The sequence below is a fragment of the Dermacentor variabilis genome, chromosome 5 (assembly GCF_050947875.1).
Source record: "Dermacentor variabilis isolate Ectoservices chromosome 5, ASM5094787v1, whole genome shotgun sequence".
Taxonomy (NCBI): domain Eukaryota; kingdom Metazoa; phylum Arthropoda; class Arachnida; order Ixodida; family Ixodidae; genus Dermacentor; species Dermacentor variabilis.
The window spans coordinates 185,704,042-185,776,130 of NC_134572.1; the positions used below are offsets into that span (position 1 = coordinate 185,704,042).

The 72,089-nt window shown below is 48.6% G+C and overlaps 1 protein-coding gene across 1 annotated transcript; it reads left to right on the top strand.

The window, feature by feature from the left end:
* Positions 1–21,014: 21,014 nt before the first annotated feature.
* On the top strand, positions 21,015–60,610 carry LOC142583737 (uncharacterized). Its single transcript, XM_075694225.1, has 6 exons — positions 21,015–21,155; positions 28,609–28,788; positions 44,196–44,437; positions 51,447–51,788; positions 54,530–54,811; positions 60,505–60,610. Exons 1-6 carry the CDS (start codon positions 21,015–21,017, stop codon positions 60,608–60,610), a joined length of 1,293 nt encoding a protein of 430 aa, XP_075550340.1.
* Positions 60,611–72,089: the final 11,479 nt, after the last annotated feature.

A 72,089-nucleotide genomic window follows, 5' to 3' on the forward strand; every position in this document is an offset into this window, starting at 1 on the left:
ACGAATTCTTGTACTTTTCCGTCCGAACGAATAACTTTGTAGGCATGAACGATGCGATGTGAAGTATGAGGTGGCGGTAAAATATGCGACCGGGCAAACGATGTGTTGCTGCGATACAGTGTGTGAAAAAAAATATCTAGCGAATTTTCTGCGCATTGCGCGTGGCGGTATGTTAAGCATTTCCTTCAGAGATGACACGCTTTGAATCTCGAGCATGATGACAAGATGAATGGCGCTGCTTTGTTCTGGTCGGCTTCGAGTAGTTTGGTAAAGGGTGATCTGGTGATGCGAAATGATTTATGCATATTGCAGGGAACGACTTACGAGGAAATTGTACGCTTAAAGCCTGGTGTCCCTGTCGGCCAGGTATAAACGTCGCTTCAGAAAGCCAATTTTCTTTTGCGCTTTAGATATTGGGAGCGAAGACTTACGGAGTCGCCATCTGTCGGAAGCACCACCCTTGCGTAGTATGAGGGATAACGCGGCGTGCTGCGCTTAGGTTTCGTTTACGACGCTCAATAAAAACACCACAGGGCAGCCCTCCTGAACATTTATGTAAGTACTCTCAAAACGAGGGAAGTTTTCGACTGTCGATATAATAATCTTGGGCAAACTGAAAGCACAGAATGGTTTACAGACGCGATCTCATTACCGAATACGTACAGTGAACACCACTGCGCGCGATCGCCGCGATGGAGCCTGCCGAACCGGCTTCTTGCGTGAAAGGTAGGCAAACGATGAGAGTAAACTATGTGACATATGTTCTCATAGTGGGTTGTCTGTATAACCAAATGGAGTATATCAGAATGAAGCCTCAATGCAGCAATCGCACGGGTTCGCAGCGACCGACAGCGCGTCTGCATGCATGTCCGCTCACAATGCTTTGCTTTCGCTGTGAGCGCGTTCTCGCACCGTGCCGTAAGCTTTAGGCCGCAGCATATGAGCATTTCACACTACACAAGAAACCATTGTTGCGTGGACGCTTTCAGAACTGTTCAAAAATAATTTCGTTATAGAGATTTCGAAGCCTTGCGCCGTAGCAAGGCCTGGGGCGCGGACTGGAGACCAAGTCCTGCTTTGGACTCCAGTCCGCGCCCCAGGCCTCTGTGAGAAGTTCCTTCCACGCTACATTGGCCCATACACCGTTGTGCAGCAAACATCTGCAGTGAACTATCTCGTCCGCCCAGTACACTCAGTCACTGACCGGCGCCGCCGGAATGCCGAAATTGTTCACGTCTCGCGGATGAAGCCCTTCACTCCCCGTTTAATCTCTAATCTGCGGCCAGGCTGGCCGCTTCCATGACGGGGGGAAGTTAGTGTAAGCACTATTAACGTACTTCGTCGTTTTCATTTGTACATAGCCATCATCATCTTCCCTGTTCTTCGAATTCTTCGCGCGTGAGCTGAGGGCGTTGCCTTTTGTGGAAAAAACAGCGGCGACTGTGATGTGCCGTCGCGACGAATCAATCTTTTTGTATTCAAAATTCTTGGACATTTTAATATTATTTCTCAAGCTGCGTCGCACTGTATGCTTATCGTTCTTCTCAACGTGCGATTTTCCTCTGCTTCTTTTTCGTAATCTAGTGCATTAATTTATTTCACAAACATGACCATATGCCATGACTTTTTTTTAATGTGCGTCTTACCGCTCCCTTTCCGTTTCAATGAACTTGCCAGTATCTAGCATCAACAAGTTCATAGACCAAACCGTCATGACATTAGCCGGGCAGCGGGTGCGGGCGAGCGTTTCAGTGCGCGTTTCCTGCTACTCACCGAACATCGCAGTCCCGGCGCCGTAGCAGAAGTCTTCCTCGCTTGTGTACTTGCTCCATACCCGAGTTGTAGCCGATGGCTGTCTGCCGATTCCAACTTTCGCGAGCCAAGCTTCACGCAGCTCCTTGTCCTGCGGCTACGTGTGAATGAGGCTCACACCGGGCTCCGTTGCGTACGTCCGGCACTGCGGCACCGAGCAGTAGCCTACCATGCTGCATGCCTCCAAAGGCAGCCATTACCTATTATAGTACTTTCAAATGTTGTCAAGCAGACGCCCAAGGTGGTAAAGCCTCAGCACTTAATCAGAACCGCAGCGCAGCTGGTATTTTAAACTTTCGTTTTCAGCTCGCTTCGGAGCTTACGGAGCAGCCGACGCGGCCGCTGTGTCCACGTGATCCCTCATGCCACGTCACGCCAACGGTGGCGCCAGCTTTTCAATTGGTGGAGCTCGTCCATAATAATATATTCTATGTGGTCAGTCCATGTCAAACTATAGCTTATAAAGACGCCGAAGTATTTAACCGATGTTACCGAGTCTACTATGCTATCGTTTATTTTGAAAGTATTTGGTTGAGACTTTCACACAGGTGAACTTCAAGTGTCTGGGCTTTTCTTTATTGATGTGCATGTGTCATTTGCAGCATCATTCTGTTGGTTTCTTAAGGTCAGATCGCAAAATTATGACGTCGTTAGGGCTAGCTACCTATCTGTATATTACATAATCACCGGCAAAAAGGGGAACCGTTGAATTATTATTCAATGCTGTGTCAATAATATATATTAAAAATGAAAGCTGACCTATTACTGAGCCTTGAGGGACACCCGACTTGACAAGGGTTGGATGGGAGATACTATAATTTAATTTATCTACCTGAAAACGATTGGTTAGAAATTCTTCAAAACATCGTGTTGTTTTGCTGTTAAGTTCAAGATTACATATTTTCAGTGTTAGTCATTTCTTTAGGTACACGGTCAAAGGCTTTCGGAAGATCAGTAAACATACTGTGGACAGAATGAGGCAGGTGCAGTGAGGTATGAAGGTCGGTTACCAACGTGTAAAGCTGCGTTTGGCATGAAAGCCTCGGGCGAGAACCGTCCTAGTTTACGAGAAAATTATTTTGATTGAGATGGTTCATAATTTGTGAGTGGAGAATATGCTCAAGCAATATGCGACTAATTGAGGAGGGAAATAGGCTGGTAGTTTCTGGACACAGTGTTATCACCAGTTTTAGGTATTGGCAGAACATGAGTCATCCGGTACACATCCAGAATCAAGTTATTGTTGGAGTATTAAGGAAAATACAACTGCTGAGAAATGACTGCTTATTTTTCAAAGTCTGGCCCTGATGCCATCGCTCCTTCGGCTGGTCTTGAACGGCAAACGGTCAAAAGCGTGATTTACGACGTGAGTGGTCATTATAATAGGTGGAAAGCAAAACGGTTTGGTCAGCTGCGGAAAGATTAGGGAATTAAAAATAGGATCTTTATCTGTGTATACTCCACTATATATCTACATATCTCCACTCATTGCTACTGAATTGCTCGGCACACTGATCTAGTGTCAGCACGTTGCCGTCGGTACCCAGCATAGATGATACCAACTGATTTTGTTTAGGATTTACTATATATTCCAGAAGTTTTTTGGGTCGGTTTTGTAATACCCCCTCCGGGAATCTTTAAGGACAATAAACTGAACTGAGCTGAAGATGTTGGACAGAGTGCAATTGAAGTATTTGTTTCTTGCTTCAAGAACTGTTTTTTCGGTTTGTTTCGAGATTTGCTTGTATTTTTGCCAGTCTCCAGGCACATTTGACCGACTCGCTTGCCGATACGCCTTTTTCTTTGTTTATGAACCCCTTCACATCTCGGGTAAACCGTGGATCGCTTATACCTGGTGCAGTAAACACGCATGAATCTTCTATACGTTACAGGTAACCGCGAAATAAACACCAGTTGCCATTAGTTGTACGGCTTGCGAAGCTTGACTGAAACTCGACTAAAAAGTGCTCTAATAAGCAATTTGTATTTTTTTTCCGTATCTACCTCCTCATAGTTGATTAACTGTTTTCTTATTTTTCTTTTGTCAGTGCGTGGTAGAGTGAACGAACAATGCAAGGCCCTGTGATCACGCATTCCAGGATTAGAGTGCATGCCAGATCGGGATCGTTTGTCAGGGTGAGGTCTAACGTGTGATTACCATGAATGGGTTGGAGCACCAGTTAGGTGAAGTGATGATGATGAAGTTAAAGTCACCGCTTATAATTAAATAACACGGAGGAAACTTCATGATTTCATCAGTAGCATCATTGAAAATATAATTAAATTAATGATCAATGATCAATAAAAACTCCGTACTGAAATCAATGATCAATGAAAAGATTAATGATCGGCTATCTGGCAGCCGATAACAGGCACCATTCACGTAATGGATGTGGCAAAAATGAACAAATATCCATATTCATTCGAGAGGCGATTCAATAGCTATAAGCGACGGCTGAAACTGCTGTTTCACTGCGATGAGCACTCCTCCTACTGCAGTGACGATCCTATTTCGACAGAAAACTACAAATGTCGGTGAGAACATCAGTTCACTAATGATGATGTCCTCGGACGGCCAGGTTTCCTTTCCGATGGGTATATCGGTGGAACACGGGTGCATGATTGTTTTTAAGACGCCCAGTTTATGAAATATACCGCGGAAGTTCACCAAGAGCAAGCAAATCAGTGCTGGTGTGCCAGTTTTCTTTCCTTGTTTCGTGGTCAGGTCTGGCCTGGCAAAAACACGAATGACACGATCTGAGGTCGAATCATAGCGATAAATGCCCCTCTTCATGTGCAGTTTGTTGTACCGCACATACCATCTTAGAAGAGAAATCATCGTCCAACCAGACTTTGGGGGTTGCTCAGAACTTCTGTTTTGGATTTGAAGTTAAGAAATTTAAATATAATCGGCCGATTCTTATTAACACGGCGCTGACCTAGCCGGTGGGCTTTTTCTACGTCGCCAGCCTGAATATCAAGATGAGCATCTAACAATTCTTAAACCATGCGCTCAGATTCCGCGTATCCCTCGTGCTCAGCTATAGGAAGGCCTTTGATAATCAAATGCTTTCTTCGCATGCGGTTATTCATGTCTTCCACTTCATCTGGCACACTTGGGAGCCAGATAAGTTGGCGGGCTGTTCTTCGGTAAACTGCAAGGACGAAGCAGCAGGGCTTCACTGGTACGAGGCACGTTGATCTATAACGGCCCAGGGTACAAGTTACGGATATGCCATTCGTGGCCGCGAATGGTAGTTGTACTTGGCTCGTTAACGAAAACATACATTGATCTTGTTTGAGGAGAATCATGAATTGTTAGGTATGTTTCTGCAGCACGAATATTGAATGTACTTTTGAAACATGGCATTCGCGCTTCCATATAACGAACGGTGTTTGCAACAAACTTAGGGAGTCCAAGGCATAATCGCAGTTTCCCTTTCTAATAAAATCACAGGCTGCATTTTATAACCTGGCCTGCCGGAAGCCAAGACGCACCCAAATTCCCTGACGAATCGGACATACATGTTATATATCACGATTAATGTATCTTGCGCAACCATCCCACTGCACGAGTTGCCTTAGACGTGACTTTTTCCATGCGGCTTCGCCAGTTTAGTGTCCCGTCATACGTGATTCCCATGTATTCCAGAGAATACACCTGTGGAATGAACTCTTGAGGATACATCAGTGAAATGTGAACAGGAAGATCTAAACAAAAAAGAAGAGCACTTTTAGTGACGTTCAGACACATATATATTCTCAATCTAACCTTCAAGTAATTGCATAAGTAATTTTGTAACAATTGATAAACTGAATGTAGATCATCATTCGATGCAAAATAAGCGATGTCATCGGCATAAACGTATACATGAATGTCCTGGAGCAGAGGAATGGAGTTTAAAAGTATTATAAATGAAGCAGGGGATAACGGTGACCCTTGTGGTACTCCGCCTTTCTGCTTAAGCCTGGAGTATGAACACACGCTTTGAAAGCAGGCGAATTCTCACTAGTAAAATAATTACGAAACCCGTGCCGTGACGTATTTTTGAAACCCATAACCCTTTAGTGGATCTATCTGTATGCCATGTTCCACCGAGTCATAAGCTTTAGCTTGATCTAGAGCCACTGATGCTGAATATTCTCTTCGGCGGCGAGCAAGCCAGTTGTATGCGACTCTCTAAGGATGCGTGCGCACACGATATTGAGCACCCAGATCTAAAGCAAATTTGGCTGGGGTATTGAGTTTTCAGAAATATAGGTTGTCATTCGGCAATTCAATATTTTGTCTACTAGTTTAACCAAATTTGACGGGATAGAAATCGGTCTAATATCTTCTAAATCATATCCGGCTCCCTGTTTTTTAAGTATCAGGATTACTTTAGCAAATTTCTATTGCGAAGGTATCCAGACATTCATTAAAGAGTAATTTACTATATTCAAACTTCCTGCGGAGGCAATGCATACGGAATTTTTATCACGGCGTTGATAACTCCATCTGGACCTGGCGCTGAAGAAGGCAGAGAGCGAACAGCATCAGCTAGTTATAGTAATGTGATTCCCCTAAATTACTCTTGGTAACGGATTCAATAGGTACGGTGGTACGGCTGAAGAGAACCTGCCTTCTGGCGGCTTTCGAGTATTTTCTAATACTTCGAACAATTCACATGACGAAAGGAGAAAAGAGTGAATAGTTTCTGGAACCGGAATAATCTTTTGAGAGCGTAAAGATCTAAAAAAGGAATTTTTGTTTTTAGGTTTAAGCAGACAAGCGTATTTACCATATCATACTCATCTTTGCTTTAGTTGCCGTGCGCTTGGAAGATGCAGCAGAAATTGGTAGTCACTCCATTGTTTGGACATTGATTACAAAGAAGTTGCCTCCAGCCAGCTTTTCGTTTTCGATGAGCACGCGTGCATTCTGAATTCCACCACGGTCTGGAAGATTTACCTGTGTCGAAGGTTAGATTAAAAGAGCTGTATTCTTCAAGGAATGTTTTAAAACTGCGCAGAGGCTTTTAGCTCTAATATTCTCTTGGATATTCGTACGAGGAAGCATCATAGACTTCAAGTCCTCTTGAAATTTTGCATAGTTTACAAATGCGGTATTTTTTCATATGAAAGAAATAACAGGGAAATCAATCTAAAAATAATAGGAATGTGGTCGCTGTTTGTTTGTTTGTTTATTTGTATAGTATTACACGAGGATGTATAAGATGAGCCGGAAAAGGTGAGATCTATGGTCGATTGAGACTCGATGCGAACAAACGTAACGTTTGAATTTAGAGAAGATAGATTATTATCAAGAGTACATTCCCACAGGCATTGTCCACCTAAATAAATCTAAAAGCCCCAATGCGCATGGTAAGACTTAAAGTAACAAGCGACTACTATGGTTTTTCTGCAGGAAGCTAATGCGCTCTATAGAGTTCAGGTATCCTGCCCTTCCACTGGGAAATATAATTTAACTAGAGAAAAACGGGAGCAGTCTGAGGGTGTTATGTATAATGCTAAAATTTTACATTCAGTAGACATACGCTGACACAATGCCGGGACCTTGGGACTTACATTTAGTAGAAACCAAGTAAGCAACGCCACCACCTCTGGCAAGACTACCCAAACGAAAAAAATTATCCCCCTTTCCAGTCCGTGAAGATGCAAAAACAGCGAAGCTGTGTTAGTTACACCGTGCAAGTCAAACTTCGAAAGCAGTCTAGATTGTAAATCTTTTGTTTCATCATTCTTCCATCCATTTTCGCTTTTGCTTGCTTCGCGTGATGGGCATGCTTTAGGAGTGCTTACTTTGTGGTTTTTCCAGTGTTCTTTTTGTGCGTGAAGCTTGTGTTTGTGTGTTTCCGTGCTTTTTTTTTCGTGTGCAAGTTGCTCCGCCCCGTGGTCTTCTCACAGTTGTAGCTGGGATGGAATGTGCGGAACCAGTAATTCAAAGCTCGGCATATATTGCGCAAGACCCACCACTGGAGATGCGGGCGCTGCAATCGTTCTGACAATTGTTTGGATTGGTTTGACGATTGACGTCTTTGCGTTTCCTAATGACGTTACGCACACGTTCGGCTGCGACGGAGAGAACGACGTCAGCGACGGTATGCCCGCAGTCCACCATTCTCGCTTGCGTTCGATGTCTCGAGTTTGCTCGGCGGCGGGGATAGCAGCATCCGCCCGGCATTGCCGCTTGCGATTCTTCTAAATTAAATTGCTTCAAAATTAAATCTTTCCATCACGTAAGACAATGAATGGCTCATGCCCCCTTAAGCAATGGCTCATACCTCCGTAAACGCGACCTCCCTATTACGACGACAGGAGTGAAATTCAACGCTGGAATGATGAGCCAGCTGTGGAAGAGGACGACGACTCTCGAGCCATTGCTGATGATGATAGTTTTAGTGAACTCCGACAACGACGCCACAGGTTCTGCATTAACAACTTCGCTGTAATAATCGGTAATTTTTTTTAGGGACAATGTTTGCCATTTAAAAGCCAGGTTTCTGCCAAGACAATTAGGTCGGGGGAAAATTAAGAACAAATATATGTTAAATCCTTACTAGAAGAATTCCATTGTAAGATTCTCAGAGTGCCTATGTCGAAGTTAGAACGGTAGCGGAAACTGCCTGATCCAAAATAATCACTTTCAAGAAGGCCTTCTTGGTGAGGTTCTCCTTGACATATTTTTTAGTTTTTGACATAGGAGAATTTTTTGGGGGGGAGAAGGAGGAAATCTGGCGTGTTTCAGACTCTTGAAGCAATGGCAATCTTTTTGTATGTCATATAAAATAGCAATATGAATGCCATCACATAGACAGACGGAGAGAGAGAGAGAGAGAGAGAGAGGTTATGGAGGAAACGCTCTAATGTTCAAGCTTGCTGCTCAACGCTGAGGTAGGGATACAAAAGAAGAAGAAACTGAATATGACGATGATGAAGAGAAAAGGCATGGAAATGACATAAATGAAAACATAAAATCCCTGAAACACTTACTACAGTCGGATAACCTAAATACTCTCAAATTACTCACAATGACCTTCATGGCCGGTTGTCAATCGACCGGTTGTCAATGCGTGCCGAAAATCCCTTCATTGGTTGTCTTTCTCGCAAGTACAGTGGCCTCACAAAGTCCATGATGTATAGCCTCCGGCACGGTGCAATTTTCACAGTCCGGGCTGTCGGTACTACCAATAAGGTGGTGATGACGTTATGTAAAGGTAACATCAAGTCCTCTTAGCCGCAGAAGCACGCGCCTTTCACCGCACCTGTGGTTGTTAAAGGCGTTCCACGTCCACTCCCTTTGACCTGAGTTGACTGTCAGGGCTAGTCTCGTGCGCGGACACCCAAGAGAGTGGCCGGACGGATTACGCCGTTGTAGCCTTCCTTGGTCCGTTGTTTTATTTGGCGCATTCGTTGTAATCAAGCTTAGTAGGCATAACGTACCGCACGTAAATGCAGAGATGTGGGTTCGTTCTCTCCCTGCGTCATGTTATGTTCTCGTCCAATTTCATTTTGCTTTTACCTCATCCACCTTACGTTTGAAGTAAACAATTAATCTACCTTATGTTTGCACTGGCTTTAATGCCTGTCATTTTCGTATGATTGTGACTAACAAGAATCGAGCTCGTGTCTCCGTCATCGCTCGTATGCAGGATAAGTCGCTAAGATGCACTTGGTTGCATAGGGAAGTAGACACGTATATAGGGCAAGCGCTGGCCATGTACAGATAATTTTATCGAAAATTAAAAAAAAATGTGCTCAAGTTGATTTTTTGTACTTGTTCTTCATTCTTTTGAGTAAAATATAAGAATGACAATTTGTTTTATCAGGAAAGCATCGGGGAAATCAGCTGTAGTTGAAACTGAAATGCAGAAAATGATTGAAAGGGAAATGAAAGTGGACGAAAAGATAACTTTTCGCAGTTGGGAGCCGAACCCACAGCCTCCGCATTACGCGTGCGTTGCACTACCAATTGGGCTACGGCGACGACTACCAATCCGTCCGCTAACTTGGGTATTTGTTTTTTACTAGAACTAGCCCTAGTAGTGTTAGTCGGCGCCACTCAGAGCCAAGGTGGGTGAATGCGTAACATCCTTTCCAGCCGGATGGCGTCACGAAGCTCGTGATCATAGGAGAGTAGGCACGCGGCTAATAAACCCTCGCATGCTACGTAATGACATCGAGGCTGCCAGATTCGAGACCCGCACGAATCTTATAGCTTAATGCGCAATGTCTAAAGTTGCGCAAGCTACGAGATATAGTGCTTCTGCCTTCTTTTCCGGGTTCTCACGAGAAATCCTGGAGGAACTGGCGAGGCTGAATCCTGGTGCGGCGTGAAAGAGAGCAACAAATAAGCAATGTCTTACCGCTAAAGGGAACAAAAATAAGAATGGTGGGAAGCGAAGTACGAGGCGGTGAAAGCAAGGAGACGGTGAGAGCGCCGCGCAGAGTTTGTATTTGGAGCGGATTTCCTGGAGCCACAACATCCGCCGTCAGCAGGCGCCCACTCTTTGAGGGGCAGCATCACAGGTGGAACGGTGCTGCTTGCACGAGGGTTCGCATACCTGAATGTCTCCCCTCGCTCCCTTCCCCGGGCAACGTCGACGCCATGCGTGCAACGCAAGCGCATTCAGAGGCCGGGGCCAGAGCCCTCGGTGCGAGAGCCACGTCGCGAGCTTCGCGCCACTGAGGGGTGCCGAGGGCTGCAGATTCATAATGGCGGTCACGCGAGACCACCAGCCTTAGGCGATGCCACTGGAGGCCTGTATCTTTCGTACGCACCGCGCATACATCATCTCTCTCGCTCCACTTTGAGCTATATTTTTCGTATACGCGTGGATCGTCTTGGCGAGAAAGCGATGAAATAACGGGCACAAATGTTTTTTTTCCCTGGACGTTTACAGGGAAAGAGGCCAAGTGAGAATTTGCCGGATATTAGGCAATGGTGAGAGGGGAAATGGTGAAAGGAGAGGAAAAAAATGAGAGTAGTTAAAATTCAGCAAAAGTTTAAAAAAGGCGGAGGACGAGACGACGCGTGAAGGAAGCAAGATAAGCGAGAACAAATAACGTCAGAGGGGAAGCCATCAATCAAGCGACAAAAGCGAGCTCCACGCAATAGCGGTTACTCAATGGCCCTCTCTCCCGTCTTCTACGATGGTTTCCCCACGTGGTTGTGCGGCATCCTTATTTATGTTTTCTCTTATATAAAGGAAGTGGCAGATTTAGAATATCTTCTGAGTGGGACGCCGAGGTGCTCTGGTGTTTTTCGTCGGCTGATATGGGGGGCGAACGTCCAGGAGAGGCGCAGTGACGGCCTCAGTTTTGTGCAGTGCTTGTGAACCCAGACGCCCGTGCACCTTCAAACTACGGGTCGTCGGTCTGGGATCGTCGGTTTGTGATGGCACCCAAAGGTCGGCATGACGGGTGCGTCAATAATAGGGCTAATTGATGTATCAAGTTGTAAACCTGCTGAATTTTTCTTGCCTCAGGCATGTTGAAAACTAGCATTCTTGCTGATATGTACAGGTACAATCAATATCGCGGAAACAGGGTGGCACCCTAGACGTTCATAACATTCGTAATAACATAACTGAACTTTATAGCATAACGAGTGGAACATGAAAGCGGAATGGCGAACAAAATATTTGCAGTTTTTGGCCGAAAGGAGACGCATAGAGTGTGATAGCAAATTAGGAGACAGCTATACAAAGTAAGGATAGTAGTTTTATCGGGCTTGTAAGCTTGTAACCATTCGCTTACTAACTAAATCAACAACCATGGTGTCACGTGGGCACAAGCAAACATGAACACATCTCCCTCGATGACCGCGCACAATCGCTGTCTGAACGCTGGAGGGAGGAAGCGCGGCAGCAGCAGCAGCGAGCGAATTGACCTTCGTGCTGCCGCTCGCTTCAACGCAAAATAAGCGGCGAGAACACAGCGCACACGAAGCTATCAGCACTCGGCGCACTGTATACCCATCGCAGATCACCTTCAAGATAGGGCGTGCGCGGCCGCCCCAAACGCAGTGGCCACCGGAGTACAACGCCGAACTGTTTTTAACTTTATGAAAGAAGTCGGCGTTTTATCTCCATGAGCAAGAACATAACAAGAAGGCGCAGCAAATTTCCGTTTACCAAGCTGAAAAACTCCAGTCTGCTGCCTTATTTCTCCTCTTGTAAGCGGTGTCAACGTATATCGTTACTGCAGGCACGTTACGAAAGCCAACTGACTTTGTTGTTGTTCTCGCATTTTTACAAATCACACGCAGAAATTCTAATTCGAAGGGAGCCTGCCAGAAATTGTGCTAACGACGTTGTGTGAAAGCTGACAGCAGCTTAAGACCGCTGGTTCTCTCATTCATTTCGTTTTATCTCGTTCTATTTTGTTACTCTCTGGGCTCCTAAGGCGTTACATAAAGGAACGGGGTGAGGTAAAGAAGTGATATACTTATATACATCAACAGGTGTTACACAAGATGATCAATTAAAGCAGACTTCAAGGTTGAAGGATCAGTGATGGCAGCAGGCAGGTGGTTCCAGTCATGGCTGCAAAGGATGCGAAGCACTGATGGTTCCTGAAGCGCGGGACACCAACTTTTAAGGGGTGGTCCGTACGGCAGGACTCGTGTGCGGGGCTGTAAACAGGGCGGATTTTAAGCTGTCGTTGGTGTAATAGGTGCTATATATGATCGATAATCTTGTGATGCGCTCTGTACAACCAACAACAACGAAAGGAGACACATTGACTAAGACGAGGAAACGCCAACTACGAAATATCTGTAATTTGCACTCTGTCGTCGTTGCCTGATGTGTCCTGTGATGGTATTTAGCTTTGCTCACTGCATTGTGGAAGATAAACGAAAACCAACTAGCACAATTTGTCGACGCAATCAAGACCACTATTTTTTTTACAGATAACATGGGCCATTGATAACTGGATTATTGAGCTTCACCTGCTGATGTGAGGAAAGATGACGTCGTCTCTGATATGAATCGAATAAGACATTCTTGGTTAGAATGAGACGAAGAGGAGGACAGGTTGTGCGTTGTTCTGCGCCGTCACATTGCGTAATGCGTGTAGTGCTGGAAGCCTGCCGTCTCCAGCGTGTAAGACCGAAATCCCTTGGTCAGTTGTCTTAAAATACAACGACGGAAATGTTTGGAGTGTAAGAATAGTTACTCGTATACAAAATAGAGAAATTAAAAACACAATGTGCAGCAACAAGCATATTCCGGAGGATCGATTAGGTCACATTAACACAGTTACTGTTCGAATTACGTGTGTAAGTTTTTTCCCCGCATGTCTATATATCGCGTTAATTATTAGAACAGCATTGATTACTAACTCCTGCGTGCTGACAACGAAGCCTCGTTTTTCTGTATACTGATATCGTGCGCTTCTAGCTGAAATTTCCAGATGCAAGCGTACAATGTCACCTTACTTTCTATCCCTCAACAGAAGGCGTAACTTATTTTATGCGTACTCATTTACGATATTTACCAGACGTACGGTAGGAAGAAACTGCACGCATGCCTTTTATGTCTACCGAGTCTGCACCGGGAAGTACACATGGGCTGCTGTGAGTAAAAGTGCATGCCCGACAACCTGCGTTTCTTTAAAGTGAACCAAAATGACAGTTACGTCGTTATTCCACCTATCCTACGTCAAAACCAGGATGCCTTCATCTGTAAACAAACGAACTATATCTGGCCGGACAGGAGCACGCGTTTGCCGCCGGCACACCGTGCCAGGCCCGTGGGACTGCACCTAATTCAGCTTAGAGGGAGTGTACACTCGGAAGGAGGCGGCGGCCGTGTGGGTGCGCCGCGGTCGGGGCGAGGAGGGCGACGGGGAAGGGCCCGCTGAAAAAGGGACGTTCGGAAACTGAATCCCCACCGCGGGGAGTGCGCGCCCGCCGGGTCAAAGTTCAACGGAGGTCGTGCGAACGTTTTCGGCCCCAGTGCCGCAAAGAGCGGACGGACTTTCGCTTGGCGATCGCGTTCGCTCCTTCGCGCCTCCACTATTGCGTGCTTTTACTTGCCCCGAGGCGTTTCACGCCGATCGCGAAAAGTGCCGTCGGCGTGTTATCGTCGTACGTACCAGATTCGCTACTGAAGGGGCTACGAAGGTTCCTGGTCAGCAACTAGTTTTTGCAGAGACTTGGTGATAGGTCCGGCAAGGAAACGAGAAAAGATAACGCAAAGTCTGTCTTTGTTAATAAACGCGCTAGGCGCCGATTGTTTGAAGTGAGCTGCTGCGCAGCATGTTTTGTGGTTCGTGCCGCTAGTGAGCTGGGACGAATTCGGTTGCTGCCTTAACCTACATAGAGACAACCTGCCTTAGCGTAATCCGATCAATTATTGCCATAACTATTCTTCTACGAGGACCTTTTATTTTTGCTGGAATGTCACTTGTACGTACATTATGAAAGGGCCCGGTCCTCGACTATTTCGGCAACGATGCAAATAAAAATGATTGTAATAAAAGAAAGGGGGAGGGAGGGGGGCACTGCGCTAGCTTATTTTCCCATCGCAGTAAATGTAGACTTTCCACTGTTAAAGTTTCGCTAAATTAATATCTTATATTCTAGCTTCACAGATGAAACGTACAAAAATTATTTCTGATAGTTTTGGCGGGCAGTGTGTGCATAGCAGGTTATGAGCAATAATTAGAAAATATGGAATTTTTAATTTTTGCCTTTACGGTCTGTATTTACGTTGGATACTTGAAGACAGTGGTATCATAAATCAAATTCACCTCATTCGGTTTTTTTACGATGCTCGTGTTTTGAAATAGTCTTCCCCAATTTTGTCACTCAGGTTGGTTAATTGCCTACTTGTTAGCTTAATGGCCATGTCGTAGAGATGCTAAGCTTGAGTTCGCGGATTCGATCTCGATCGTGGTGACCGCATTTCGATGGGAGATAAATACATAAACGCTTGTGTACTGCACATTGGGAGCCCATTAAGGAACCCCAGGTGGTTGAAATAAATTCGGACTGCCCCACCGCAGGATGCCTCCTAACCAGATCGTGGCTTTGGCGCTTTACATGCCAGGCCTTGCTACCGCGGCTAATTTTGCTACCGTGTCGGGAAAGAAAGACATCCCATAGGGCAACACGAAGAGGCCTTTTCCTCCGATAAAGAAAGCTTTGTTTATCGACCTAACCTGAGTTAGGTTACAAAATTATTAATTAAAGCAAAATGAAACACCCACCCGTTCGTAGCAATTGCTACAAAGGAAACCTATATGGGTTCCTCGAAAGAAAAGCCTCGCAGTTGAAGAAAAATTCGTCCTGCGGATTTTTCGTCACAGCCGATGCCAGAGCCACATTAGCGTCACAGCCGATCGCAGAGTCGATACCACAACCGGAGCCGGAGCCATGTCAAGTGATACTGCTGTGCACCGCTGTAGAGTACGCAGAGCGGGTTCCTGACAAATTACCCGAAAAAGACCGGCAAGTGGTTATGATGCTCCGTTATCTGATGAATACTTTTCGAAGGCTCTTGAATGACATGCACACTGCGTCAGCGCGAAGTGCAATGCAATGCAATTGACAATATAAAGGCAGAACAGCTAAAAGCAGTTTCAGAGCACATTATCGCACCATTTGCACATATTTGCAGCCTTATTTTGAGCACTGGAACGTTCCCTGAGAAATCGAAAATTGCTAGAGTATCCGTTGTTCACAAAGGTGGTAATGAAAATGACACGAATAACTACAGGCCCATTTCTGTTTTGCCCATTTTTTCAAAACTTATATAACGTGTCATATATGTACGAATTGCAAACTTTTGTAGCTTAAAAATATTATAACCGAACATCGATACGGATTTCAGAAGAACAAGTGTACTGAAAAGGCCTTATTATCTATTAAAGATCAAATTATTGAACATTTTGAGCAAAGACATCACACAATTGGAATATTTCTCGACTTTAAGAAAGCTTTTGACTCGATCAAGCATGAAATTCTTTTGCAAAAGCTGAATGATAATGGAATAAGAGGTACGCCCCTTGATTTAATAAGAAGTTACCGTACTAATCGGTATCAGTATACAGATATGCAGCACTCGAAGTCACAAATGGGCAAGATCAAGTACGGCGTCCCACAGGGTTCTATACTTGGGCCACTTCTATTCTTGTTTTATATAAATGACATCGTAAACGTACCTCTGACACCAGATATTATATTATATGCCGATGACACTAACGTCTTTTTTTTCGGGTCAGGATATGTCTACTCTAGGACAAGAAGCGAACCTTTGGCTTAGCAATTTGTAAGCTGGAATTAAACATTAAGAAAACAAAGTACATCATTTTTAAACCTCGAAACCATTGTATTCTCCGCAAATACGCAACTCAAGTTCCAAGGAGCTTTGATAGAGCGCTTCCAGACTCAAAAATTTCTAGGCGTTATCTTTCATGAAACATTGAGTTGGTCCAATCACATAGATAATCTTCGCACCCGCCATATCGCGATCCATTGGCATAATTGGCAAAAACAGATGTTTACTACCGCTCTGGGTGACAAAGCATCTTTACTACACTTTAGTTTACTCGCGCATACATTACTGCCTATTAATCTGGGGCACAACAACAAAAACAAATAAAGATAGCATTCACAGGCTCCACAAAAGATTCTCGCGTATAATCGAAAATGTTCCGCGCCGAACGCCTTCTGCTACACTTTTCCATAAACACAGCATATTAAAATTCTAAAATATATTTTATAAATAACTAGCGGCAGTCATGTACAATCAAATCAAATCGGACGCAGATATACTTCAGGATACCTCCTCCCGGAAAACACACACGTATAATCTTAGGAAAAGCACCTATTACAGTGAAAGGATTCGAACCAACTACGGCAAGCAAAAACTAACACACCTTATTCCTTCATTTTTGAACTCTAACATGACCATGAGCATAGTGAATGAAAGTCGATCAGTAGCAATTAAAAAAAAAAGATGCATGGTTATCTAATGGCGCTTCAAACGTGACATCTTTTTTTCTCTTTCTCTTCCGTATAAGACTTGCTTATATTGTATACTTTCTTCCAGAACTGTTGTGTGCCTCAAAATTCAGCCATGAAAATTTTTTGTCGATAAGCTGTTGATATCAATTATGTTGTACTTCACTTATTAAAACCACGGCTTAGTTCCTTTTTCTCCTCTGCATTTATGTATTACATGATGTATTAGTGTTACATTATGTGTCATTATGTAGTATTATATTTATGTATTATGTATTACAGGTTGAGTGTACTGCAATAATTTTGTTGTTCTTTTCTTTTTTTCCTTTTTTACTACATTGATGTATTACAAAGTGACAAGCTGAGTGTTGTGCGATATCGTGGTCTGGGCGGGGATTGGCGCATTGTCAGGCATTCAGTTGCCTTTTCGCCACCCCTTCCCGCTGTACCACTGGATATGTATGCTGAACTGATGATGAAACAAACCATTATTTAATTAATTCATTCAAGTGCAATGCAAGTGCTGGATGCTCTCAATTCAGTACTTGCGAGTCTTGAGTAGGCATCATGGCTCGCCCGCAACATTCCATTCGCACTGAAGTCTTAAAGGCAGGGTTCTACTTTAACGATATACTCCCACGTACTGCAACCTACTGCTGACGAGCAGGGATTCCTTGGTCTTCACAGGTGACTTCAACGTGCATCCCCAGCTATGGGGAAGTACCAAGGTTGACTTCAGACAGCAGAATGACTGCAGCCTAATTTGTCGGTGGAGCACTCGCGCGCTGAGTGCCCACGCAGCGTTCCCTCTATACCGCTGTATGGTAGGGTAGCAAACTGGACGCTCATCTAGTTGACCTCCATGCCTTTTCTCTCTCTCTCTCTCTCTCGGTTATGGTCATTTTAATTTGACTGCCACCGAACTTGCTCTTAAGAGAACGGTGCATGAGGCCAGTGACGCACCTTACTGCGACAGCGACACTTTCAATCATGGTCTGTCCATGCCATGCGGCGTCAGTACTATTGTAGATCCTCCAGATGCTCGCCCTTTCGGCCGCACGTTATCACGTTCGTTGCTCATGTGTGCTATCTTGATCTTTTTGAGCGTGAACACAGGAGTGCGTGGCTTTCAGTACTACAAGAGAGAGAGAGAGAGAGAGAGAGAGAGAAAACTAAACTTTTATTTTCCGAAACGGTAAACCGAGTCAGAACCCGGTTCACCCTAGGTGGTAGGATTCCTCATTCCAAGAACCCTCTGGCTTGGGCTGCCTCTTTGGCCCGGGCGACGAGACTGCGTTGGTCGTCCAGGTCATCGGAGGAAAGCTTGGCCTCCCACGTTTCGGTTATCGTATGGATCTTCGGTGAGTTGGGGCGCTCATATTGTGCTTCTATGGGGCGGCTTTCTTTGGAGTCGTCTTGTGGAGCTTGTGAGGTAGGGTCTGTGGATGTGTCACGCAGTGGGCAATCCTGGACCATGTGTTGCAGGGTGTCTGGAACGTCGCAATGGGGGCATATGTACGAGTACTGCGTAGGATACAGTCTGTGCATCATTATGCCGTGCACGTAGGTGTTGGTCTGTAGGCGGCGCAGGATGACTTCTTCGTCTTTGCTCAGATTCTTGTTTGGTAAAGCGTACGTTCTTCTGCTGAGTCGGTGGTGTTGCAGAAGCTCCGAGTACTTTAGGGCGATATCATCAACGTTGGTGGCCGGCCTAGTGTGGGATGGCAGGAAAGCCCGGCTGGTATGCTCGCGGGCAGCGGCGTGTGCCGCCTCATTTCCTGTCATGCCCTGATGGCCTGGAACCCAGTTCATGTAAGTGTCGGGGAGCGGGGCGCGTGCGATGTGATTTGTTAGTATTTTGAGCGCTGTTTCTGATACACGGCCTTTTTGATAGTTGCGAGCTGCTGCTTGGGAGTCGGTTAGTATTACTGCTACTTCAGGGCAGGTTGTTATTGCCAGAGCAATTGCCGTTTCCTCTGCAGTCTCAGGGGCTCTTGGTCGGATGGTGACAGCTGCAAGTTCTTTGCCTTGGTGATCCGTGACGCTTAGGGCAAAGGCGTTTCGTTTAATATACCGGGCAGCATCGGTGTACCTCGTATCAGGGTTGCTACCGTATTTCTTGCTGAGTGCGCGGATTCTGCTTTGCCGACGCTCCTTATGATAAGTTGGATGCATATTGCGCGGTATACTTGCAACGCTGATGCAGTTCCGGACTGCAGGTGGGATTCTTGCTTTCTGGTCTGTGTCTGCAATGAAGCTTTCACTGTATTTGAGGTAGCGCAAAACTGCACGTCCGGTGGGTGTGAGCTTGAGCCGCTCTAGTTGGCTGATCTTATGAGCCTCGACAAGCTCTTCCCACGTATTGTGGACGCCGAGCTTGAGGAGTTTCTCCGTTGATGCCATGGGTGGGAGCGTCAAGGCTACTTTGATTGCCTTTCGAATGACAACATTGAGTTTTTTTATTTCTGCCGGCTTGAGCGTCAAGTAGGGAGTTCCGTAGGTGATACGGCTAGTTAGGAGCGCTTGAATTACGCTTAGTGTGTCGTGCTCCTTGAGTCCGCTTCTTTGATTTGTGATCCTCTTGACGAGGTGCGTAACTTGTGACAGTGTGCGTTGGAGACGCGGGAGAGTGGCCGCCCCTGATCCGTCCTTGTGGATGTGAAGTCCGAGTACGCGAAGAGAGTCGACTGTAGGGATCTTGGTTTCGTTGAGCGAGACGCTAGGATCGGGTTCGATATAGTTAGGTGGTCTTCCTCGTGTCCGTGCTCTCAGGACGAGAAGCTCCGACTTTTCGGGTGCGCATTGGAGACCGCAGTCTCGGAGGTATCTTTCGATAGTATCGACGGCTTCTTGTAGATTGCGTTCTTGTTGTCCAGTAGTAGGCGCTTTGGTCCAGAGCGTGACGTCGTCGGCGTAAAGGGCATGGCATAGGTTTGGGATGGCGTTGAGTTGTTTCGGTAGGTTGTTCATTGCGATATTGAAAAGGAGGGGTGAAATAACTGATCCTTGTGGGGTTCCTTTGTTCGGTAGCCGAAATTTATCGCTGCGGAGGTTGCAGACGCCTACTGTTGCTGTTCGGTGTGTTAAAAAGCTGCTGATATAGTTATAGATCCGCGCTCCGCAGGCTGTATCTTCGAGGTTGCGGAGAATGGCTTCGTGGCTCATGTTGTCGAATGCGCCCTTTACGTCGATAGCCAGGATTGATGATTTGCGTCTGTGATCGAGGTAATCAAGCAAGTCTTCTTTGAGGAGCAGGAGTACGTCCTGCGTGGACAGATGCTGTCGGAATCCGAACATGGTGTGCGGCAAGTGTCCGTTGTCCTCGAGGTATGTTGTTAACCGGTCGTGCACCATGTGCTCGAGGAGTTTGCCCACGCAAGATGTGAGGGAAATGGGACGTAGGTTTTCGATGCGAAGGGGTTTGTTGGGTTTGGGGATCATGGTCACCTCCGAATGCTTCCAGGCAGCTGGTAGGTCCCCCTTTTCCCAGCAGTCGTTGTAGTACTGTAGCAGTGCTGTAGTGGCAGATTGCGGGAGGTTGCGTAAGAGCTTATTAGTTATTCTGTCGTTGCCGGGACTGGTGTTTCTGGTGAGCTTGGCTAATGCTGCGTGGAGCTCTGCCTGGGTGAATGGTCGATCGAGATCTGGGTTTGGTGCACCGCCGTACGTTTTTCTGCTCGCTGATGAAGTGGCCTTGTCGCTACTAAGTTTTTGCTGAAGCTCACGAAGGAGATCATCCTCCGATCCAGCATGATTGTGGATGAGTCTGCGCAGATCTTGCCTCTGTTGCGTTTTGGTGCGATCGGTAGCTAAGAGAGCGCGTAGAAGATGCCAGGTTTTCTTGGTGCTGAGTGTCCCTTGTATGCTGTCACAAAAGGTGTGCCAATTTTGCCTGCTAAGTTGCTCCGCGTAATCTTGGGCCTGTATGGTGAGAAGGGCGATTCGTTGCTTAAGTTTTTTATTGAGCTTTTGTCTCTTCCACCTCTTCAGGAGGCTTCTTTTGGCCTCCCAGAGATGAAGGAGATGCGGGTCGACTGCGGGGGTGTTGGTGCTTAGCTGGATGCTCTTGGTGTGGTTTTCTGCGGTGATGAGAAGGCCCTTGAGCCAATGGTCGATGTCGTCGATTGTTGTGTTGCCGCTGAGGTTGTCTCTGAAGGACTTCCAGTCCGTTAGCCGAGCAACTCCAGTCTTGGTTGGTTTCCGGTTATGCGCGATGTCAAGTTGAATAATGTGGTGGTCGCTTCCGAGCGTCTCCGAGAGTCGACTCCACTCGGCCCAGTGGACGTTCGCTGTGAACGTAAGGTCCGGGTTTGTGTCCCTGGAGACACTGTTCCCGACTCTCGTGGCCTGCAATGGGTCGTTCCAGAGGGTCAGCCTGTGGTGTTGAGCAGTGTCGTGCACTCGCGCTCCCTTCTTGGTGGTGTTTGGATAAGCCCATGCTGTATGTGGGGCGTTGAAATCTCCCATTATAACAACTTGATGGCCTTTCGTGCGTTTCCTCAGTTCACGGACAAAGTGGTCGAATTCCGGAAGTTGATCACGAGGAGGGCTGTATATGCTGGCGATAAAGAGACTTTGCTGCGTTTTTCTATCAGGTATGATCTCCACTAGGGTGTGCTCGATGGGGATGTCTTCTATTTCGTGTTCCTGCGTTGTGAGAGTTTTCTTGGTAAGGATGGCTGTGCGATGAGTTTGTGCATGAGCGATGTATCCTTGAAGTCGGACGTTGTGGGTATTGGTTTCCTGTAGGGCAATTACATCAGGGTGGTCCAGTTTGACGAGTTCTTGTAGGTTTGCATACCGGGGACGGAAGGATCGACAGTTCCATTGCCAGATGCGCAGAGTATTTTTCGGGCTTTTTGTTGTGGTTTTAGCTGTCACCATCATGAGGATCTTCAGCTTCGCAGGCAGCTTCATGGTTGGGTGAGATCGAGCGGGAGGCATTACGACTGTTCGTGCGAGCCTTCTTTCTACCTTGCTCGGTCGTGTTGAGAAGGCTGTCGAGGTAGGACTTGGTGACATAATTGTTCTTTGCGTGTGCTATAAAATTGTTGACCTGGGCTGTTAGGCCGGTAACCTGGCTTGTGAGAGTGGCGACTTGATTTGCGAGGGTGGTCACTTGGGTGTTAAGTGACGCAATCTTCTCGACAATAGGCTTGGTGATGTTTTCAATCAGGGCAAGGATGTTTTTTGTGAAGACGTCCTCGAAAGCCTGGAGGTGCTTTTGAACTCTAGCTTCAATAGCGGAATCAACTGCGGCCGTGGTTAGCGCTGCAAATGATTGTTTGCTTCCCTGTTCATATTCTTTGCATCTTTGGAATAGTCTGTCTATGAGACTTTGTTGATTTTGTAGCTTGCTCTCGAGGGCTCTTACGGTTACCGCTTCTGCCGATACGACGACTGCACTGCCTGAGCTGCTGGCCACTTCAGCGTAATTCAGGCGTTTTCGGGAACGCGATCGCGATCTTGATCGTGATCTTGACGTGGGTCTGTTATTTCTTGCGGTGCTACTGGAGGCGTTACTTGAGTTGGCGGCGCATGCACTGGGCACTTCAGCGTAATTCACGCGTTTTCGGGAACGCGACCGCGATCTTGACTTGGGTCTGCTAGTTCTTGCGTTGGCACTGGAGGCGTCACTTGTGTTGGCGGCGCATCCATTGGCAGCACCTAGTTCAGGGAACTCATCGCGGTTGGAGCTCCATCGACTGTCTCGCTCTTGGATCCTGTTTTGCCATTGCTGTCTTACTTGGTAAGGCGGTGGGTTGGGCTTGAGCTTTTTCTTGCATTCTTTCCCGGCCGTTTCGTGTCCTTCTCCGCAAATCTTGCACGTGGGATGGCAGTCATGGTTCGGGGGTTGGTTTGTTTTGCCACATTTGTAGCAGAAATTTGGGGTTGGTTTTGGGCAAACGTCTTGACGATGTCCGAGGTTGCCACAGGTTCGGCAATACTGAACTGATTTGCGGTAGGGCTTGCATCGGTAGTCGCCGCTCTGATAAATGATGTAGTAGGGGACGTGTGGGCCCTCAAAATAGATGACCGCCGCCGTGGACTGTCCGAGCATGCGGGCGTTGAGGACTGTATAACGTGCTGGCACTCGAATTCCATCCATTAGTTCCGCACTGCAAGTCCCCGGCGTGATACCGTAGATAACACCTTTGCTGACATTCTTCGGGAGACGAGAGTTGGCTTTTACGTTGTAAAAGTTGCCTCCAAGCTGTGTGCTAGTGACCTTGGCTAAGTTTTGAGCGTAGTTCTTGTTTGCTGTACTTGCAATGATGAGGTTTTCTTCTTTTTGCATTTGTACTCGCACGTTGTCGTGGAATTCTTTTTGCAATATTCCGCTGGATCTTCCTACTGCGTGAGTGACTGCGACGAGTGACCATTTGGCGAGTTCAAGGCCAGCTTGTGGGCGGTAGACAATCTTGATGTCGTCCAAAGGTAGCGGTGGCGTTCTGGATTTGCGCGGCGGCGGCGGCGGCATGGCTGGCTGTTGTGTGGATTGGGTCACTGCGGGGGCTTTGATGCGCGTGATTTCCTTCTTGCCTTTCCTTTCCCATGTCAGCCATTGGTCGTTGAGGTCTATAGTTCTGCCACTGTTTTTATCGTAAGTCCAAGATTGCGCGACGTCGGCTTCTTCCGCTGAGTCTGTATGCATGGCGCTTGTTTCTTCTTGTCGTTCGCTTGACGTCGCGTCCGTCGCGGGTGTTTCTTGGCTCATCTCAAAGCCTGCTTGTCAGCCGCAGCGCCTGCGAGCGCCGAGCCTCCTCTTCGACACACAGTGCACGTGCGACGCACGTGCGGCAGCGAGCGCTGTCGGCCTCCTTTCACGCGCACCGTGTGCCTGTTGCACGTGCGACGGTGGTTCTCCCCGGCGGGCCGGTGGGGTCTCGCGCGGCGTTAGGCTTAGCAAGGCACGGGATGGTCGGTGAACATGAAGCTCGAAATCTTGACAAAAACGCACTCACTTTTAAAGTAGGTGGTATCCGCTTGTTTCTTGCAGCTTGCCGATTCCGTCGGTGCAAAATGAAAGGGCTGAGTGGCCTTGCTGTAGAAATGAGCGCAAGACGCAGGAGCTCATGTGAGGCACGTCAGTACTCCACGGCCCCCTAGCGGAGAGTCCCTACGAGAGAGAGAGAATAAACATTTTTATTAGGTAAATGCAGCTTTGGAGAGGCGTCCTCATTCCAGAATGCCTTGAGCTCGGGCCGCGTCCTGGGCCCTCGCAACCAGCCGTTGCTGATCCTCGAGGTCGGAGCTGGCCAATGCTCTCTCCCAAAGCTCGTTAGTGGGGTAAGGGTTCGGAGGATTTAATGGTGCCGCTCTGCAACCCCCTACTATGTGCCTGAGGGACCCGGGCTCTGCGCAGAAGCGGCATTGCGGAGAGAATTTTGTAGGGTGTATGAGGTGATTTCTGGTTGGGTGGGGGAATGTATGAACCTGTAGAGCTCGGAGGAATCGCTCCTGCTCTCTAGGTAGTGACTTTTGCGGGGTGCATATGTTCTGCGGGTTAGCTTGTAGTGTTGTGTGATGTCTTGGTAAGAGACTAGAGGGTGCATGCGCTCAGGTTCAGATTCCTCGGCGTCGGCTCGGTGGGTCAGATCTCGAGCCACGTGGTTGGCGACCTCGTTGCCAGGAATGCCTTGATGAGCTGGCGCCCAGATGATCATGACTGATCTCGTCGGCGGCTTTTGATTGATGATCCGGAGCGTAGTGGTATGAATTCTGCCGCTAGCAAAGTTGCGGCACGCCTGTTGGGAGTCGGTCACTATGACTTCAACCTCTGTTTGGGAGAGCGCGAGGGCTATGGCAGCTTCTTCGGCTTGGAGGGGATCGTTTCGTGTGAGCGAAATGCTGCTCCGATGTTCTGTTTTGACGACTACGGTGGCTGTTTTTGCTGCGCGTCCGTGTCCGGCCGCGTCCGTGTAGGCTGTAGAGGGTAAAGTTCCGTATCGCTTGTGTATGGCCAGGGCGCGGGTCTCCCTTCGCTCTGCGTGGTGCACTGGGTGCATATTGCGAGCTAGAGGACGTACGGTGGTGTTGCTCCGGATGGCATGGCGTAAGCTCACAGTCTGAGGCGGCGGAGGGATCAGAGGGGCAGAGAGCCCCAGGCGTAAGAGAATGGACCTCCCTGCTTCCGTAATCGCCAGCCTTGTTCGCTGACTGGATAAATGTGCCTCGATCAGCTCCTCGGCCGTGTTGTGCACACCTAGTCGTAGTACGCGTTCTGTGGACGTATTGATTGGCAGGCCCATCGCCTGCTTATATGCCTTTCTGATCATTGTGTTGATTTTCTTGAGTTCCGTCTCGTTGAGTAGTGCGTATGGAATAGCGTAAGTTATTCGAGACAAGACGAAGGCTTGGACAAGACGAAGCGTGTCCGCCTCCTCCATGCCTCTTGTCTTGGTTGTTATTCGCCGGATCATGTGCGTAACTTGCGCTGTTGTATTCTTAAGCTTTTGAATTAATATTGTATTGGTGCGATCCGACTGGAAAACCATTCCCAATATCTTTACGCTCTGAGACGGAACGATGGTGTGTCCCTCCAGTTGTATGTTGATAGTGGGCGAGTCGGATGTGTGCTTCTTTCGCGGTGAGACCAGGAGTAGCTCCGACTTTTGGGGGGCGCAGCTGAGCCGGCATGACTTAGCATAGTCGCTCACCACGTCTGCAGCTTCCTGCAAGCGGTTCTCCATTTCCCCGATGGACCCTGTGGACGACCAGATGGTAATGTGGTCGGCATATAGGCCATGCCGGATCCCTGGGATGTTATCGAGGAGCGGCGGTAGGCCTATTAGGGCGATATTGAAAAGGAGAGGGGATAACACGGCGCTCTGTGGTGTGCCGCGCCCGCCCAGTAGGAAGGGGTTTGTGGCTTTGTCCCCGACCTTTAGGATGGCTTTTCTATCTGAGAGGAAATCTCTGATATAGGAGTACGTCCTGGCCCCACAGCCCAGCGCGTTTAGCCTCTGTAAGATTGCTGTGCTTGACGTTATCGAACGCCCCTTCAAGATGTAAGGCGAGGATAGCCGTGGGGGAGTTGCGTGTCGCTGGTACAATCACCTCCTCTTTCAGCTGAAGTAGGATGTCTTGAGTTGAGAGGTGTGGACGGAATCCTATCATCGTTGTTGGAAGTTTCCCCGAGTCCTCCAGGAATGGTTGTAACCGATTGAGAACGATGTGCTCTAGGAGCTTTCCTACACACGAAGTGAGGGAGATCGGTCGTAGGTTCTCAATGGCTGGTGGCTTGCCTGGCTTCGGTATCAGACGAACCTCGGCTATTTTCCAGTCCTCGGGAAGGTTCACTTTCCTCCATACTCCGTTAAGATGAGCGGTAAGCTCTAGTAGCGAGGGGCTGTCAAGATTTACGAGTGCCTTATTGGCAATTTGGTCCATTCCCGGGGCTGCGTGGCGTCGCAAGCCCATTATCGCCGCTGTTACCTCATGTAGATGAATGTCCTCATCTAGGAGCTTGTTAGGGGTGCCGGTGTAGGGTGGCAGAGGCTCCGATGGCTGTGTGCGGAAGTACTGGGCTTTGAGAGTCAAAAGGAGGTCCGCCTCGTTTCCAGGAAATTGGTGAATTACTCGGGCCATATTGTGGTGGGATTCCGTTTTGCTGCTGGCCGGGTTGATTAAATACCTCAATAACTTCCACGTCTTGGAAGTACTCAGTCTTCCTCTCAAGCTGTCGCAGAGGGATAGCCAATTCTCTCGGCATAGCGTGGTAGCGTATTCCGCAGCCTCTTGTGTGAGTAGTGCTATTCGCCTCTTGAGCTTGCGATTTAATCTTTGCCTTTTCCAACGCTTCAGCAGGCTACGCCGGGCTTCCCACATGTGGAGCAAGCGAGCGTCGATGCTTGGAGTGGTGGTGGATGTTTTAAGCTTCAGTCAATTAAGGACTGGATCACTCAGCTTCAGTACTACGAGCACAGCGTAGCGTCACCGCAGAATAGTTGTGTGCATGAGGCCAGTGACACATCTTACTGCGACACCGACACTTTCAATGGTCTGTCCATGCCATGCGGCGTCAGTACTATTTAGATCCTCCAGATGGTCGCCCTTTCGGCCGCACGTTATCACGTTCGTTGCTCATGTGTGCTATCTTGAACTTTTTGAGCGTGAACACAGGAGCGCGTGGCTTTCAGTACTACGAGCACAGCCTATAGCGTCACCGCAGAACAGTTGTGCGCGTGCGTGACGAGAGTAGCCACGGGGTGTCCTTTTCCGGCTGCTGCTACGGCACCTTGATGTCCTCCTCGCCCGCCACTCCGTACAGAGTGGAGACAACCGCGGCGTCTTCTGCGGCATTGGCCACGCAAATCGCGGACACTGTAGGAACCCGTTGCCAGCGCTCGTGTGTCTTGAAAGCGGTCTGCGACGTGGCTAAAGTGCGCGCCTGCGCGGGCCTCATCTCAAGGCGATCTGCGATGTTTGCAGAGTGCGCGTGGTGCCGGTAGCTTCGTATGCGCTGTGCTTTCGATGTTTCGTTCACGCTGAAGCGAGATATGCATGAAGGTCAGTTCGCTTGCTGCGGCCGCGATTCCTCAGTCCACAATTTTCACAGGGAGTTTCCGCGCTCATCGTGCGAGATGTGTTCATGTTTACCTGTGCGCGCGTGACATCATGCTGGTTAATTTAATTAAAACACGTTGACGGGCTAATTAGTTTGAATCCATGATAGAATGTGTAATCGTGACGGAACAAGGACGTAGAAAGATGCAGACACACAATGACAGCGCTGTCTCTGTGTGTGTTTCTTTCTACGTCCTCATTAAGTCACGCTTACATATTTTATCATTGTTAATTTAGTTAGTAAGCGAAGGTCTACAAGTTTATACAGCCAATAAAACTACTATCCTTACTTCGTACAGCTATCTACTAATTTGCTATCGCTATCAGTGCTTCGCCTTTCGGGCGGAACTCCAACTTATTTATTTGCCTTCCTCCTCTTTTCTTTCTCTTTGCAAGTGGAAGGTGATTCCTCGGAAGTTCAAGCTAGCGTATTTGCCTTTTACAGCGACGCTGCTTATGGCTAGGGTTCCGTGGATTTTTCCTGTCCCTCAACAAATCTGCGCGCGCAAATACTCAGCCCTCGAATGTGATGCAAAATCGCTTCACTGTTTGGAAAAGCTTATACGTCTCATCACTTCAATTTGCATTTTCAGTAGATTAGTTATCAATAGGCACCATTTTTAAGACCAGTATGCCCATAGGTAGGTAATGATGACGGTGATGATGATGACCTTGATGTGTTTGGCGCATACCCATTCACGGGGATTGGCCAAGAGTCGGGCAGACTTTACACACGTGTTCAGGCAATAAAAGGCAGATAATATATGTATTTTTTGCTTGCCGTGAGCCATTCATTGGTGTCGGACAAATTTCTCGTTGGGTAGGCTTAGAAATGCTTACGCATTTAATAACAGGGAAGGTACGAGAATGTGCGTGCGTATCTGTTGTCACGATGACCAACGATTAGGAAATAAATGTGTTCGTACCTTTGTTCAAAATTGTGTCACCTCCGTGTCGTGTGCTAAGCAGCTTCGCTGGTCATCAACCTTCACAGAGTGGAATGGGTCATGATTTTTCGTAAATAAATTATACGTATATGTCACCTATCAAAATTTTGTAAGGAAGCTTACGTCACTGGCTTGTTCCGATTATGCATATCGAGCGCGCCTCAAGTGTGGTATAGATTGCTGCATTGGTTCGGACATGAAATGGCGGTATAATTTTCGTTTTCTTCGCAAAAAGGATGAGCGCGTATTCATCATCACTGCGACCTTCTTCGCCGAAGAGGTCTGGCACGCGTGTGCCACGCGCAGGGTTTGCTCGTTGCCACCGAGGCGGATGATCGGGATCGCCGAGAAAAGATGCAGCTGACCAAGGGGCGCCTGCGAGCTTCACTGGGCGCCTTGCTGGCGTACGCTTTCATTTTCGACTACGCCGTGTACGTGTACAGCCCCTGGCAGAACTGGCCCGATATTTTCCACAAGCCGAACCAGGTACGACGACCACTCGCCGCTAATACTTTCTTGCCTCGCGAAAAGACCGACCGTGTACGCACGACGTCGTGGGGTCTCGTGGAAGCGAGTACACGCACTAACGCGCACGACGCGACTGCGCCGGCCCAGCGGTATTTGCAGAAAACTCTGAAAGTACCCTCGAGTAACCCCCTGACACTCTCTAATTACTCGTTCGGACACAGTTCGACGCTTTCTCTGGCTTTGCTTTGGCGGTGGCTGTAGCGTGGTGGGCAACCTAACATAACATAACATAACCTGACCTGACCTAACCTAACCATACAAAACAGGGTACTTTCAGAGTTTTCTGCAAATGCCGCGTGACGGCACAGTCGCGTCGTGCGTATACTCGCTCCCGCCAGATCTCGCGACGTTTTGGGTATGCGGTCTCTTTCTCGGAGGGGGGTGCCCCAATAGGCGCAGAGAAACAAATAGCTGCGGGGCAAACCTTTGCCGACCGAGGCTGCTGGGTTCTGCTGCTCATGCAATCATACCAAGGGCTTTTCTATTTTAGTTCCATCAAATAAAAAAGAAACAGAATGCCCGTCGCCGATAGCACAATTCCAATCACTGAGCTAAGTTACTCGATGAGGCGGTCGTTACTTTACGAGCAATCAAAAAGATTAAACATAATTATGCCAATTATTTTTGAAATTAATTATATTAAGGCACACATTTGACTCTTCTAACTGTAGCTAGTGAGTAGGTAAGACATATTCACTTGGAACGAATGCTCAGGACTAGACAATAATTTTCAAAGTGTCCGACGAAATGTAACGGTGTTCTAGTTGCTTTTGTTTTTCTTAAAGAAGTTAAACAACAATGCATTTTTACCTGAACATTGACGGAGCACATCTGGAAAACTCGGCCGTCCTTGGAAATCGATATGCCTTGCAAACTCACTAGCCTGCTATTCGTAGATTGAAATATGTGCCGGAAAGTAATTAATTATTATGTTAATTTGTACAATTATGTTAATCACTCAGTGGATCATTATTATTTCTCCTAGAATGGTTGCTTCATCGAGTAAATTAGCTCAAGGGTTAGAATTGTGGTATCAGCTACATGCAGCTTTAAAAAATTTTGTGCTGCCAAAAAGAAAACACACCCTATGTATTAGCACTAATATAGCGAGCTTCAGACGTAACCATCCCTACCGATGTGAGAGGTAAACTCGTTTCCCTAAAAGAATTACCCAGTGAAGCAACAAACGCTACCTAAATATTCTCCCTCCAACAAATATCCGCCTTCAAGCGCACCTCTTGATTGGCCGACCAAGAATGTTAACGATATGTTCCAAAACACGTTGCAAAAGTTGAACCATCTTAAGGCGAAGCTTTCTTTTCTACTTTCGCGGGATTAGCGTGGCTGCCTGGTTGCTGGTTGCTGTTCAGTCGGTCAGTATCTCGGCGAATATATATTGCGATATATACAAAGTTTATACGTGCACCGAATAAAGTACCAACGAATGGGTTGATTTAGCTCAACGGTTAGAATTGTGCTGTCTGCTACAATACAATACATGCTTGTGCATTGTATGCTGACCTAGCATATGCGCACCTCTGTTTTGCGTAACGGAAAAATACATACCTACATACACAATGAGGAAAACGGCCCGTCCATCACGTGAGACTAGATCGCTTTCAAGATAGGGCGCACGCGTCTCGCTTCAACGCGAGCGGCAAGAACAGAGCGCACACGAAGCTATCAGCACTCGGCGCACTGGGTCCCCATCGCAGATCGCTGTCCAGATAGGCCCCGCGCGGCCCCGACGTACGCAGGCGCCTAAGCGGTGGGAACACAACGCACAGCTGCCGGAGTACGGGTGATCACGGCGTATAATGGTTCGACGCGGATGGATAAGCCACTAAAGAGCAATAATGGCTTGTAAGGGTCGGAACGTCGTCAGCGCACCTTGCGCCGCTACCTGCAGCAGTTTGCTTGCGGGATTAATTCACCGTGCTACGCCGTCCGCAGCAGTTGGTGCCGCCGCAGCGCTGTCGTTTATTGGCCTCGAGCTCCACCACTGGAAAAGCTGGCGCCACCGTCGGCGTGACGTGCTAGGAGGGATCACGTGTACATAGCGGCCGCGTCGGCTGCTTCGGGCGCGCCGAAGCGAGCTGAAAACGAATTTAAATTCCCTCGTACGCTCCGGTCCTCATTTAGTGGCGAAATTTTCCCGCTTCGAGTGTCTCCCTTACAACGCTTCAAAGTACTACAATAGGTAGTGGCTGCCTTTGAAGGCGCGCAACATGGTAGGCTACTGCTCGGTTCCGCAGGGCCGGACGCACGTAACGGAGGCCGGTGTCAGCCTTATTCACACGTAGCCGCAGGACAAGAAGCTGCGTGAAGCTTGGCTCGGAAACATGAAACAGGCAAACAGTCATCGGCTACAACTCGGGTATGCAGCAAGCACAGACGCGAGGAAGATTTCTGCTACATCGCCCGGTCTGCGATGTTCTGAAAACGCGCACTGAGACGCTCGCCCGAGTCCGCTGCCCGACTAATGTAATGACGGTTTGGTCTATGAACTTGTCGATGCTTTAGATACTCGCAAGTTCAGTGGAGTGGAAAGGCAGCGGTAAGAAGCACATTTAAAAAAAGCATGGCATATGGTCATGCTTGTGTTATGAATTAATGCACTGGATTACAAAAAAGGAGCAGCGGGAAATTGCACGCTGAGAACGCCGATAAACATACAGTGCGATGCAACTCGAGAAATAATACTGAAAGGTCAAAGAATTTAGAAGAAAAAAAAAGATTGAATCGTCGCGACGCGACATCACAGTCGCCGTAGGCGTCGAAGTCTCTGCAATGAAATTATTTTTGAACAGCTCTGATAGCACCCACACAACAATGGTTGCTTGTATACTGTCAAATGCTCATATTCTGCGGCCTAAAGCTCATGGCACGGTGCGAAAACTCGCACGCGGAGAAAACGAAACAGTGCGCGGACAAGCATGCAGACGCGCAGTCGGTCGCTGCGAATCTGCGCGATCGCTGCATTGAGGCTTCATTCTATTACGCTCCATTTAGTTATACAAACACTATAAGAACATATTTCACATAGTTTGCTCTCAGCGTTTACCTACCTTTCACGCAAGAAGCCGGTTCGGGAGACTCCATCGCGGCGACCGCGCGCAGTGGCGTTCACTGTACGTATTCGGTAAGGAGATAGCGTCTGTAAACGATTGTGTGCTTTCAGTTTGCCCAATATTATTATTTAGACAGTAAGAAACTTCTCTCGTTTCGAAGGTACTTATAGAAATGTCCGGGAGAGCTCGCGCGTGGTGTTTTCAGTGAGCGCTGACAGCAAAACCTATGAGGAGCGCGCCGCATGATCCCTCATACTATGCCAGCGAAGCGCTTCCGATAGATCATCATCATCATCATCATCATCATCACCATCATCATCATCATCATCAGCCTGGTTACGCCCACTGCAGGGCAAAGGCCTCTCCCATACTTCTCCAACAACCCCGGTCATGTACTAATTGTGGCCATGCCATGCCTGCAAACTTCTTAATCTCATCCGCCCACCTAACTTTCTGCCGCCCCCTGCTACGCTTCCCTTCCCTTGGGATCCAGTCCGTAACCCTTAATGACCATCGGTTATCTTCCCTCCTCGTTACATGTCCTGCCCATGCCCATAGCTTTTTCTTGATTTCAACTAAGATGTCATTAACTCGCGTTTGCTCCCTCACCCAATCTGCTCTTTTCTTATCCCTTAACGTTACACCTATCATTCTTCTTTCCATAGCTCGTTGCGTCGTCCTCAATTTGAGTAGAACCCTTTTCGTAAGCCTCCAGGTTTCTGTCCCGTAGGGGAGTACTGGTAAGACACAGCTATTATATACTTTTCTCTTGAGGGATAATGGCAACCTGCTGTTCATGATCTGAGAATGCCTGCCAAACGCACCCCAGCCCATTCTTATTCTTCTGATTATGTCCGTCTCATGATTTGGATCCGCCGTCACTACCTGCCTTAAGTAGATGTATTCCCTTACGACTTCCAGTGCCTCACTGCCTATTGTAAATTGCTGTTCTCTTCCGAGACTGTTAAGCATTACTTTAGTTTTCTGCAGATTAATTTTTAGACACACTCTTCTGCTTTGCCTCTCCAGGTCAGTGAGCATGCATTGCAATTGGTCCCCTGAGTTACTAAGCAAGGCAATATCATCAGCGAATCGCAAGTTACTAAGGTATTCTCCATTAACTTTTATCCCCAATTCTTCCCAATCCAGGTCTCTGAATACCTCCTGTAAACACGCTGTGAAAAGCATTGGAGATATCGTATCTCCCTGTCTGACGCCTTTCTTTATTGGGATTTTGTTGCTTGCTTTATGGAGGACTACGGTGGCTGCGGAGCCGCTATAGATATCTTTCAGTATTTTTACATACGGCTCGTCTACACCCTGATTCCGTAATGCCTCTATGACTGCTGAGGTTTCGACAGAATCAAACGCTTTCTCTTAATCAATGAAAGCTATATATAAGGGTTGGTTATATTCCGCACATTTCTCTATCACCTGATTGATAGTGTGAATATGATCTATTGTTGAGTAGCCTTTACGGAATCCTGCCTGGTCCTTTGCTTGATAGAAGTCTAAGGTGTTCCTGATTCTATTTGCGATTACCTTAGTAAATAGTTTGTAGGCAACGGAGAGTAAGCTGATCGGTCTATAATTTTTCAAGTCTTTGGCGTCCCCTTTCTTATGAATTAGGATTATGCTGCCGTTCTTCCAAGATTCCGGTACGCTCGAGGTCATGAGGCATTGCGTATACAGGGTGGCCAGTTTCTCTAGAACAATCTGTCCACGATCCTTCAACAAATCTGTTGTTACCTGATCCTCCCCAGCTGCCTTCTCCCTTTGCATATCTCCCAAGGCTTTCTTTACTTCTTCCGGCGTTCCCTTTGGGATTTCGAATTCCTCTGGACTAATTTCTCTTCCATTATCGTCGAGGGTGCCACTGGTACTGTATAAATCTCTATAGAAATGATCAGCCACTTGAACTATCTCATCCATATTAGTAATGATATTGCCGGCTTTGTCTCTTAACGCATACATCTGATTCTTTCCAATTCCTAGTTTCTTCTTCACTGTTTTTAGGCTTCCTTCGTTCCTCGCCGCCAATACTGGTCGGATCGAGTTTCATAAGCCAAGCACTACAAATATTCGATAGATCGGCACCGCTGCAGCATCGTACCATCTGCTGGTTCCCTGCACACCTCGGAGAGATAGAGGATGCCCCTACCAATCTCAATGAGATGGCTGACAGGAGCGCGCGAGACCTAACCCTCCGCGCCGCCACCTATTCTGGTCGTGACCATCCCAGCGAGAATCGGGACCCTCCCTCCACGTATAACCAGATCGCAAGACACTTTTATCTAGATCGCAGAATATACACGACACCTCGCAATAAGCTGACCAGGCCTCAAGCCCTCACGTTCAGAATGCTTCAAACAAACACGTATCCCACACAGAAGAGACTACATCACTACATGCCTGACCTATACACAACATCATAGTGCGAAAATTGCCATAGCACACTAGACGTATATCACTTTCTCTGGCCGTGTAGTCGGACCCACGCAAACAATAATTTAGACTCTGCCAGGCTACAAGATGCATTACACAGCACGGACCTGGCGGAGCAGCTCTGGGCCGTCCAGCGAGCCAACGATGCGGCCAGGGAGTTACAACTCCCGGTCCCAACGTGGGAGTAGCCCGCTCTATGGGGCCTTGCGCCCCGTAGCTCGCAGGACCTTTCATTAAAGTTATTCCATCCATCCATAACATTGATAATGATACCGGGCTGCGTGGAGATGAGGAAGTGGCAGAACGCCTACGCGTACTTAGACAACTCCCAGAGGAGTTCCTGAGTGAATTTTATTTTCTTTTCACATTCTGTATGCGCCTCTGGGGGTGCGCCCGTTGTTGGCCGATCCTTCAGAAAGGGTATGCCCCACTGTGACACAAAAGGTAGTGAATGACCTAAATGTTACTTGATACCTGGCTTAGTTTTCTGCGCATGCGAATGCCATCACCATTCTTTGACAAGCGTCATATATTGCCTTCTTCCTTGTAACACGGCTGCGTATACGTCTTACATTGTGCATCCATCTGATTTGGAGTTTATATTTTGGCGTAGCTTGTGAGCGATGCAGTGCATAAGCCTAAAATGGCACGGCAATAAAGTGACACCTTTGTGGTGCATAAACATAAACATCCAATGAGATTACACGTTGCATAGGACGAATGTAGACAATATTGAACGCATCACCGTTTGTAAAGCGTTTAATTAAACGCTTTACGACAGCTTCGCTTCACGTAATTCTAAAATATGCGTTAGATATGCCGAATTTTTAAGTTCGTAAGTGCTCGTTTGGTTACCGTCCCGCGTTGGGCAAGTTTGTAACACCTGCCATACGGTTGCAAAGCTTAGCTTTCGCTAAGTTTTGCAACTGGAACCTTTGAATACTATGCAGTTGTATATTAACGGGTCTATACATGCTTTAGAGATATCTAACACAAGTATATTAAGACAGGTACGGTGTCGTGATTTATAGGCTGTTCACGAAGAACAGATGAGCGCTAACTGGCACGAATTTGTGAATCAGAATGTCGTGCATTATAAGCCGCTTTTCAGTGGCTAACAGTGCAGACGCTGCACATAGACGACGACTGCGTACATTGCCAGCATAGTCGAGAGAGTCGTATTTTCGTCCATGTTTGTGGAATAAAGGAATGTGCCATTTTTAAACACCCATGTAAAACACGTGCAACAGTTTTATCTCGTTTTAAAGCTCCAGTAACACTTTCAGTAACGTCTTATCGTGCTGTGTACGCGAATGTGACGGTCTTCAGTAGATAATGAAAGCTGTACCGCTACGGCAGCTTTGCTACGTGGCCGCCATTGACGTTACTGCCTCGCACTGGCGTAAAACCACCACGCTTACACGCTTAGACGCAATTGGCCCGGAAGCAACTCAAATTAACTTAATTTTTTTTCACTTCAATTTCGAAGCAGTGGCAGCGGCAGCTAATCAATGTATTGGACGGAATAAAAACTTGGAGCACGCTTAAGCTTGGCTCTTGAGAGTGGGATGCAACAGCATTACCGGGCCCCGTTCGCCAATAATTTCGCATAATTACCTCATTCATAATTAGGATATTCATAATTACTAACCTCGAACACACTTCATTAAGCTAAAGACAACGACCCACTCACTAGGTCTCCTAGTATACACACCTAGAGTCCACGGCCGCTATAACCCAAACGGCAGCAGGAAAAGGGGTCTGTGTTCGAGTTTTTCCGCGCAACAGAATGATCCTTTCTCGTACATTCAAATTACATGTCGACGCTATCATGTCTGTAGGTTGAGTGCAAGTCGTACTTTACGAATTCCCCGACGCATCTTAATTTGAGAAATTTACTTAGCTTGGTAACGCCTCTGTGCCACCCCGAAGGGCCTGCGTGTTTCAAGATGCGTGGTTCGCATGATTTTTCTCTAACGAACAACGCCGCCGACACCGGATTTTCTGCGAGACGGACCCTTAACGTTACAGCGTTAAAACTTGCACAGCTTCGCACAATACAGAAAGCATACGCATTGGGCCGACACCATTCGAATCGAAGAACCATAGTTTTAGCTACTTCCTCTTTTAAGTTTTGTATTTCGTGTGTTTCTATTCTTGCCACCGCCTTCCCCTGACTTATTTCTCATCGCAAGTCGCTTACAAATTATTTTCCAAGTAGGACTTACTAGTTGGGCTATTTATCTAGGTATATCTAGGTTTATTTAGGATATTGATTTATTTATCAAGGGCTTTTATCTAGGTCACATACACTCACATGCGACCCTGATCACGAGAGGAAAATAGGGCTACAGTAGCAAAAGCTAATAGGCGGGTGCACGTACTCCATGTGGCTCATGTGTATCTGTGGGCTTTCTACTGTGATGAAACATTTCTTAGTTGAGTTCATCTTTATCTGTTAAAGACCGTCCGTTGTCTGTTGTCCGTTGCAGCATTCTTAATTGGCTGTAATATCCCTAATTACTATACAGTATTCTAGCGAACCAAAAGGCCCGCTCCAATTTTGCGTTATGGGTGCATTATTTAGAGGACAGCAAGAAAGCGGCACGGATTAGCGAGCAAAATTTAGGCGTAGCTTATATTCTACTAGAGACCAAGAAGCTGAGGTGCATAGAGCAAGCAAGCGGTGGTCGGTTATAGAATGTGTTCGTAGTGGCGCGAAACGAAATGTGATGGACGCATGGGGTCAGATGATGTGATGCGTTCAGGAAATTTGACAGTATAGAAAGAACTCAGCTGACACAGGAAAAAAAAGAAGAAAAAGCAGAAGTCACTGGAAGTAGGCTTCATCGCACAGTCGACTTGAACTTGCCTGCTGCTGTTAATTATATTGATGTAGCTCAACCATATTTCAATGAAGACTAGTTCAAGCCTTCTCGATCTTTTAATGCTTCGTAAGTGTCCGCGCCTCGACCTGTTTCATAAAATTTATCTTTATAACCTCTTTTGAAGGAAACCATTTTTCTCACCCTACCTACTGTTAATCAAGGTCAGGCAACTGCTTTAAGGTACGGGTACAAGTGCCTGCTTGCCATACGAGCTTGTTTAACACATCTTTCATCCACAAGAAAGCTTCGGATGAAACCACCTTCTTGGTTCCACCGCTCGCATCCCAGATTATAAGAATTTCAGATTTCAGGGAAAGAGAGAGAGATAGAGAGAGGAAAGCGATAAATGCAACTTGAACTTGAAAGCAAACGTTTGGAGTTGTCTCAAGAAAGTGAAGGCGCTCTGGGACGATCAAGTGAGGCAGAATCGTACCGCATGTACAGGCTATTAAAGCCATTTGAGGTCGGGACCGACATAGGCTTGTTCCTAAGCAATTTTGAAAGGACTTGCGAAAAGATGAACTTCGGCCCGAGTACATGGCCACAGCGGTTGCTGTCTATGTTGCCGTGTGAGGTGGCGGAAGTAATCGCCAGACTGAGTGCACAGGATGCATATGATTATGCAAAAGTTAAGGCAAGTCCTCTGAAGAAATACCGCCTTTCTGCCGAAGCTTTTCGACAAAAGTTTAGGAGCACAGGCAAGAAAGATAGCGAGGGATATCCGCAGTTAGCATATAGCCTAAAGGCCAACCTAGTCGAGTGGCTGAAAAGCGCGGAAGCGCACGACAGCAGAGACATGATCATTGAATGCATGTGTCTAGAGCAGCTTTACAAAACCATCCCCCAAGCTGTGAAACTGTGGATGCAAGACAGAGGGAATGTAAACACTGTGGAAAGGGCGGCTGAATTAGCCTAAGAGTACGCAACGCATAGAAAGTTGCACGCCGAGGGCGGAAACTGGGACCGTCGAAATGGACCGCGGAAACCATTTCCGTTCAAAAGGGGTTCGCAGACTAGACGATCGGAGCCTGTAGACATGGAGAAAAAGCCCGCAGAAAAGAGCGAGGAGAAACTTAACGGAGAAACCACACAAAAAGAACAGGAAAGAACATTCGAATCTTTTCGACCAATTCGCCGTTACAAATGCCAAAACTGGGAAATATAGCTGTAAACTGCGGGAAGCCTAGCGTAGTTTTCTCCTACGTAGAGGAAAAACACGAGAATATGAAACTTTTAAGTCCATATCTTCACGACCTGCAAGTTAATGGCAAACCATGCCGAGTGCTAAGACGGTAGATGACTTCACCGGAGAAGTAGATGGATCAAACAGGTTGTAGAAGAACACAGCGTGTGTCTTCCCATGGCCCAAGTCAAAATCAGTGGACCATTCCGGGAACTAGAGACCGAGGCTGCAGTTTCCAAATTTTTGTCACTGCAGTACCCTTACAACTTCTCGATACGTTCAAATCAGTTACTGCGTGAAAAAGGGCTTAAACTGGGAGAGGGCGTAGTACAGGCATTGACGCGAGGCCAAGCTCGAAAAATCGCGTTGCTTTCGGCCGAAAATGCACAAGCTGCTCCAGCGGAAGTAGCAAAAGAAGTAACTTTAGTAACCGAATCCGAGCTAGGCTCGAGGGGAAAAAACGGTTGAGGAAAGCCTGCCAGAAGACCAGCTCAATGAGAGCGTATCAATAGGGTGTCAAAGTTTAAGCCTGCAGGAAGAGCAAGCTGACGCACTCACAAGTGAGACAGGGCCGTTCTTATCACCGGCCTCAAAGAACTTTGATCAGCTCTTACGTGTGGAATGAGAGTCACTGGCAGCCGAGCAAAAGAATGATGAGAGCTTAGCTAAATTACACCACACAGCTAAAGAAGGCATTGCTAGGCGCAACGTGACGATACATGAGAGAGGAGGATTGTTGTATCGGCACTACAGGGATCGAAAGGGTAGGATTTTGAATCAGTTAGTCGTACCTACTAAGTATAGGGAGAACCTTTTGAGTCTCTGTCATGAAAATGGGTGGTCCAGCCACCTAGGCATAAACAAATCAAAGGAAAGATTGCTTATGGAATACTACTGGCCTGGCTGTTTCAAAGACGTAGAAAACTTTGTAAGATCATGTAACGCCTGCCAGCGTTCTGGTAAACCAGGAGAGACATGGAAAGCTCCACTGAAGGTAGTGCCCTTAATAACAGAGCCTTTCAGACGACTTGTTATAGACACGGTACGGCCTCTTCCAAAAACAATATTGGGTTACAGGTACTTGTTTACCATGCTGTGTCCGTCTACAAAGTTTCCAGAAGCAATCCCTCTGAAAGAGCTCAGCTCCACCGAAGTAGTAGACGTGCTTTTGACAGTGTTTGCACGAGTTGGGGTTCCAGCCGAAATTCAGGCCGATCAAGGGTCAGTATTCACGAGCGCAATGACTTCCGCATTCTTGCAATACACAGTTCTGTATTTCACCTTCATTCAAACAGTGTAGAGACGTAGCATTCGGTGCTTAAGCGAGTTTTGCGTGCGCTCTGTTACGAGTACAAGGAGGACTGGGAGAACTGTCTGCCGGCAACTTTGTTTGCTTTGCGAACGGTTCCACATGAAGCGACAGGGTTCTCGCCAGGAGAACTAGTGTATGGGAGGACACTCCATTCTCCACTGAGAATGTTAAGACAGATGTGGGAGGAAAGAGGTGAGAGTCCAACAGTGGCTGAATACGTGCTAAATTTGCTGGAACGGCTAAGCGCAACCCAAGCAACCCAAGAACATGGGAGTAGCGCAAAAGAACGCAAAATTCTATTACGACAAGAATGCGAGGCTTCATACGTTTAACGCCGGAGACCAGGTAATGATCCTGAAATCTTCAAGAAAGAACAAGCTTGAAGTTCACTGGGCACAAACTTTCAGATACTAACTATGTTCTGAAAATGCCCGGTCGCAGGAAGGAAGTGAGGATATATCACTGCAGTTTGATGAAGCCGTATGTAGAGCGGAGCGGAGTCGTTAACTATACCATCGAAGAGCAGGATGGCACTGGTACCAAGTTTAAGGAGTATAGGGCGACCTCCAACTCTAAAATCGGCCTAGAAGAAGTAGTAAAACATTCGGTAAGCTCGCACGCTCTAAGACCCGAGCAGCTAGATGAGCTAAAAGGGATGTTAGGGGAATATCTCGACAGATTCAGCGATCGGCCAGGTAGAACCGCACTAATAACGCATGAAATAGAGCTGACATCAACCGAACCCATAAGATCAAAGCCTTACAGGGTGTCTCCAAGACAGAGAGAGATTATGGATGCAGAGATACAGCGCATGCTAGAGTTGGGAGTTATTGAGCCCGCTGAGAGTGACTACACGTCACCGCTAATACTGATAGAAACCCCTAACAAGGACCCTCGTTCACGTGTTGACTACAGCAAGTTAAATGCCATCAATAGCTGTACCCGATACCCAACATTGAGAAACGAATTGAAAAGGTTAGCGCTGCTAAATAGATTTCAATTATAGATCTCGTGCGGGGGTACTGGCAAGTTCCCCTTTCAGAAAGCGCCAGCCGCTATGCCGCATTCATATCGCTTGTAGGCACTTTTCGCCCTCTCGCCCTCAGCTTCGGGCTGAAGAACACGCCGTTTAGCTTCTCTAAGTTAATGGATATTGTCCTAAAAGACTTGCAGGAGTTCGCCTTGCCATGTCTGGATGATGTAGCAATTTTTTCGGACAGCTGGAAACGACACGTATCGCACCTCAAACAGGTGTTCTCACGGTTGAGGGATGCCGGCTTAACGATGAAAGCGGAAAAGTGTAGATTTGGTTGTTTACAGGTTACTTATCTGGGCCATGTTGTCGGCCAAGGCACGAGACGGCCGGCCGAGCTGAAAATAGCTACGATTGGACAATTTTCTCAGCCGCGCACGAAAACAGACCTTCGTTCATTTTTGGGACTTGTGGGGTACTATCAACGGTACATTCCGAATTACTCGCAAACGGCAAGTCCATTAACGGACGCCCCCCGAAAGGGAGCACCGAGTAGCGTACACTGGGATAAGGACAAAGAGAACGCTTTCCAAAGCTTGAAAACGCTATTGGTTTCTCGTCCTGTGCTTCGGGCGCCAGACTACACAAAGGAATTCATAGTTCAATGCGACGCAAGCGACAGAGGTATGAGCGTGGTAGTTAGTCAGGTCGGCGACGATAATGTGGAGCATCCTATCCTCTATGCCAGCCGTAAACTAAATGTAAGAGAGGAAGCCTACAGCGCTTCAGAGAAAGAATGCGCTTGTTTAGTTTGGGCCGCCCAGAAGTTGTCTTGTTACTTGTACGGAGCGAAGTTCGCCTTCGAGACCGACCACTGTCCTCTGACGTGGTTCAATCAAATGTCACACAAAAATGGCCGCTTGCACCGATGGAGCCTCACTCTCCAAGAGTACAACTTCTTCTTTAGATATAAGAAGGAAATGTTGCATAGCAATGCGGATGGTTTGAGCAGGCTAATTTGAATTCTGCGTTTGAGTGTCGCGCCTAAATTTTACAGTTACTAGTGGTAATATTATTAAGCCAAGAAGATCCCCTCTCATTTAGCAGGATTCCCTCCATGATTGCTGAATTTGTCAGCACGAAATTGCTTCAGAAATGGGCATAGCGAAATGCAGCATTTTTTGTTTCTGCAGTTATCTTTTTTTGAAGCCTAGCGGGTCTAAAGTGAGAGCCAATGTACGTCATCTCGGCGCAGAGCCGTGTTGCGGGGTTCACTTTGCAGTTGCCTGTCCTTGTTGAATATTTACCCGCCGTGGTTGCTCAGTGGCCATGGTGTTGGGCTGCTGAGCACGAGGTCGCGGGATCGAATCCCGGCCACGGCGGCCGCATTTCGATGGGGGCGAAATGCGAAAACACCGTGTGCTTAGATTTAGGTGCACGTTAAAGAACCCCAGGTGGTCAAAATTTCCGGAGTCCTCCACTACGGCGTGCCTCATAATCAGAAAGTGGTTTTGGCACGTAAAACCCCAAATATTATTATTATTATTGTTGAATATTTAGGGGCGGTGACATTACACAAGTGGTCGCTGCGAACCAAGGCATCACCCCCTGGCCACCAGCCGTTCTCTTCCTGCCCAGTGGTTAACTGCGCTAGACAGTCGAGACTTTCCGGGCCATGGAGGCGCTGTGAAGAACGGCCAGCTGCATTGCAAGTTTGCCAGCCATTTACGCCACTGGTGGCAACCTCATCTTGGAACTCCGCCGCCAACCTCTAGCCACGGCGTGACTAGATACACTTTGTGTCGGGAACAATACGCGCATCCTCCACGCTCCGTAGTTTCAGGTAGGATGCATTTGACGAATCAGGCTTTGTGCTGAAAACGCCACCGTTACGCTCTAGCCTCGTCGTCGTTGTGACTGAAGGAGTTCGACGAAGCAGGCTTTGTGCACCACACGATAATGCCGCCCTGTCCTGCTATGAGTGGGGGAGTTGCCGCGGGAACGCCGACGAAGGCCCCTTTCCACGCGCCGACGGAGACGCAGGACAATGGCTACCCGGGCTTGCTACCCGGGTGCCCCTCCGAGTTCTACGAAATTCGTGTGGTGTCGGTTTCGGACCGTGAACACGTGTGTGTGTGCATGTGTGTGTGTAAACCGTACCAAGGAGAGGCGGCTAGTTTACGATGACTAAACGAACGTTCGCGTCACCTTGTATCGCGGGAAGACCGAGTGTTTAAAAACTGCTGTTGTGCGGATGCTCGACACACTTTTCTTAAGCAGTCATGTTGGACTGAGACACTCTCTCAAGCAGTCGTGTTAGACTGACGTACTTTCTCTCGCAGTCATGCTAGACTGATGAAGTGCATGTAAATACTGTAAATAAACCCATATTCCTCGTTCTCGGTGAGAAGCAGTCCTTCCCTTCATCAACGTCCTCAGCGTGGACAAGTTGGACGACGGCATGGGCCAGCTACCTTCGAATTCATGCCGGACTCCATTCTTGACAACGGATCACGAGCGGTGGGATTGAGCCCCCAATCCTGACAACGTTCATTCTTGCGGTGTTGTGTAGCGTGTCGTTCACCGCATGTGCAAGCTGTCGTAAAGTCTCAACGCTTTTAAACGTTAAAAAATGGTGTACTTATTCAATTATGGAATAATAATAGGAAAATGCGAATATTTGACTAGTGTCATGTTGTTTTAACGATGCAGGCATGGGTACTTCGAGAGCACGGGGCAACCTCGCGCATCGCTGCGACGGAAATCTCGCTGCCGCAGACGCATGTGGAAGCTGTCAGTTAAAATCGCTCTGCGACGTGCGCGGCAGAACGATTTCTTTCGCCCCAATCGCGCCATGTGAAACAGCCTAGAGGTTGAGGAAGGGCTGATGGGCTTTTTTTTTTTGTTCAGCCTTTAATTGATGACATCGGCGGCGCAAAGGCGACAGCAATCGCAGAGCTATAGAGCAACGGCCGGACAGCGACGCCGCAAGCGGGATGCAGTGCACAGTGCGCACGGCACAGAGAATAGACGAACAAGCAGCTCTTGTTTTTTTTTTTGTCGTGCGTACTGTGCGAGGCTTCACACACTAAAACGTTTAATCCCCAACTCGCCCAATTGTCAACATTGCAGCGCAAGAGTGTTGAGTTAAAGGGAAGCTTTATCCCTGGAGAGCACGTAATTTCTCAGCATACAGAACGCCTGTCTCGATTGAAATTTGTTGTATTTATTTATTTATTTATTTATTTATTTATTTATTTATTTATTTATTTATACTGTAGAATTATATTAGGGCTATAGCAAGAGTGGGTAGAACTGCAAGTAACGTAAAAATTAGCGGCGACATGAGAACGAAGACAGAAACAAGGCAGAGTGATGAAGGTGCGAGTCAGTATTTCCCTTTAGTGTACCCCCGATGTTGTGGCACTGGAACATTTGCGGCCGACCGGTGAGACTCGCAGAGTTTCCAGGCCCTCACGGCGGTTGCGTGCAGTTGCGGTTGCTGCTGGTGGCGGACTCGCGGCTGTCCCGCTCGCCGGGCGCGTTCGAGTCGCTGTCGGCGTGGGACGACGAGCGGTTCGTGCGGCGCACCTTCCGAGCCGCGCTGGAGCACGTGCAGCCGCACGCGGTCGCCTTCCTGGGTGATCTGTTCGCCGAGCCGCCGGCGCTGCCCGACGAGACGGAGGAGCTCAGGCAGCGCTTCTGGGATCTCTTCGGGCCGCTCAACGAGTCCACGTGAGCGGCGACGCCGAGCGGCACGCACTGGGCGTATTGTGTACTTCGTTTCAGACATCGACTGCAACGCCGTCTAGGTTAAGGAGACTCTCTCGCAGCGGCTGCGTTCGCACTTGGGAAGAGTTCGATCTTCTTTAGGGACGTGCGAATAGTGATTTTAAGACCGAATCAAGTAGGCATCGAATAGTGCCAGAAGCGAATGGAATGGAATATCGAATACCTTTGGAATAGTTTTAGAATAATGAATAGCCATTATCACAATTAACACGAAGTTCACAGCCCAGTATCCTTAAGGTTGACAAGTTTCTTGCACAATACTTTATGAAGCGCTGTTTATTAAAAGCATAAATGGAGCATTAGGAGCAAACAAGCAATTTCTTCGCATCCACAGGGCTCTTCAGAGTGCGAATGATCGCTGTACAGCCTGTAAGGCATGGCTACCTAAGTGACACAGCCTGCTGCACTACGCAAGTGTTTTGATGCGAAATCGCCAAATGCCCCATTGAACGAGATAGGCGGCGGCATCTGTAGCAGCGAAACGGGGCCTAAATTCCCATTGGCTGCGCCGCCACGTCACGAGCGTGCCTCGAGGGCGCAGAGCGGGCGAATCGGAACACAGGCCTGTTGCAGCGCGTTTAGCTGCTGCGCGAGGGGAGAGGGCATCGCCGCGACGCTACGTCACGAGCATGCCTCCAAGGAGCAGATAGGGAGAGCCACACAGAACATTGTCGATATGCAGCGAAACGGGGCTGAGAACGCGACTCCTTTGCCGAGGACTGCCACCTGTCGCACATAGTGGGGCCTCACCCTCCCACTTTCTCTATCCTCTTTCGCTACCCACTCCTCCTCCCCTGACGGCGCTTCGCCCTGCTCCCCCAGGGGTTGCGGAATCAAGCGTCATTTCCTTTAGATTACCATTGTCATCAGAACGCGAGCGTCTGTTTGCTCCAAAACACGGAGCGGTGGCGACGAGCCCCGAGGAATGCAGTGAGCGTTTAGCACAGAAAGGCGAAGGGCAGATGCTTCAATCCGATGCAGTGAAACAGCAGCGGATCTGCATCACTCAATAACGTACCCTGCAGCAAAACTCGAAAACAATATTCACCGCATAAAACTCGAAGCACCGCTCAGCGGCATTCAGTGGACAAAATGCTGTCGAATTCAGAACTCATAAGAAGTGCTTCGGTGTCTTATGCCTATACTATGCCTACGGGGGTGAAAATTTACCGTACTTTTGCTACAATTTCGTTTACTTAGGCGCAGTTGACGTATTCGCAAAATTGTATTCGCAAATGTATTCGCAAAATACCCTTACAAATAGTCGCTGTTTGATTCGAAGACCGAATCGGATAAGACACCATTCGATTAATTATACAGAAGTTTCGAGTCACACCCCTAATGTTTCTCACCGCTACTTTGCGAAACTACCCTTTATATATAGGCTCAGTGTTCGAAAAAAAATTGATCCTTAGAAACATAAACTGCGGTATACTGCTGCTAATTCGTTGTTTTAGATGAATTTGCGTTTAGTTTTTCTTTTCGGGGTTTTTTCATTTTCAGCCCGTTGCGGCAGCCTTACGTGCAGGCTAGCCAGCGCCTGCTAGATAGCAGGCCTGTTCATTCTGCTTTATGACATCATGCTACTTCGACCGAGATTTCCATTTCCAAGCCCGGCGTGACGAAAGCGATGACGTCAAAATCACCGTGGCTGACTTGGGAGCGTCCCCATTAGATTCTATGGCAGTCGGGCAAGGTGGCGTCACGTCTCGAATGAAAGTGCACCGGCCTCGCGCTATCCAGGAGACGTTGGGCTACCGCGAGCAAGCACCGTTGGCCTGTGCCAACGTATGGACAGAACGCGCGGAGTGATAAGTTTCCAAGTAGTCGGGAACCGAACTACTTGCGTAGCTTTCACAGCGGTGCTCCTCATGTCTGCAACGGAGTATAGAAAAGTGGGCGAGTTGAAAATTTATTATCAGTTGTTGCACAGCGCAGAAGCTATCAGATACAACAAAAATTTGATTTAGAAGTGATACAGACTACATGAGCGTTCAAAATGAATAATTTAATGACGTGTATCAAAAGGAGCTGCTTTTTCGCACATTGCCATAGCCATTGCCGTGATTGCGGCTGCGTGCCTTTGCGGATACCTTGGTCTTTATGAAGCACCGCGTAGAGCAGACACGTGAAATTGGCAGTGGTGTAAAACATCATCGAGAATAAAGACAAGTTTGTTGGTAAATCAAGTTTCTTTATCAAACGATTGCTTATATTGATTGTTCTGGCTTGCGTGACGTTTATCATATACGTGATCAGCATAATTCCTTTTAAATGTTTACATAATCTTGCCACGTCGTAGTGACGGTGAAGAGCGACGCAGTGTCAAAACATTGTGAGATATGCATTTAACTCTTTATTGGGTGAACTTGTGCGCAACAAAACAAGTAACACTAAAGCACCACGATAGCGGCGAGCGAAGTCTGCCATCGTCGAGCGCGTCGGCTATCGATACGTGATTCGTCGCTGATTCCAGCGTCATTGCAGCTGCTCGCGTGGCGCATGCAATATAGTTGCACAGGGTTCGGCGAAAACAGACGAACAGATAGAACCAGCGATAACATTCGGGAAACTGGTGATACCCAATTAGAGGCGCCTCTTGCGCTGAGCGATAAATTTCAACGTTCGTTAGCCGGTGAAATGCGCTCACCGGATAACGACACACAATTACGCGTGTCATTCTAAATAACATTTGAGCTGTTTGACCAGCGTTTGTCCCCTCCCCTTCCTGTTCTTTTTGGTAGTTTGTGCGCTGTGCAAAATTGGATGAGTTAATGACGTGTTATGACACCTTGATGGTGAGAAATGAAAAGAGAGGCAAACATCTATATTAGAACCTATGGCCGACGCGGCGCCTTAGCGGGTGTGTTGCTGTGATTATGAGCACGAGGCCGCGGTTTCTATTCGCGGCCATGGCGGCTGTGGTAGAGGCGAAATGATTAAAAAAAAGGCTCTCGTTCTGTGCTTCCATCATCGTCAGCCTCTTTTCCTTCTTTCTTTTTATGACCAATCTGGGACCGATGCCTCTCCCAGCGACGTTAAATTACCCCTGTCTTCAGCTAGCTGATTCCAACTTGCGCCTGAAATTTCCTAATTTTATAACCCCACCTAGCTTTTTACCGTCCTCGACAGCGCTTTTCCTCTTTTCCCTTTCCCCAGTGTAGGGTAGCCAACCGGGCATACCCCACTTAGCTTTTTACCGTCCTCGACTGCGCTTTTCCTCTTTTCCCTTTCCCCAGTGTAGAGTAGCCAACCGGGCTCACCCCACCTAGATTTATACCATCCTCGACTGCGCTTTTCCTCTTTTCCCTTTCCCCAGTGTAGGGTAGCCAACCGGGCTCACCCCACCTAGCTTTTTACCGTCCTCGACTGCGCTTTTCCTCTTTTCCCTTTCCCCAGTGAAGGGTAGCCAACCGGGCTCACTCCACCTAGCCTTTTACCGTCCTCGACGGCGCTTTCCCTCTTTTTCCTTTCCCCAGTGTAGGGTAGCCAACCGGCCCACCCACCTAGTGTTTTTTACCGTCCTCCACTGCGATTTTCCTCTTTTCCCTTTCCCCTGTGTAGGGCAGCCAACCGGGCTCACCCCACCTAGCTTCTTACCGTCCTCGACTGCGCTTTGCCTCTTTTCCCTTTCCCCAGTGTAGGGTAGCCAACCGGGCTCACCCCACCCAGCTTTTTACTGTCCTCGACAGCGCTTTTTCTCTTTTCCCTTTCCCCAGTGTAGGGTAGCCAACCGGGCTCACCCCACCTAGCCTTTTACCGTCCTCGACTGCGCTTTTACTCTTTTTCCTTTCCCCAGTGTAGGGTAGCCAACCGGGCTCATCCCACCTAGTGTTTTTTACCGTCCTCGACTACGCTTTTCCTCTTTTCCCTTTTCCCAGTGTAGGGGAGCCAACCGGGCTCACCCCACCTAGCTTCTTACCGTCCTCGACTGCGCTTTTCCTCTTTTCCTTTCCCCAGTGTAGGGTAGCCAGCCGGGCTCACCCCACCTAGTTTTTTACCGTCCTCAATTGCGCTTTTCCTGTTTTCCCTTTCCCCAGCGTAGGGTAGCCACCCGGGCTCACCCCACCTAGCTTTTCACCGTCCTCGACTGCGCTTTTCCCCTTTTTCCTTTCCCCAGTGTAGGGTAGCCAAGCGGGCTCAGTCCTGGTTAACCTCCCTACCTTTCCTTTATTATTTGCCCTCTCTCTCGACTGCGCTTCCTTCAGCTTGGCGCCCATTCTGTAATTCTAATTGTCCACCGGTTATCTGACCTACGCATTACATGGCCTTGCCCAGCTCCATGTTTTCCTTTTAATGTCAACTAGAATATCGGCAATCTCCACATGCTTTCTGATCCACACCGCTCTCTCTCTGTGCCTTTACGTTCTGCCTAAATGTTTTCTTTAATACATTATAGGGTTTTACGTGCCAAAACCACTTTCTGATTATGAGGCACGCCGTAGTGGAGGACTGGGAAATTTCGACCACCTGGGGTTCTTTAACGTGCGCCTAAATCTAAGTACACGGGTGTTTTCTCATTTCGCCTCCATCGAAATGCGGCCACAGTGCCTAGGATTCGATCCCGCGACCTCGTGCTCAGCAGCTCAACATCATAGTCTCTGAGCAACCACGGCGGGTCATTTTTCTTCCATCGCTTTCAGGGCGCTCATTAACTTGTTGAGCTTTTTTCATTCAGAACGGGGGAGGGATTCTGTGAGAGTCCCCCTAGTGGACATCTCCATTTCGTCTGCTGTTGAAGCTCTTATTGGCTGGCCTGCGCTGCGCATCCGTGGCAGCGAGGCACCACGCAGCCAATCAGCACTTCAGCAGCAGACGAAATGGATATGTCCATTAAGTGGACTCTCATAGAATACCTTCTGGTTGGTTAAAGTCAAGTGTTGTCCTGATTCCAGTGGAGATTACCTTGGTGAATATATTATACAATAATGAAAGTGAGCTGGTCGGCCTTCACTTCAATTCTTCAATCCTTTCACGTCTCCTTTTTTATGCATTAATGTTATTCTTCCAACCCTCTGGTGTACTTAAAGTGCATGCGCATAAAATGTTAAGTATACTGCTAATCCATTTTCCGCCGCTTTTTCCCGGGGCATGTCTTGCAAGGCATCTCTAATTTCATCGCTAGTCATAGACAGAGCCTGAAAGTTGCGCAGCTGCTTTGGGTACTCTACAGGTCAACATAGAATTCTGCTGCTTTTACTATAGAGGGTGTCTCAACTATCATGCACCAAACTTTAAAAATATGCATATGCCACGTAGCTGGACCGAACCAAAGCAATGTTGTTTTCCGTCGCTTGGAGGTACTCAGATTATGTTTTGCATTCCGCCTACTTACATGATTAGTCATAATTAATTATTGAATTTCTGAAATATTGTAGTTAGAGGAAAAGTGTCAATAAGAAAATTGTAGCGCAATATGAAAAACTCCCCATTCAGCTTTCTGTTTGTCAATGCGTGCTACATGAAAGTGTTTTTCGAGCCTGAAAGAAGTCCGCGATTACACGCAAGAGGCACTTTGCGCTCGCACGAAACATTCGCAGGTCTGGCCACAGCCTTGAGCAGGCGCTTCACAACCACTGCGACACGTGGTTAATTGCAAATATTATGAGAAAGGTATCGGCTAAATAGGGCACCAGTAAAGCTAATTATTCTTCTGGTAAGAAGGGGCTTGCTGAAGCTTAGTGTGCCTTCCGAATTTGCTTGCATCTGGACCAGTATAGCGCCCTACTGGCACTCGGGCCTTGAGCATAGAAAGCTGATGTTTTGTCTCTACTCCACGTCGCCACATGTGCCTTTAGGTGCGCGTTACAGAATCCCAGGTGGCACAAATGAATTCGGAGCCGTTCACTACGGCGGCCGTCTTAAGCAACTGTGCAGTTCCGGGAATAAATTCCCCAATTCATATTTAAAGCCTCGCAGTAATTTACGATGCGATATTTTTTAAGGCGCGAAAAGCAGACACCACACAGAGAACAGGATACACAACAAGCGCTACACCGAGCTACATTTTGAGGAGATGACGTTTATTGATGCGAAAGCATCAAATGGCCCATTGAACGAAAAAGCAGGCGTCTGTAGCAGAGAAACGGCTCCTAAATTTCCATTGGCTGCGACGCCAATCACGTGCGCGCCTCCACGGAGCAGAGCTGGCGAAAGGTCGCACCTGCTGGGGCCCTGGCGCGCCAGGTGTTTCGTGAGGGTAGAGGGCATCGCCGCTACGCCTCGTCGCCCTCACGCTCGCAAGCCTGCGTTATGAGCGCGTTCCTTTTCCGCGCACGCTCTCGCCTTCGCTTTAACATGACCTCGGTAATCGCTAGAAAGAAATTAATGTATAAAAAAAACAGAAGCATGTCGAAAGGTATAACGCTGCTGGTAGTTAGTTTCCAACCTACGAACCCACGCTCAGAAGCCGACTGTTTTGCCCGGTGGGCTAAACCAGCGCCTCCAAGATAACAGGCCTGTGCACTCTGCTTGATGACTTCATGCTACTTGGAGCGAAATTTCCATTTCCAAGCCGGGCGCGACGAAAGCAGTGACATCAAAATTTCCGCGGCCTACTCGGGAGATCATACGTTGGTCGGGTGAGGTAGCATGACGTCATGGATCGAAGTGCATCGGCCTTGTGCTACCTAGGAGTCGTGAATTGGCTAATCGTCCCAACGCGCTTGTTTGCCCGCCAGGAGTTCATAACGCGAAGGACCGGTCAGCGACGTTCAATTGGACATTAATGCTTTCGCATTCACAACTCATAAGAAGTGCTTAGGTGTCCTCGGATTTCATTTGTTGCGAAATGTGACTAGCGCATTGCCAGGTTTACCATTAGGCGCTCAACAAAATCTGCACTGCCGACCTGCCACGAGACCCACGGTCTGCTCGAGAATTCCATTCTCTCAGCACGTGACGGAATCGCCCACAATTCGAGGCGCCGCGCTAAAGCAGAGCGTCCTTGCAGCGTGTCGGTGGTGCTGCCCGGTGAGCGGGACTTGGGCACCGAGCCGGATGACCCGCACACGGTGTCGCTGGTGCGCGCCTTCCGCCGTGAGTTCGGCGCCGCCAGGCCTCACCTGCTGGCCGACGGCTTCGAGCTGTTCCCCGTCGACTCGCTGGTCCTCGAGCAGCTGGCCCAGGACGCGCCGGCGCGAGACGTGCGCCCGGGCTCTGTGCGGGTAATGCTGTCGCACGCGCCGGTCATCCCGCTGCTCGACGTGCGCCTGAACTGGACCGTGACCCTGTCAAGCCCCGACGTCATCTTTTCGGCCCACGAGCTGGCTTCTGCCCTCATTCGGACCACCAGGTGCGGAGCCGGTGCTGCCAGACCTGTCTTGCAGACAGGTTGCGACTTCCAGCACGAAGGAGAAAATCTGCTGAATTGAGAGCGTAGTCATTAGCCCTACAAAACTAAAAGCGAGCAAGCCCAGCTTGTTTTAGCGTAATTTGAATCTGGCCCAAGTAATGTGCTGGCCGCCTTAGATTACACAGCTTTAGCATTAAGTACGCAAAGAAAAAAAGATATAGCATTACACATGTTCACTTATTTTTATTCATGTTACCCCTAAAGGCCTTCGCGGGGAGGGTACTACATAGGGGGAGGGCGATACTATAATTAATATTAGAACACATTAGAAAAAACAACGACAATACATATGACAATAATAAAAAAACAGCAATGAAAACGTAAAGCATATTACGAAAGGAATCGATGAACAAAAGAACAATGAACAAAATATTATTACACATTTCCATAACAGCGCAGTAAACCTTGGAATTTTTATCGTGTCAGTTTCTGTGGCAATGTGCGATGGCAAATTGTCCCACTGAATGATCGTGCGAGGAATGAATGAGTTGGCATGAGAGGATGAATGGCACTTTACGCGTTTAACTTTGAAAGAATGAACACGTTGTTGAAAGAAGGCATGGGGTGACTGAAAGAAATCGTCGTTAAGAGATGGATGGTGAAAAAGCTTACGGAAAAGTGTTAAACGAGGAAGTTTACGGCGATACGATAGGTCATCCAGTTGGGCACGCTATTTTAGTTCTGAGACGCTTGCAGAGAATGCGTAGTCTGAAAAAATAAAACGAACAGCACGGCACTGCAAGGATTCGATGTTAGAAAAAAAACATTAAATTATGGGGTTTTACGTGCCAGAACCACTTTCTGATTATGAGGCACGCCGTAGTGGAGGACTCCGGAAATTTCGACCACCTGGGGTTCTTTAACGTGCAGCTAAATCTAAGTACGCGGGTGTTTTCGCATTTTGTCCCCATGGAAATGCGGCTGCCGAGGCCGGGATTCGATCCCGCGACCTCGTGCTCAGCAGCCCAACACCATAGCCACTGAGCAACCACGGCGGGTGTTAGAAATAACGTAGGCCTGATCGGGGTCCCAAATAGACGAGGCATATTCAATTTTATGGTGTATTAGAGTAGCATGAGCAAGCTTTTTTACGTGGATAGGAGCATGTTTGAGGTTACGTCGAAGAAGACCAAGTGAGCGGTTAGCAGATACAAGGGTGAGGTCGATATGGTGATGCCATGTTAAGTCACACTGTATGTGCACGCCAAGGTACTTATAAGTTGTCAGTTCTACAGTAGTGGGGCTATCAAGGATGTAAGGCTTGAATACGAGGTGTACGACGAATGAAAGACACATGTTTTGTTTTAGAAACGTGAAGGGTCATTAACCAGGATGAGCACTATGTGCTTACTGCATTGAGGTCAGTTTGTAGGGATTAGCGGTCAGTGTCATTGGTAATGTTACGGTAGATTACGCAATCATCAGCAAAGAGTCCAACTGTGGCCCCTCCACAGTCAGGCATATCATTAATATAGATTAGAAACAGTAGAGGACTGAGTACGCTTCCTTGGCGTACACCAGATGTCACATGAGCAGAAGATGAGTTAGAATTTTTAACAGAAGTGAACTGAGTTTTTGATGATAAACAGTACTTAATCCAGGCGAGCACATTAGGGTGGATGTTAAGCTGTGATAATTTCAGTAGAAGTCTATGGTGAGGGACCCCATCAAAAGCCTTTGAAAAATTCAGAAATACTGCGTCGACCTGAAAGCCCGCGTCAAGTGATAAATTTAAGTCGTTAACAAAGCCAGACTGTTGAGTCACCAAAAAGGGGCCCTCACCAAAAATCAGTGGTCCTCACATCACCAAAAGTGGCCCTCGTTTTTTTAATATGCCAAATATCTCCTATATTTGCTCCTGGCGGGATAAAAGTAATAGTTTAGCTCTTATTTAGAAACAGCCTGAAAATGAAATCGTCAGTCACAAGTGACACATCTCTTTAGATAAATTGAAGTCAGTGTTGGTATTGAAATAGCTGTGCAAGTTCAAATAAAGTCATTTTCACGAGCATATTTACAATAAGTCGTGATTACACTATGAAATTGGACAGTTATACCTGTAAGAGGCTTTATTAGATATCTGATGGTGATAAGATACTGAGACTGCAACGGTGCAACGGACATAGATTAAGTAATTCTTGCTTTTGATGATGCAACGATTTTATGCCGTAAGGCACGCCAGTCGTTGGCCCCGGCTGATTATAATGCTTTATCCGGACTTCCCCCTCAAAATGTAACAATCACATTGTGTTATAGACTACGGATATAGTGGTCCCAAAAAACTGGGCATGATGCAAGTTGCTCATGCTGGCAGCTTGTTAGGGCGGGTACTGCTCAGCGCCAGGCATTACCCGCAGCGCAAGCGTGTATGGTGAATCCCGCGCGTTGTACGCTACAGGGCGTCCTGAGAAGGCACAAAAGACAATCGTTGTTGCCAAAGCAGGGATGTACGTAGAAAAGGAAAGCATTACTTATGTGGTCATTCTACTAAGAAAGAAAATTTAGCTTCAGCTGCAGTTTCAATGAAGTTTTCAGCGTGCAGCCGAAAATGCCAGTGGCCGCTTTCAAAAGTGGGCACTGTATGTCACTCATGCCTCCCTCCCCTTGTGACAGTGGGGGTGCGGGCAAGTGCTCCCGAGGTGCGCGCTTTAAGTTAAAGCGCGTGCTTGTTTCTCGTGCAGGCGCAACCCGACCGATTTCGTGAGCATGGTGAATGCCGAGCAGGGCCAGCTGGAGCGCTACCTGTTGTCACGGGAGGACTTTCTGGAGCTGGTGGTGCCGCCCTGTTCGAGCCGCGTCGCGTACCACACGGGCTACGGCATCGCCCTTTTCAATAAGCCGTTGGGCGGGGAGGCTACTTTCGACTACGCCGTGCTCTGGACACCCATGCGGGCACTGCACCTCTGGGGCTACGCGGTGGTGACCACCTACGGGGTTACTATCCTCGTCCTGCCACTCGCACAGTTAGCGCGATTCCGCTGGGCTTGGCGCAAGAACTTTATGCGCTGACTGCCGGAAGTCGATATTTGCGTGTTTTGACTACGCATTACGTTAGGTTTCGCATTAAACACCTCTGGCGCTCAATTTTACTGCCTTGATCTGATCTGTTCCCGTATTGAGTACAGCCATTCAAGAAAGTCACAGGCCTGCGTGGTACACTCAAGAAAGTCACAGCGTAAGCTGGAGGATCGGCTCCATAGAAGCTCCATTTTCAGCAGTACGCGCTAGAGGGTCTTGGCGGCGAAGTCCGTTAGCGTCGCTTTAGCGAGAACGATATGAACTGTCCGTCTAGCGTTGACGGTGAGCTACGGTTTGTGATGCTCTCTGCACACCCGTCTGCTGAGCCTGATGTTTGGTTGTAGCCGCGTGCGTGCTGCGATTCTACGATTCGCTTTCTTCTTCAGCAGCGGTTCGTAGCTTGCGAGGATGCGCCATAATGTGTGCCAAAGTGTAAACACGAGTATCGAGGCTGCGCGGTGCTCATATCGCATCCCTAGACCCGTGGTATGCTACGACAGTGTTAATGGCGTGATGATGATGATTTATTGGCATCACATTCGATACGTGACGGTGAGAAATAGTCACCTATAGCCTGCTTGAAACCAGGTCCAGCTACATGCAATATGCAGCTGCCACATGTCGGGACACCTGATCTTTTACAATGAAGCTTGTCTACATTGAGCGGCGGCTGCTGCTTACGGCGCGGCCATGCGGGCGCCTTATCTTGGAAGCGATCTGCGTCGTGGCCAAAGTGCGCGCCCGCGCAGGTCTCAGCTTCAGAGTGATCTTCGATGTTCGCAGAGTGCGCGTAGTGCCGGTAGCTTCGTATGCGTCGTGCTTCCGTTTCGTTCGCGTTGAAATGAGAAATGCACGGTGGTAAATTCGATCCCTGCTGCTGCCACGATTCCTGGCTTTAGAATTCTGACAGCGAGTTTCCGCGCTCGTCGAGCGAGATGTTTGCATGTTTACCTGTGCACGCTTGACACCGTGCTTGGTAATTTAGTTAAAAGACGTTGGCGGGTTAGTTGGTTTGAATCCGTCATAGAATGTCTAAGCGCGACTGAGCAAGGACGTAGACAAGTAGACACGCAAAGACAGCGCTGTCTCTGTCTGTCGATCTCTTTCTACGCCCTCATTTAGTCGCGCGTACACATTATGTCATTACTAATTTAATTAGTAGGCGCATGTTTACAACTTAATACGGCCGATGAAACTTATATCCTTACATCTTATAGTTATCTACTAATTGGTAATCGCAATCGCTGCTTCGCTTTTCGGGCGAACCTGCGACTTCTTCGCATCACTCATTTTTTTTTCATCACTGGAGCCATTGCAACGAGTCACTTAAGGCTTTAGCCTTAAAAGTCACAGACCGGCGGCACTGAAATGTCAAGTTGACACGTATCAACGCCACGCAGCCACGCAGCGTGCAAGTTAGATCGCATGGCGAGTGTCACGCTTGCATGCTGCTGCTGCTGCTGACGATGATTTAATGGCCCCTCCTTTGAGACGCAGTGGTGACAGTCACCTAGCCTGCTTGATCTAATCAGACACGCTTTACACGTATTTCATTCTGACATTTATATAAAACTCCTTAATCTTCATTTTCTTCCTCAAGAAAATTCATTCATTTCTTGACGAATCACCCAAATTGGGTCGAAGCCACATAAATCATCGGAATCCCAAATAACCTTGTACCGACACCTATGCAGCTGCTACATGGCGTGTGACCTGGTGCGCACGGGAGAAACTTCTAATACATGCAGGCGCACCTTGCACTGAGCGATAACATTTGTTAGACGGTGAAACGCGGTCACCTGATAAACAAGTACACGCGAAAAAAACACCGTCCTGATGCTACAAACACGAAAGCAAAAACAAAACCACGCATAATAAAGAAACAACAACAACAACAAAATAGCAAAGAAACTAAGTCCCTACGTTCGCGAGCGGGCATAATAGTGCTTAAGACGCACCACGTGGACCAGTTCAGATTGTGCGAGGCGCCGCTGAGATTGCGAAATGCCGTCTGGTAAGACTTCATAGTCAAGTGCGCCAATGCGTCGGATCATCTTGTAGGGTGCGAAATAACGGCGTACAGTTTCCCTCTAAGTCGTCATCGGCGTATCAAAGTCCAAACCCAAACATGGTGGCCGCCCTTGTACTCGACGTAGCGTCGTCGAAGGTTGTACTGCCGGCTGTCGGTCCTCTGCTCGTTCTTGATGCGCAGGCGGGCGAGCTGTCGGGCTTCTTCGGCGCGCTGGAGATAGGTGTTGACGTCGAGATACCCTACGTCAGTGACGTGTGGTAGTGTGGCGTTGAGAGTTGTCGTAGGGTTCTGGCTGTAAAGTAGCTGGAACGACGCGTTCTGCGTTATTTCCCGCACCGTCGTGTTGTATGCGAAGGTTACGTACGACAGGACGGCGTCCCACGTCTTGTGCTCGACGTCAATGTACATTGCCAGCATATCGGCGAGGCTCTTGTTCAGCCGCTCCGTAAGACCATTCGTCTGCGCGTGATAAGGAGTTGTCCTCCTGTGGATCGTCTGGTTGTATTGCAAAATGGCTTGGGTGAGCTCTGCAGTGAAGGCCGTTCCTCTGTCGGTGATGATTACTTCTGGGGCACCATGTCGCAGCAGGATGTTCTAGAAGAGGAATTTAGCAACTTCGCCGGCACTACCTTTAGGCAGAGCTTTCGTTTCGGCGTCTCCTTATTATTATTACGATCCACTTATTTACAGATGTTGACGTCGGAAATGGTCCCAACAAATCCATTTTGATCTGCTGAAATCGTCGATCAGGGAAGCTCAATCAGCTGTAGTAATGCCGCTGACCTTGTCGGCAGTGTCTTACGTCGCTGACAGTCTCGGCACGGCCAGTAATACCTTTCTTGTATCCTAGATAGCCTCCGGGGAATCCGAGGTGACCAACGGTTGGGTCGTCATGTAGGGTGTGCAGTACTTCTGGAGGCAGTGCTGAGGGAACGACAAGATTTTTGGTGCGGAGTGGTTAGAAGCTCTTTACGGGGACGTCGTTTTGCAGGGAAAACAAAGACAATCCTCGCCTAAATGCCCTACGGACAACGTCGTTGTTGCCTTCCAAATACTCGACGAGGTTTTTTTAGCGCCAGGTCAGCTCATTGCTATTCAGCGAAGTTGCCATTCAGTGAAGCAACACCAGGCGTGGTGGTCACTTACGGCTGTAAAGGGCCTGTCATGAAGGTAACGCCGACATTTAGCCGTAGTTCAAATGATCGCAAGGCATTCTTTCTCTGTCGTAAAATAATTTCCTTGTGCTTTTGACAATGACTGGCTAGCGTAAGCTATGATGTTTTCAACTTCGTCCTTCCTTTGTACTAAGGACAACGCCGAGACCTAGGCTACTTGCGTCGGTGTGGATTTCGGTGTCGGTGTCTTCATCAAAATCGGCGAGTGCTGGTGTTGACTGCAGGCGCCGTTTAAGCTTCTCGAATGCTTCGATTTTCGGTGTTTACCACTTGAACTCTACGTCTGATTTTGTAAGAAAAGTTAAAACCTCGGCGATGCGCCAGAAGTTCTTGACGATGCGCTTGTAACAGGCAGACAAGCCAAGAAATCTGCGCGCTTCTTTCTTGTCGGTGGGCTGTGTAAATTTAGCGATGGCTGATGTCTTCTGCGGATCAGGGTGGACGAATCAGGGTGAATTTGCTGATGAGGTGGCCCAAGAACAGAAGCTCATCGTAAGCGCAGCGGTACTTTTCCTGTTTCAAAGTGAGCCCTGATGACTTGATGGCCTCCAGTACTGTTCCAAGCCTCCTAAGCTGATCGTCGAAATCCCCGGCGAAGAATACACGTCATCCATGTAGACGACACAGGTATGGCACTTCAACCCTGGAACACCGTGTCCATCACGTGTTGGAACCTTGCAGGTGCCGAGCACTGTCCAAATGGCATGACCTTGAAATCTTACAGGCCTTCTGGCGTTATAAAGGCGGCCTTCTCGCAATCCCTCTTGTCGACTTCTATTTGCCGGTAGTTAGTCTTGAGATACATCGACGAGAAGCACTTATCGTTGCAGAGCCGATCCAATGCGTCGTCCATGCGTGGGAGGGGTGTACACGTCTTTCTTTGTGATATTCTCCAGCCGACGCTAGTCTACACCGAAACACAGGGTTCCGTCCTTTTTCTTAGCCATGACTACAGGAGAAGCCCACGGGCTTTTCGACTGCTGGATGATGTTGCGCAGCATTTCATGGCCTTATAGCTTCACATTCTTGCGTCGAAACTCTCTAAGTGCTCTGGTGGAGTGGTCAAGTGGATTCTTCGGTTATTACATGATTATACATATACAGATGACATGATGACGTCGAATACATGATGACGTCGTAAAGCACTCGTATTGTCGTAGCAGACATTTAAGGTGTTACTCCTTGCTCACGGGAAGACTTGGATTTATGTCGAAGACTGGTTCCCGAACTTTGACGGCCTGCGTTGATCCGACAGAATCCGAGAAGATAAATAGCATTGCTGGTTTCCACAATATCCTCAATGTATGCCGTCGTCATTCCCTTGTTGATGTGCTTAACTCTTGGCTGAAGTTTGTCAGCATCTCTTTCGCTTTTTGCAATCGAGCGATCCCTCTTGCGACACATAATTCACGGTCAAGCAGTAGGCATTGATCGCCCTCAGTGATATCCTTTAAGTATGCGGGTGTTTTGGTGCAGACGGAAATGACAATGCTGGAGCGAGGTGGGATCCTAACTTGGTTTCGAAGTACTCTCAAGGCACGCTCACTGGAAGTCCTCTGCGGCGGTATCGCTTGATCAGTAGACGGCGTTATCGACTTCGACTTTAGGTCCCTGACTACGCCGTGTTGATTCAGTAAGTCTATGTCGAGTATTATGTCGCGTGAGCCCTCTTGAAGGACAATGAAGGTCGCACTGTAGGTCCGGTCACGCACTGAAACTCTTGCTCTGCAGATTCCAGTCGGTGCTATGAGGTGTCCTCCAGCTGTCCGGATATGAGGGCCGTTCCATGTAGTCTTGTCTTGTCTTCATCTTTGCGGCTAAGGGCCCACTGGTGACGCAGGAGTAGTAGACTCCTGTGTCTACTAGAGCAGTGACGTTGTGGCCGTCGAAGAGCCCATCGAGACTGGTGGTTCTCCGTCCTTATTGCAATTGGGTCGTGACGTCACAACACGGCTGCGTCGTGTTGTTCTGTAGCTCGTACGTCTTCTTTTGTCTGCGCATTCTTGGCTTCGAGGCTGCGTCGAGATGGTAGCCTGTCATTACTACGTCGTCGAGATATATCTTGAAACGTTATCGTCGTCGGCGGAGGATCTTCGGTATTTCGACGTACAGCAACCACACCTTCATCGGTTGCTGCTCTCGGTTTTCCGGATATGGGCTTCCGGATCGGGCACAGGCTGGTCCTGTGTACGGTCGGCGCTGTGGCGACGAGTAGCGTCCTGGTGTCTGCGAACGCGAAGGACGTCGAGGTCTCCAGTGTGTTGCGGCGATCTAGTCGGCGATATCACAAGGCCGTTCGCCAAGCTGCGGACGCGGCGCGTTGACGGCGAAGCCTCGCAGTCCCAAGTCACGGTATGGGCACCGGCGGTAGACGTGGCCCGCTTCTCGGCAGCTGTAGCAGGCGCACCATACATCTTTCTTCCTTGAGCAGCTGTGCTGGACAGTGGGAGGACGAGCTGGAGGCGGCGGCGATGAACGACGAAACTGCGGCGTTACCGGGTCCTGGCGCGGGCGTGGACTACGTGACGGCTGACTAAGGCGTCATTGGTCATCGCTTCCGGCTGAGGCCGCAGCGATTCAGGGACTCCAAGTGACTGCTGAATGTCCTCTCGGACGATGTCAGCAATGGGTGCTACTTGAGACTGCGTCGGAGGAAACATCATGCGCAGTTCTTCGCGTACGACGGTTCTAATTGTCTCTCGGAGCTCGTCGGAGCCTAGTGCTTGAATTTCGCTCTTCCGTGAAAGCACTTGATGCTTGTATTATTGAGTGCGGATTTCCAGCGTCTTCTCAAACGTCGTTGCCTCTGTCCAAAATTCAGCAACGTTCTTCGGGGGGTTGCGGACGCGAAAAGTTCTTGCTTTACGCCCAGAATCAGGAAGCGGACTTTATTCTCCTCGGTCATTTCCGGGTCGGCATGTCGGAAAAGACGTGCCACCTCTTCCGTGAAAATGGCCATGGTCTCATTGGGCAGTTGCCACCAGGTTTCTAGCAGAGCTCTTTGCGCGCGACGCTCGTGAAGGTCTGTCGGAAGTCGCGACGAAATAGGTCTGAGGTTGTTAAGGTGGTTTCTCGATTCTCGAACCACGTCCTGTCGGAGTCTTCGAATAAGGAGAGGACATGATGCAGCTTGTCGTCTCTGTTTCAGTTGTTAGTGGCAGGGACACTTTCATACGTTTCCAGCCAGTTTTCCGGGCCTTCAAACGATAATCCACAGATGATCGGTGGCTCCTTGGGCTGTCGTAGCACGATGGGCGACGCTGGGGCTGCCATTATGGTTGTTGACTTGGCCACAACCTTTCGGTCGTCTCAGGTAAAAGTCTGTGCCTCGGGGGAAGGCTTTCTTGCATGACATGACGAACTGTAGTGGGAAGTAAACGTAATGCGCTGTTGGTCGATCTCCTCAACGACACACGCGAGCACGTAACGCACTGTCTAAAGCTTCTTTCTTTCTTTCTCTCTTTCTTTCTTTCTTTCTTTCTTTCTTTCTTTCTTTCTTTCTTTCTTTGTACGATCTTTGTTCTTTCGTTTGTTATTTCATATTCATCCATTGCATCTTTACTTGCTTATGGGGGTATGAGCCATTCCAGATTGTAATCTTTTTTCGGATATGAACCATTGCTGATGATGACATTTTTTGGACCCCTCGTCAACTTTTCGGTATCAACTGGACCAGGTGCCGTTTTTCCGGGTATGAGCCATTGCAGCGAGTCGCTTAAGGCTCTCGCCTTAATAATAGCCAAAGTGAGAATGTTGCCATTGAAGGCTCCACGTGACCACGTCGTCGGCTGCAAAGTAACCCGCATGAAAACCATGGCCACTTCGAATTCTGGTGTGCCGCTCGACGGCCGCCCTTACCCACCGCGCATGAGCGCCGTGCCCCGTGGCTGTTCATGCTAAACTGCAGAACCTTTAATTCGGCAACGGGCCGAGTAGCTTCGAACCTGCGAGCTGGCTTGCGCCAACAAATGTGGCAGGATATCGCGAAGGAGATCAACGAGTTGGCCCTGCGAGCCATTCGCCACAAGAGTAACAACGCCTTTGGCAGGTGCGTATGGAGGCTGCGTGTGCGAAAGCTGCAGAACAGGCGGCTAAGCTCGGGTTAGACGTGATGCAATAGGTTCAATGCGAAGTGTTCGTGCCTTTACGAAGGTGCGCTTTAACTTTACAGGGGTATCGGCGGAGAGCTGCCAAATTTCGCTGCTTCGCTAGGGAAGGATGACGTCAACGTACTAAGTGTCGTTGGCATCAACTCCGCCTTAGGTTGCGACGGCCCCTCCTTTCCCAGGCGCCGATTACGATCCCCTGCCAGCAGCCAAGTGAGAAGCCATGCTTCAGGCATGTTCATGCATGTTCCGCGAGGGCGCCGAAGGTCACTCTTCGAGATTTTAGTGAACAATTCAAAATATAAATCTACGTTTAGTGAGAAAAACAGGGCTCGCTTTAGCCAATACAATAGGCAATCTTTGTTAACAGCACGGTTATCTCGATTCATGTTCTGAGCGGTTATCTGTTCCTTGGGGACGTTCGTTCCTAAACCACAACCGGATTATGAGGCACGCCGTAGTGGCGGACTCGGGATGAATTTTGACACCCAGGTGTTCTCTAGTGTGCAACTAAATCTAAGTGGATGAGCGTTTTTGTATTTCGCTCGCGCGGAAATGTGGCTGCCGCAGTCGAGATTGAACCCGCGACCTCGAGCAATGCCATAACCGCAAAGCAAGCGCGACGGGCACAGAAGTGTTCACTTCACGTGCGACAACTTGTTTAGTGTCGCCCAGACCCTACAGTCATATAATGAGGCTTTGCATCTGGACGCCGTGCATCAGTTGTCCCCTTGATAAATTTGCATGGTGTTTATTTTTAAGAAATAGCAGAAACGTACCGTACCGTGACTTCAATTTGTCCGAGACCGTTCTGGTGTCTATAGTAGTAGCGTTTTCTTGCCTTCTCACGTCAACCTTTCCCCCTCTCCTGTATGGGAGCTGCCAGCAAGGGGTGGCAAGGTTGTTATGCACTCGTTTCGCGACTACATCGGATCTACCAATGATTTTTTAAAATTATTTAAGAGGGGAGGAGACAAAGGGGAGGAAAGACAGGGAGGTTAGCCAGTGTAAGAAACCGGCTGGCTATCCTGTGCTGGGGAAAGGGGTAAAGAGAATAAAAGGAGGAAGAAGAAGAGAAAAAAATGAACGAAAGTGGAAAATTCATGCAGTAACGTGATACTACGCGTTACAACACTCAGAGACGGTCGCACAATTCGCATGTCCTTAAAAACTTCAGCAAAGCCCTTAAGGCCTTGAGCGCCGAAGCCCGTCTGGACCATTGTCCTAGAGCTTTTTCCTCTGTAAAGTGACGATGCTCCAGTTTTTCGAGCGCGGTCACGAACACTTTTCCTGGCGCTTTGTAACTGGGACTGTCACAAAGGAGGTGCGTAATCATCTCCTCGCAGCCGCCGGTGTCGCAAGTTGGGCTGTCTGCCATTCCAGTGCGGAATGAATAGGAGTTCGTGAATGCCACGCCGAGCCACAGGCGGCACAGAAGTGTTGCTTCCGCTCGTGGTAACCCTGGTGGCAGACTGAGTTACAGACGTGGATCCAATCTGTGGAGACGTACGTTCGTGAATTCACTGGTGTTCCACAGATTCTGCGTAAGCTCGCGGGCGACAGAGCGAAGACTTGTGGCTGCATCTGTTCGTGACAATGGTATGGGTATAACATGGGCACCATCGTGGGCCGATCGGGCGGCGTCATCCGTTCTGTGATTTCCCGAAATTCCTCAGTGACCCAGTATGCACTGGTAGATGATGTTGTGCCCCTTGTTGATTGCATGATGGTGGAGTAGTCGGATGTCTGCGACTAGTTGCAAATTTGGTCCGTGGTTGAAACCGGACATCAGACACTGGAGAGCTGCCTTCGAGCCACATAAGATGGACCATGAATTCGATGATTTCTGACCAATAAACTCCAGAGCAGCACGGACAGCTGGGAGTTCTGCAGCCGTCGATGATGTAATGTGAGACGTCTTGAACTTTAGGGTGACAGAATCTGCGGGAATTACCACTGCTCCAGCTGAACCTTTAGAGGAGACAACACCGTCCGTGCAAACGTGGATGCGTTCTTTGTGTTTGTCATGAAGGAATGAAAGCACGGTTTGTTTGAGGGCGAAAGACGACATCTACGCTTTCTGTTTGATACCGGGAATAACAAGAAGAGCCTGGGGTGGATGGAGGCACCACAGCGGTAGGGATGGTCGTGCTGCAGGCGTGAAGTTTGACGGTACAGTTTCATGGTTGGCGGCAATAATCCTGCTAAACGCTGAACGAGGTCGAGCGGCAGGAAGGGAGGCGAGATGATGTGATGGAAGCCTGGAGAAGTGCCAGATATGCATCCTTAAAGCGTCGACTTGAAGATACGTATTGATGGGGTGGTCATGCGCGATGGCTATTGTTGCTGCTGTGGATGCACATCTGGGAAGACCCAGGGAAATTCCCAGAGCTTGAGCTTGTACAGACTGGAGGGGACGGAGGTTGGTCTTACTGGTCCCACCCAGTACAGGTAAGCTATAGCGCAGGAGACCGAGGAACCGAGCGGTATAGAGTTGGAGCATCGCACTCACAGACGCACCCCATGACTTTCCCGCAAGAAATCTGAGCACGTGAGTTAGCATGACTAGTTTCCTTTTAGAGCGCAGCTCTTTGGCGTCCGTTCCTGGGTTTCGCGTCGTCGTCGGCGTTGTCGTCGGCCTCGTAACCAGCTCCGCCCCCCTTTCATCCCCCCAGCGCTAGCAGCGACCGACTGATACCGCTGGATGCCGCTGACGCCGCTAGAGAGTCAAGATAACGTGACTGCATAGAACACCGTCGCCGCCATGCAGAAAGAGTATCAGTCAAACGCATCAGTCAGTCGCTGCTATCTCTTCCCTCCTCCCTTTATCGTGTTGTCCGCTTGCTGCGCGCGCTTCTGCCCCCATCGTTTGCCGCTGGGTGTACACGCCGCCCCCCTCCGCTTCCGCTTACTGCTGGTTGCTCTCGACGGCGGCGATGAGCCTCCGCTTCGGCGGCGCGAACTGCAGGGTCTTCTCGGCGGCGGCGATGAGCTTCTGCTTCAGCCTTGCTTACTGCTGGTTGCTCTCGACGGCGGCAATGAGCCTCCGCTTCGGCGGCGCGAACGGCAGGGTCTTCTCGGCGGCGGCGCTTAGCCTCTGCTTCCCCCACGGCTGTGACAACCTCGCGAGGCACTTGTATAGATCTCGTCTTTGAGAATCAAGCATTGGTGTACCAAGTCGAACATATATCAGTCTATTTCTCCGACCACAAAGCTTCCTTCATGACTGTCAAGAACTGTTAGTGGAGTCTTTGTTAAAGGAATACGTGTGAAAAATAAAAAAAAAATTCTGTGATAGCGCATACATGTGTTGCTCGATTTCTTTGCCTCAATCTATCCAAAAGGTGAAACAGCTTATTTGCTGCGCTCAAATTTCGCATTAGGAAGTAATTTTTTTAGGTAGGAGATATGAGGACTCCAGGAGAGGTCTCGATTTATTATCACTCCTAGAAAGCGGTACGTTTTCTCGTAGGCAATCGGCTGTTCATTAATTCTGACAACGTACGGTGTCATTGCTTTGCGCGCTAAAGCGACCATAGAGCACTTCTCGGAGGACACCTCCAGACCTCGAGCTCGAAGATAACCTGATGTTAATGTGGCCGCTTTTGGAAGTCTGGCACGCACCTGGGGCCGCGTCGCTCCTGATGACCAATTGCATATATCGTCTGCATAGATCGACACATGGACGGATTGCGGAAGGGTATGAATCAAGTCGATGAGCACGAGGTTAAATAGAGTGGGGCTCAAGACTGCACCTTGTGGTACGCCACGGTAGGTGTTGTGTTGTGATGACGCACCATCCTCTGTTTGCACAAAGAATGGCCCGTCCTTCAAGAAGCTGAATATCCATCGAAAAACAAGGTCACCTAGGCCGACATCACCCAAGGCGTCCAGGATGGCTCGACGGGCTACGTTGTCAAAAGCACCTTTAACATCCAGGAACATCGCCGCTGACAGCCTCCTTAGGCTTTTTTTGTGCTGAACAGACGAGACAAGATCTATGACGTTGTCTACAGAGGAGCGTCGGCGTCGAAAGCCTGCCATAGCGTCAGGGTATAACTTGTAGTGTTCTAGACACCACTCTAGAACCGTCAGCACCATCCTCTCTATCACCTTTCCTAGAGAACTGGTCAGAGCAATGGGACAAGGCGCCAAGTCTAGGGGTGATTTACCTTGTTTGAACAGAGGCACAAGGCCGCTGGACTTCCATGCAGCAGGAACCACACGTTCACGCCATGAATTATTGTACACGTCTAGAAGAGCATGCCGGGCTGTTTGACCAAGGTTTCCAATAGTTGCGTATGTCACCCCGTCAGGCCCAGGCGATGAGGAACGTCTGTACAGTGCCAACGCCGCCTGCAGCTCCTCGATAGAAAACAGATTGTCCATACGAGAATCCCGTGAGATTGGAGCATCACAGGGATCACGTGTAGCGAACGATGGCGGTAGACCAGCAACCTTGAAACAGAAGTCCTCCGCTACGTCGATCTCTCTGCGACCTTGGTAAAAAGCCAGGCATTTAAAGGGGTGGCGTTGTTGCGGTGATTTTCGAAGACCACGCACCGTTCTCCATATATGTGACAGGGGTTTACGCGGACCAAGGGAATCACAGAAGGTTTTCCATCTAAGAGACTGCAGGGAGTTGATCCGGCGCTGGATCTTCTTCTGTGTGCGCCTTGCCTCCCTTAGGTGGTAGATGGACTTGGTGCGCCTGTACCTTCGTTCCGCGCAACGGTGGATTGCTCGAAGCCGCTCCAATTCTGCTTAGAATTCAGAAAACTTAGGAATAGGCCGAAGAGCTCTTGTGGCTTCTTGAGCAGCGGCGTTAATTAGCTTCTCGATGTTGCCAGGTAGACAGTCCTGGATCTCTTGGCAATTCTTCTCCATGAGCAACGTGTATTTAGGCCAGTCGATGTGACGAAGAACAGTGGTAGAGTGTGACTTGCGTATGCCGCCGATTTTAATATATTGTTACGAAGAGTTGTGAAGAAATGGTTTTATTTACAGGAGATGGACGATGATCGTAGCGTGATCGTAGCAGAGCCCAGCCTCTCAAACTCCTCGTTCTCTTTGTCTTATTTCTTTTTGTCGGTGCCTTTCGTATATGTTACATTTCCCCGCAAGCAGACGAAGCCCGTGGGGCAAGTTAGGATGGACAAGCAGGGTAGAAAGGCTTCAGGCGAGCAATATGAGTCAGCTGAGTTCTGCTTGGTCACCGACCATTACACAGTAGGCGAGCTATGACGTATGTGAGTTCGCTCAGGTGGTACACAACTACAAATGGGCCTGAATATTGTGACAAGAACTTTTGGTACACTCCACGCTTGCGTTTCGGTGTCCAAAGAAGGACCAAGTCACCTTTTTCCAACGATACTTGTACGTGACGGTCGTCGTATCGCTCTTTCGAACGACTCTGCGAGGCCAGAGTACGAAGACGAGCCATTCGACGGGCTTCTTCAGCGAGACACAATGTCTTCGATACAGAATCGTCACTGTGCAGAACGAAGGGTAAGAAAGTGTCCAGAGGGCTTCGCGGTAACCTTGCATACAGGAGATAAAATGGGCTATAGTTCGTGGTTTCCTGCTTCGCCGTGTTGTATGCGTAAGTGATGAAGGGCAGCACGTCGTCCCAGTTCTTATGATTGGAGGAGACGTACATGGCAAGCATGTTGGTCAGTGTTCCGTTTGTCCTTTCAACGAGGCCATTGGTCTATGGATGATACGGCGTAGAATGACGGAACTGTGAAGTGCACAAACGAAGTAACTCTTGAATGGCATCAGCCGTGAACTGGCGACCACGGTCGCTGATGATGACACGTGGTGGGCCATGACGAAGGACCACGGAAAGCAGCAGCAAGAATGCCACGCAAGCGGCGGTGGAAGACGGTATGGCGGCAGTTCCTGCATACCGTGTAAGATGGTCTACGCAGACAATTATCCAACGGTTCTTGTTAGATAACGGGAATTGGCCCAACGGTCAATGCTTACTTGTTCGAACGGCGTGCTGGGCGGTGTCAATGGCCGAAGGGGACCCGGGGCTGCGGTGGTCGGTCGCTTGTGACGTTGGCACGTTTCACAACTAGCGACATCGCTCTTGGTTGTTTCGTATATCTTGGGCCAGTAAAAGCGCTCCTGCTTTCGGTGTAGCGTTCGTACGAAGCCGAAAGGGCCGGATGTCACATCTTCATGCATGGCGCGTATAACGTCGGAGCGGAGACTCTCGGGGACAATAAGCAGAAAACGCGCTCCATGCCCGAAGAAATTAGTTTTGTAGAGTAATTTATCACGGACAGTAAAGCGACCGCTGCCTTGAGAAGTACGGGCGGCGACAGAAAGCGGATCGAGGGTAACATCACTCCGTTGTTCTCGCTGAAAGTCTGCCGCGTCAGGGAACGTAGAAGTAATAGCAGCGAGACAGTCGTCAAAATTCTCAGCATCGCAGTCGGTAGTCGCAAGTGGAATCCGAGAGAGGCAGTCTGCGTCAGCGTGACGACGGCCACTCTTGTACGATACCACAATGTCGTATTCCTAGAGGCGCAGCGCCCAACGTGCGAGGCGACCAAAGGGATCACGCAAACCGACCAGCCAGCATAAAGAATGATGGTCGGTGATAATCCTGAATGATCTACCGTAAAGATAACACCGAAACTTCTGTATGGCGAAAACAGCTGCCAGGCATTCCTGTTCCGTAACCGTATAATTGCGTTCAGATTTTCTCAGGCAACGGCTGGCATATGCGACATGTTCTGTGCCACTGTGACGTTGTATAAGCACCACTCCTATCCCAATTCCACTAGCATCAGTGTGAACTTCAGTGGGGCAAGATGGATCGAAGTGACGCAAGAGGAGTGCTGACGTTAGTATAAACTTCAGTTGAGAGAATGATGCGTCACACTCTGGTGTCCAATTGAAGGATGCATTTTGTCGCAAAATACTTGTCAACGGGTAAACGATGTCGGCAAACCGAGGAACAAAACGACGAAAATACGAACATAGGTCAATGAATGAGCGAAGTTCTCGTGCTGATTGCGGTGGCTTGAAGGAGCTCACCGCTTCAATCTTACGAGGATCGGGTCTGACGCCATCCTTGTCGACTAAGTGTCCCAGGACCAGTGTTTGCGTTCGCCAAACCGACATTTTTTTTTAGTTTAGGACCAGTCCAGCTTTCTCGATGCAGTCGAGAACAAGGCTGAGGCGTTCGTTATGTTCTTCACACGTGAGGCCAAAGATTACAACATCATCGAGGTAAAGCATGCATATCTCCCACTTTAGACCACGTAGTACTGTGTCCATGAATCTGTCGAAGGTCGCAGGAGCATTGCAAAGGCCAAAAGGCATAACATTAAATTCGAACAGGCCATCTGGAGTCACGCAAGCGGTCTTTTCCTTGTCGGCAGGGTCCATAGGTATTTGCCAATACCCCGTTCGCAAATCAAGTGTTGAGAAGTAAGAAGCAGTGTGTAAGCAATCAATGACGTCATCGATTCGCGGTAGTGGATAGACATCCTTCTTCGTCACTGCCTTTAGATGTCTGTAATCCACGCAGAATCTCCAGGAGCCATCTTTTTTTCGGACCAGGATTACTGGGGCTGCCCATGGGCTAGATGTCTCTTGAACGACACCTTTGTTCATCATCTCTATGACTTGCTCTGCAATAACTTTGCGCTCGGAGGATGACACTCGGTAGGGCTTCTGGCGGATGGAGTGTGCGGAGCCGGTATCTAATCTATGACGAGCGCGGGACGACGGTAAATGAAGGGGTGCATCCCCATGCGTGAAGTCTAATGCAGCCTCATGCCTGGCAAGGACATGTACCAGTGCTTGCCGTTCTGATGAACCGAGAGCCTTGTTGATCATGCCGAGCATTAGCACTTCAGAATGGCGATTATCGCAAGGAGAGCAAGCTGTAGAGACGTCCGCAGTAAGTGCCGCTATTGAGCTACATGCGGCTTCATCGAAGACAGCGATTTTCATACCGCGAGGAAGGACAACTGGCGTGGCGGAACAGTTCAGCGCCCACAATGTGGCGACTCCTTTCGTCATGCACACGACACAGCAGGGCACAAGTATATCTTTTTAGCACAGTTTATGCGGAGAGGCCTAACTACAAGGTCAACGCAATCGGCGTCAACAGTAGTTGCAGAAACACGAACGGGCGTCAGGCACCACGATGGTGCAATCACTTCATCAAGAACACTGAGTGTGTCTGTGTCCCTGCCTTCGCCTCGCGAGCTTTGTTCGGAATGCGCTGATACAATTAAATTGTTCAATGATGTTTGGCCACAGCCACAGTCCACAGAAGCACCGCACTGTTCAAGAAAATCGAACAACGAGAAAGAACAAGGAATTCCGACACAAAAACCTTCCCAGCCAACAAAGCACTCACAGCACAATACCAAGGGGATGAAGCCACTCGCCGCCTACTCCACGAAAGGTAATACCGTCATTCCAAGAAAACATAACTTTGTGACCTAGACGGTTTTTGAAAGCGAGGCTCATCACAAACACAGTCGCCCCAGTATCAACTAATGCCATGGTCGGTATTCCGTCAATCGAGACATTCACTTTGTTTTTGAGCATCACAACAGGCAGAGGCATTTCTTGCAAAACCGGCGACCTCACCTCCATTGGCCCCGGATGCTAGTTTCCTGGCGGCGGTGACGAAGAACGGCGCCGAGGGGATGGAGAGCGACGGGGACGGTTATTTGGTGGCGTCGAACTCCGCTTAGAAGCTGGCGAATCGCTACGTCTGGTCTCGTAGAAGTGGTCCATTGGAAGCAAAGCGGTCGTCCGCAAGTCATATGAAGTACGGGTTCTGGGTGGCGAGGACATCGGGGTGTCCTTCATGATTGACGGCCTTGGCGACAATAGCGAGCTCTATGGTCTGTGGAACCGCATTTGTAGCACACGGGAGGGTCGCGGCTCACAGCATCTTCCTCGAAACGAATGCTGGGCTGCTGCGGGCGGCGAGAAAGTTGGTTGTCATGTGGATAACGTGTCTCTGCTGCTCGTTGAAATCCGTTATATCGTTCATAAGTCACGTCGTGGTAGTAGGGTCGACGCTGTTCTTGTTGCTGCCTGACAGAAGTCACAGGGCCTCGGAGGTAAAAACGCGGCTGCTCTCGTTGTGGCCGAGCGTCATAAGTAGGGCCTCTGTCATAGAGACGTAGCTGCTGTAGGGGCACGAGTTCATAATGCTCAGTGCCCCTCGCCGCAGGATACGGGGAGAAGGATACCAAGTTTGACTCGAAATCTGGTGGTAGGCGGAAGCTATGAGTGCCTGGATGTGTCACTTGCGCGTGGAGGCTGAGTTCTTCCCGAACTATTTGTCGGATCGTTGATGCCAGATCGAGGGGCTGGTTGCTGTCCACGCTTGCAACTGTCGTCACATTGGCTAGCCTGCCAAACTTCGGCGTGATGCACCTCGTCTTGAGTTGCTCGAAACTACGACAGTGCCGAATGATGTCACCGATGGAAGCCAGGTTGTCTTTTGCGATGAGGAAATTATAAACATCTTCGGCAATTTCTTTCAGGATGTGCCCGACTTTGTCTTCCTCAGACATTCCAGAGTCTACAATCCTACACAGTTTTATTACCGCCTCAATGTAGGTCGTGCAGGTTTCGCCTGGCACTTGCGCACGTTGCAGTAGCGCCTGTTCTCCCCTTTTCTTTTTCGTCGCGGAGTCGCCGAATCGCTCTTTGATTTACGAACCAAACCTTCCTCATGTTGTGAATGTTTCCTCGTGATTGTCGAACCACAACAACGCAGTATCCATTAGAAAGAACACGACGTTCGAAAGCTGAGATGCGCTGTTTCACTTGTTGGTGGCACTCACGCGGTGATAGTGGATGAGCCATTCCTCGACGTCTTCGTCCGATCTTCCGGCGAAGGGACGCGCATCTATCAGTT

Bases quoted from the DNA above. Each gene is read 5' to 3' on its own strand.
- LOC142583737 (XM_075694225.1), top strand. From the start codon at position 21,015: ATGTGGTGGTCGCTTCCGAGCGTCTCCGAGAGTCGACTCCACTCGGCC. The intron at 28,789-44,195 runs GTACGACGACCA...GGTTGCGTGCAG, and splicing joins TTTTCCACAAGCCGAACCAG to TTGCGGTTGCTGCTGGTGGC. The intron at 44,438-51,446 runs GTGAGCGGCGAC...GCGTCCTTGCAG, and splicing joins GGGCCGCTCAACGAGTCCAC to CGTGTCGGTGGTGCTGCCCG.